The 72,089-nt window shown below is 38.5% G+C and overlaps 2 protein-coding genes across 3 annotated transcripts; both read right to left on the reverse strand.

Annotated features, from left to right (window-relative positions):
- Window positions 1-19,943: 19,943 nt before the first annotated feature.
- alg6 (ALG6 alpha-1,3-glucosyltransferase) lies at window positions 19,944-57,419 on the reverse strand. Of its 2 annotated transcripts, XM_041790670.1 has the most exons (14): window positions 57,253-57,419; window positions 56,921-57,005; window positions 55,948-56,037; window positions 55,679-55,767; window positions 55,326-55,408; window positions 54,173-54,237; window positions 53,368-53,553; window positions 48,495-48,630; window positions 39,058-39,143; window positions 34,673-34,757; window positions 31,765-31,835; window positions 30,570-30,638; window positions 28,119-28,323; window positions 19,944-22,292 (listed from the first exon to the last, which is right to left on the reverse strand). In XM_041790670.1, the coding sequence occupies exons 1-14, from the start codon at window positions 57,332-57,334 to the stop codon at window positions 22,095-22,097; spliced, it is 1,530 nt and encodes a 509-aa protein (XP_041646604.1). In that variant the 5' UTR covers window positions 57,335-57,419; the 3' UTR covers window positions 19,944-22,094. The 2 variants fall into 2 exon arrangements, with proteins under 2 accessions (XP_041646604.1, XP_041646605.1); XM_041790671.1 differs by lacking the exons at window positions 56,921-57,005; window positions 57,253-57,419 and having other exon boundaries at window positions 55,929-56,034.
- Window positions 57,420-67,198: 9,779 nt separating this feature from the next.
- On the reverse strand, window positions 67,199-69,053 carry foxd3 (forkhead box D3). The gene has a single exon (XM_041791747.1). The coding sequence runs from the start codon at window positions 68,690-68,692 to the stop codon at window positions 67,493-67,495; it is 1,200 nt and encodes a 399-aa protein (XP_041647681.1). The 5' UTR covers window positions 68,693-69,053; the 3' UTR covers window positions 67,199-67,492.
- Between the last annotated feature and the right edge of the window lie 3,036 nt (window positions 69,054-72,089).

Raw genomic sequence — 72,089 nt, forward strand, 5'->3', positions numbered from 1 at the left:
GCTAAACACCACATGGACATAATATACAGTGCCTAACAATTTTATTAGACCACCACCCAAAGTAAGGTTTATGCCACAACTGCCGTTAATCAACAGCATTGGTAAAAAATGGTAAAACCAAAATCATTTTTATGTTTTTGCAATGGTTAATACACCAATATGTAAAAGCTCTTTAACCCAAATGGGGTTAAAGAGCTTTTAATGGTAAAATATAATAATTATTGTTATCCATTAATTTTCTAATTTACTGGTTTACAAAAAAACTGAAAAACTAGCAAAGCACATTATTATTTCTTGATTAATATGTCAAATTATTAAAATTTAAATTAAAATTAATTAAAATGAGTTTTAGTGGTTGAATGTTATGCTTGATTCATTTCTGACTTCTCAGAGAAGCCCAGTAAGCCGGCTTAAATTTGGGCATAAAAAGGTGAATTCAGTTTGAAATTCCTCATTCCAGTTCAAAATGGTAAAATGTGGAGAGCTCACTGAAAATGAAAGAGTCCGCATTGAAGCACTTCATGATGCTGGATGGTCTCTGAGACAGGTGGTCTAATAAATTTGTTAAGCACTGTAGGTATATTTATATAATGTCTATGAAACACCATAACACCATTTACATTCTGAGTATTGTTCACATAACATTTTCTATTCCTCACTGACTAAGTGTGTCCTTACTAATAAGACTTTAACCCTATTTGGTTCAGATATAGTTAGGTTTAACAGCCATTTATCTAATTTAAATGTTAGAATATTATCCAGTTTGGTTTGGGCGAGCTTGTTTAGCAAGTCTGTCTTTTCAGAATTAGCATTTGTGGTGGATGCTGCCGTAAGTGTGATTATTGTTGCCTTTATTCTATTTTTTAGAGTTGTTTGTCATTTCAATACAACCAAGGAAATACTGCTGCTATCCATGCCTACCTCACTTTAAATATGAACTAGAAAATGCATTGGAAGTTACCCCAATAATATTTCAGCGGTGTTATGTTAAAATATATATATTTTAATCCACATGTTAATGCAGGCGCACGAGTTGCCATTCACCTTTTTGCATTGTCATTTCACTGTAGTTATTTTTTGGCTATAGAGGAGAGAAAGAAATATATTCAAAATTTGTTGACAGTTATATTGGTTTTATAGAGATGTAACAACTCTCAATATGATTAAATATAAATACACAGTGTATTTGGAAAGTATTCAAACACCCTTCACTTTATTTCAATCTCCTTATGTTGCAGCCAGATGCCTTAGTAAAAAAAAACAAAAAAAAAAAAAACAAAACAAAAAAAAGATTCAGACCCTTTACAGCTACACTTGAAATTTAGCTCAGGTGCCTCCCATCTCTCTTGATCTTTGCTACACCTTAATTTGAGTCCATCTGTGGTGAAATAAATTTATTGGACATTATGTGGAAGGCGCACATCTCTCTATAGAAGGCCTCAGCTGACAATGCATAACAGAGGGAAACCCCAAACCATGAGGTCAAAGGAACTGCCTGTAGACCTCAGGGACAGGACTGTTGCAAGGCACAGATCTGGGGAAGCCTACAAAAAATGTCTGTTGCACTGAAGGTCCCCAGGAGCACAGTGGCCTCCATAATTCTCAAATGGAGGAAGTTTTGCACAACCAGGACTCTTCGAAGAGCTGGTCGCCAGGCCAAACTGAGCAATCAGGGGAGAAGGGCCTTAGTAAGAGAGGTGATCAAGAACTGGATGGTCACTCTGACTGACCTCCAGACATCTTGCAGCATAATACTGAATACTTTCTGAATGTACTGAATATGGACGATTTAAGTCAATTTGAAAGTTATTATTATTTTGTAACAGCCATCTGTCGCCTTTCCTGTTTTGTAACAGGATAAAGAAGTCCTGTACATCTAAAAAAACACCATGTGTGTCATTTTTATATTGTCGTTTTCTACATAGTAATATTTTGCCAGAATAATACAGTGACTTGCAAAATTAAGCACCTTTGGGTGACATGCTCTTTTTCAGGTGTGAAAAACATAACAAACCTCCAAACATATGCAAGTTATAAACACTCAAAGGCAGGACTCAAACTAAACAAACATGACAGGTAAACTGCGTTCACACAGGTAAAAAAAAAAAAAAAAAAAAAAACAGTTGTACAAAAAAAACACATCTTACTTTCAACATGTGTAAATGTGTTTTGTTTTCTCAATTAGCTTGTCTGTGCCTGAAAGGTTAAAGAAATGAGCTAGTGACTAAAATGTCAGCAGTTCCTGTTGACAAGTAGTTGATTATCTGAGCAGAGAATGACTGACTCTTTTGATACCAAAAGCTCCACTCTTTTACTAGTACACGTGTGGCCGTTAGGCAGGGAATTTCTTAAAAAGCCATAATTGTTTCTGTGAACTTAAACTGCTTAAGATGAAATGTTAAAAAAGAGTGAGCTGACAGTTTGAATATGGATGTCCTCTAATGAACTTTGACTTTTAAGGTCTCAGCAGAACTGAATAACCATCTGCTAGATGAATCACCCCAAACCACAAGCTCTGTTTATGGAAACATCAGCTATTAACTGTCTGTAAATATTGAGGAGATATTTTAGGACTGTTTTTATACCTCTGAACCAATTATATTCAGGGCTGGTCTGGACTCTTAGGCTATTCACGTGAATGTGATATCTCAATAATACTGAAAGGGATTTTCTTCAAACTTTGCACAAATGTCCATACAGACTGAAGGATGGCCTTATTTGATTTAGATATCAAAGGCCAAGGTTATCTGACCATTTGTGAAAAACAGTGACATTTTTCTGGGATGGAAGGAGTTTTTGGGTGGAACATCTTGGAAATTAAGATTTGCTGCTTTTCTTTATCATTTCAAGAAGTAAAGTAAGAATTTTCCGGGTTTAGAGAGCAGGTTTGACCAATGAAGCACCTCGAGAGTATCACCTTTGGGCTCTGGGAAATTTTGCTGAGCTCTTTTCTTTGTGATATGTTTTAGGGCTGTCAGCATGAATGTATTAATCCTGATGTGATGCAGGTCCATAATTAGTGCATGACATTTTTTCATATCACATGCTTTATTGTCCTTTTGAGTACACTTTGGTAAAGCCATTGCGTCATCTCCCTGCAGCCACAGTGATGTGAAATAAGTCCACCACTGCTCCTGAATGTCCTATTTCACTTTATTTCCCTTTCCTTTTTAGGATCCCCATAAGCACTCGCAAAAGCATTGGCCATTTTTCCTGGGGTCCGACACACAGCACAAGTTAAAAAACTGACAGTCACCTCAGTGGACAACTCAAAAGTCATCTGCACCTTGTGACATCAAACGTATGTCTTTTTACTTTTCCTTCATTTTTCTTGTCATTCTGTAACAAGTTCCTTTTTCTGTTGAGTTCATGTTATAAACTTTGATCTCCCCGAAATTTCTTGTTTGCTTTTAAAATAAAAGCCGGTCTGTATCCAACCAGGAAGTGGATAACAGTGTAAAAATAAAGATTGTAACAAAAACAAAGACGTTAAAAAGTTTAAATGGGGAATTTTATAATGTAAAAAAGTGGAAAATCTGTCACAATTATCGGCAGAACTTCTGAGGTTGATTGCAGTTTAAAATTCTGATTTTTGGCAGCCATGATGAATGTATTTCTCAGGCATTTAATACCCATGTAGAACATAACACTGCCTCCTTGTCGATAACTCTTAAACACATCTTTGATGCTTTGACTATATTAGAAGAAAATATCCAAAATCTGCTGTTCCAGCATCTTAATTTTAAGGTTTTAGTGCAATCTGTTCTGTTTTTTACCAAGTATCTTTTCTTGGCACATACATTTCACTTGTATATTGAAGATTCATTTTGAATTTTTACAATTGTGCTTGTACATCAGAGCAGAAAGAAATCAAATATGGTCACAAAGGGGAAAACAGAAAGGTAAAAGAGGGAATTATACAGCAACCTTTGTCTTTTTAAAAGTGAAGAAAACTATTCTGATATTCTGACTGATGGTTGAAGCTAGGAATTCATGACATCATCAGAAAAATAGTGGTATCAGTGAATATGAAATGTAAACTTTCTGTTCATATTTACTAATAATAAACCAGCTGTAAATATCGGCCATATGTGGAAATTAGAAGTTTGTTTTTTTTACATCCTCAATCCTTAAACTCAAGTTTTTTAGGAAGTGACGTTTTTGATCTGAACAGCTTAAGTACATCAGCATCAGTAGATAGATAGGCGTTTATTGTCATTGCATTTTTAAAAACACAATGAAATTATGTTTGGCAGTCTCCTCTGTAGCAGCAAGCACAGTCGTCCAAGTGGTGGTTAGAAATCTGCAGCCTCACGTTGTCCATCTCACTGGCGAGGGAGCGAGCACCCGGGAGAAAGAAGCTTGGTACATCGGGTTTGTGTGGGGCTGCTCTTAGCCTGACCTGCAGCCCGGCTTGTTTGCCCCGCCTCCGTGTTGCACAATAATGTCTCTTCCTCCTCCCCACTGGCTGTAGGTGTCATGCTGCTCCGCGTCCTTCTTCTTTCAGTCGCCGAGTCTCCGTCGGGAAAGATGTAAACTCCGTGGGCACGCTGTCAGTTCTGGTGTAAGTGTAGGGCTTTGTTTTGCTGCTAGTGATGGAGCGACACGCTGCTGTGTTTGTACGTGCTGCCCCATGCTATCTCAACAGGTAGCACTCAGTAGTCTTCTGTTGATCAGGCAGTGTTCTGTTGCAGTTACTGGCAGTTGTTGTTAGCTTTTAAGCTAGCCAGGAGTTGTAGTTGAAACTGAGGTCTTCTCTTCACCTTTTTGGGGGTTTTCTTGATGGAAGTTTCCCATTCTTTCTCTCAAATGTGTCCTGGACCATCCATCTTGCTTTCATAAGTTTCAACATATGTTGTCAACTTAATTGTGAAAAACACTACAACTCCAGGATATAACTCAAGAGTGCATCTGTCTTTCTGCCAACTGCTCTCAGTATTGGTTTAGGTTAAAATAAATTTCTGAATATTGACAAAAATCTAATCTTGTACCTCCCTGAAAAGAGCATATTCATGACTCCACTTGGAATCTGAGCAATTGCACTGAGTTTTTGTCAATTTATCTTTAAATAATCAGCATAACTGACCATGAAGATTCTTGCTGAAGCTCTAATGAGATATTTTGTTGACCTGAAGACCAAGGAGTCAACACCCACAGACAGTTAGAAAGTCAGTACCATACTTCAGTCCAAGCTTCTGCACTCCCCATGTTTTAGATGACTATTCTTATAAATGATTTACAGTGAAGGCTGCAAATTTATTTTTCTCCATAAATACATAAAGAGCCAAAGTAGAGCACACGCAGAGTTAAGCTGTTACAGAGAACTCCGTTTTTATGAGTTGCTATATTTCAAACGCCACACTTTCCTGATGGTCATAATGACATATCAGAATTTAACGACAGGAGACGTAGAATGACTGAGATCCATCACGGGCCAAATTATCAGTGATTTACATAGCACTAAAAATAGTTGTATAAGAGTCACTTAAGACAAGAACCATTTCCTTAGTCAAGGCAGACATTTAGTGACTGGTCCATCCATCAAGATAAGCATTAGTTTTTAATTTTATAGTGCTGTCACAATGACTTTACACCAGCTCCGTTTACATTACATTCATAACACTCACTTGGTTGTGTCGTATCGCGGTCATGTGGGGCACAGCAGTGTTTTTTCTAGTGCGAACTTTGAAAATTAATGTACACATAACTGGAAGAGAAGGAAAGGAATACCATAGAAATCAAACATTTTAGGAAAGCACTTCAGTACCTGTGATAAAAATGAAATAAGTGTTTTTCTCCTTCAGTTAGAGACCGCTTTTGGGATCTTAGATGCATGCCTGTTTGAAATTAAAAGCAATACCATGATATTTATTTAAAAACTCTATGGCATAGGCCTATATCTTGCCGTTTCACAGATTTTTTTTTAATCTGCTGTAGGTTTATTAAGCTTTTAAGTCATTGCTATGCCACTGAATGTAAAAGTAGTTTATTTAAGTAGTTATTTCTTGCTCTTTAGGGGTAACTAATATAACAGCTGGTCATTTTTCCAATAGAAAATGCTGCTAGAGTAATAATATGATGTCTCCTGAAGGTGTTTTTTGTCCTCCTTCACCTTTTTCTCTCTCTTTATCTGACCAGATGAGACCGTCTCCTGATCCAAACTCGAACATTCAGCCCCTGCATTCATCAGAGCCAGGAAAGAGCTGGAGGAAATCTTCATGAGAGTCTTTTTCTTTGGTCTTAAATCTCCTCAAAAAGACGGAAATGGCTCTGTCTTCATCAGAGCCTGAGATGGAAACATGATGGGTTTTTATTACAAACTGAATACCTCTCTGACACGGCTTTCCCTTTCATATTAAGACTCTTAGTTTTTTTTCTCACACTTTTCTATGCTCATTAGTAGCACAGTGAGCTCTATTCTTCCTTTTCCTACAAATTCTTCTGTGTGATTCTGGGGGATTTTGTGGTTTTCCTGTCGCTCCTTTATTCTGATAGGTCAGCAGAGGGCAGCAGTGAACAAGGACACTCTTTCCATGGATCTTCCTCTAAACTGAGGACTGAACCCAAAAAGGCACAGAGGGCTGAGTGAGTACACAACCCAGCAAACACATGGTTGAAATATGGCTTTGTTAGAAAGTCATTTTCTACATTTACTGCTAACTTAACTAGATGTACAACGCATTAATACAGTTAGGGTTTGTTTTATTTTTGGCATCAGAAAGGACAAATTTTGGATTTCTTTTCTTTGTGTTTCCACTTTTTATCTTTGGCATTAACAAATCTAGAGAAAGTGTCAGATAATATTCCTAACACAGTTTTTGTGTAAACAAGCTGTAGTGTGTGATAATTGTCCACATTTACACTTTCAAGAAATTAAGATAAACAGCAACTTCACTACATTACTCTCTGAGTTTTTATGGTTGTTGTTAAGTAGAGATGTTGGTGAATAAGATCTGAAGATTTATGAAAGATCAAACATGTTGCAAGTTTAAAAGTAATTGTATAAACTCAACTCAGATTTCCTTAAAAGGTTGAACACTTGATAGTAGTTAATGGGAATTTTACAGTCAATATTCGCTGAATATTTCAGATGAGATTAGATAAAGTGTATTTATCCTGCAATGGAGGACAATCAATGGTTACAAATCACAGAAAGGATATTAAAGTGATAAATGGAAAGTACAAACAATAATTATGAGGGGAAAAATGACAAAAACATTGTCATATTAATAAGAAATAATGAGTGTGTCACCCAAAGAGAAAATCTCTTCTCTTTGTTTATATAAATACTGTTTTTGTTCACACTGTTTTCATAAGGCATCTGCAACAAAATGTGGATTATCTTCTTTTTCAAAGGACTTTATTGGCCTCTGAGAAATCATTTGGTCCAAACTGTCTGACTGATTTCAAGATAATCAGGAAAATAAAAACAGTCACGATGCTGTTTCATCCCCCGGACATCCCCTTCTGCTGCTTGGTCACTATTCGATTTGCTTCTGTCTTCGTCCTCTTTGCTATTAAACCTTAAAAGCATCAATGGATGCTTGTTTTGGTTGACCATCGTGTGCTGGGCGACCTTAGGAGAAAAACAACATTTTGTTATGGTTGCACAAGCAAGGATTTCCTACTGAAAGAATTAATTTGATTATTTTAAAGAACAGATTACGCCAGCAGCAGAGCAATTCTTGTGATCCCATCACACAATGGCGTCCTGTTTTAAGTTAATAGGGGGTATTGTTTGGAGGAGAGCTTGTTTTCCGATAAGGTTGTTAAAAATTATTTTAATTAGTTCCAGTGAGGGAGCTGAACATACATGATGCATTGTGGATCCACGCCGCAGGAATGTCACATTTTTGTCACATGGTGGATCTGTGAAATTTATCAGTTTTGCATAAGCCTTCTTACAACAACAGACTTCACAATGTCAAGGCAGATAGCTGTGGGGGAGAATTGGCCTTCTATGTGCATTGAGACACACATTTTAAGTAAACAAACTGTTATTCAAAGCCGCTGAAGAGTTCTGGCCTATATCTGCTCGGAGCGTGAAATCCAGACAGATGATGTTGATGGTATCTTTCAGCATGATTCTGCTCTAGTGTAAAATGTTTGTTTAGATATGCTGCCATGGCCTTTAGGCTGTGGGTGCACATGCTGAATACGAAGAGGGAGAGGAGAGAAAGATGCTCTTTGAAAAAGGCTGAGAAGATTTATACAGAAGTGACAGTCCTCTTATCTTAACTTTGTCAGAATGATTTAAACACTTGTGTAGAATATTTCATAAGACAGTTGTGTGCCAAATTTTTAACACTATTTTTATTGATTTTAATCTTTATAATAAAGGGGCTGAATCAAAGGCAGTGTACAAACATCCCTCCCTCTCTCCCCCTTTCACCTCCAAGCCTTAATTTGTTCAGGGCCAGTGCCTGTGCAAAAAAAGACATAAGACCTAAATATATGAAACGAGTAAACAAAAATAAATTTTAAAGATAAACAAAAAGGGGGTCATAAGTGAGAGTGCAAGCATAAAAGAGCTTGTCTTATTCCAACGTATACAGGCATACCTAACAATCATAGACAGTACCTAAATTTGTAACAATCAGCCTGTTTTTTAAAGCATCACTTCATAAATGATGTTAACTCAAGACGTTTTATAAAGAGGGCAGGTCTAGACTTGACTCTTTAATGTATTATTTATGAAGATCTGCATTAATCCAATTTTACATGGCAGTATACAAAATGCAGCAAAACTTTAGGGGCAAGGCTTCCAAAGACTTCCTTTCACCAGGCTGAAACCTCAGGCAGAACCAGACTCCATATAAACCGCCAGTGAAACAAATAGAGAGAAGAGGTAGATGAAGATAAAATCAGAACAGCAGATGCAGGAAGCCAGAAGAGGGCGGTGCAGTCGAGAGGAACTAGAAAGATGCAGAAAGATGGAAGAGGGAGATGCAGAAAGAAAGATGAGGGAGTTAAATGGGAAATGGACTTGAGCTTGTATAGTCTAGTCATCTGACTATTTAAAACGCTTTTACCCCACAGAACACCTACCCAATCATTCACTGATGGTAGAGGCTGCCATGGAGAATTAGCCATTGGTATTAGCTAATCTCATTCATATGCTTCCACATCCGTTTACACACTACTACAGCAGCAGTGGGAGCAAATTGGGGTGAAGTGTCTTGCTCAAGGACACCCTGAAATTTGACTGCAGGAGCTTGGGCTCGAACCCACAGCACTTCTGATTACAAGACGGCCAATTCTACCTACTAAGCCACAGTAAACACAGTTGAATGAAGATGGATGAGAAAAGAGAGGATGGAGAGATGCAGAAAGTCAGAAGAGGGTGGTGCAGAAAAATAAAGGAATTTCAGAAAAATGGAGGAGGGAGATGCAGAAAGCGAGAATGGCAGGAATAGCCAAGTTTTTTATGTAAAGGAAGTACTAAGTTGCAGGCTCTGTCTCCAATCTCCAAAGGTCATTTGAAATTCTCTTGGTGTGCGTCACATTTTGTACATTATTTTTTCAATTGGTGAGTATAAGACTAATCCATTAAACCATCTCTTTAAGTAGGATTTTACCCCCCTTCCATATTACTTTGCATTTGTTATCTGTATGACAGTTGTTCTTATGAATAAGATTTTTTTTAAATGTGTTTTTATGTTTGATTTGTTGCCCAAATGAGCTACTTTCAGCTGGGTGGGAATCACTGTACCTGTAATATCATTAAGCACAGTGAGTGTTTTTAGCGGTAGGTTAGTCTGTAACATGTGTATCAGTGTTCCTATTCCTGCTTTACATCTTGGGTGGACCTGGGAGTATTTAGGTTTGATTCTGCTTTTTTCCTAGAGGTATAGTATATTCTATGGATAAGGTTGTTTTTTAGGGTTTAGTATTGACTGCTGTTCTTTGTTCTTCTTTTTATGAAGAAATGTTGTCAAGTTCTGATAAAACTGGTGCTTTGGCAGCATCCACGCTGAGCTCTTCTGCCATAATTGCACCAGCCTCTTGTTGCTGCTTGCTTACGTCTTTTTATTTTATTTCATTTTTTTAAGATTTGGTATTTGGGCCTTTTCATGACTTTATTGGATAGAGGAGGAAAGTGGATAGACTCATGGTGCACATTTATCAAATCAAGGCCCTTTTAACCCTTTATGTTCTGAACAGTTTGGTGAAACAGGCAATAAATGAAAACAAACAATAAAAACATTAACATATAGCAGTAATGATATATTATAACTAATCTTTGTAAGAATAAATTTATCAATTGTAGAACACCCCATGCAGTGTAGTAATCATGCCAGTATAATCTTGATTATCTTGTTTTCATGACTGTGGGAGTCAAAATCGTAACCGAAACGGACACTTGATCAATTTCCCAGTAGTGGTGTGATGTTTTGGGAAGGTGCACAGTAGAGATTGATTCATCACTTGTTGTGATTAACTGCTCTCTACTCATAGTTTCAATACTCCATTGATCCAGAGTCAGAATATCAATCGTATTGTCCTACCCTCAGTACACTGAACAGAGACTCGTCAGTTCATTTACTTGACTTATGAACATGCTGGAGCATCTTGGTGCATATTACATGTGAGCACAATCCTCCTGAGGCATCATGATAACATGAATTCAAGTTATCATGCAAAGACTTAGAGCGAAATGTGTTTGGATTCACATATTAAAAAGGGTAGAGTCTATTTACACTCAAGATGAAATGTTGGTATTTCCGTTGTGCAGGTATGTGATCATTTTTGAAATATCTCATTGCCTGTTACACTATTTTTCTGTGATGAAACAATTTGTTTCAATTTGTTCTCTTTGCTTAATTGACTGGTGGACTGGGGATGCCAGTGGCAGAAAGTAGGTGCACATGACTGGCAAACAGGATTGTGGGGTAAATTGATTTCACAGTAAAATGCTGCAAGCCTATTTGCCAATTTCATAGTATACCAGTATAAATTTGGATGGTTTTCATGCTATATTCACCTTGCCATGGTGCTGAGCGGTGCTGTAGTAGTCTTTGTGCCCCTCACCTAAGGAAAAAAACCCACAAGAAAAACGTCAGTGAGCTCTTATAAAACATTTCCGAAAATGTTTGTTTTTACTAGCCCTTCCCATAAGTTCAGTCTCTTCTTGGCTCAGTGGGTGGATTAGGTTGGCTACCAACTGGAAGTTGTAGTTGTAGTTAAATTTGCCATTCTCAAACTAAAAAGAGAAATGATAAGCCTCTGACTAGGCTCTACATCTGCTTTAAAGTATATAAAGTAGAGTAAATCCTTTTTCACAAAAGACTGTTGTTGTCCTTTTATGAATGCAAATGTGGAGCTTATAAAGTTAAAAAATACCATTATCCCTCCTCCACCAGACTTCATGGTTGGCACAGTGCAGTCAGGCAGGAAATGTTCTCCCAGCATCCACTAAACCCCGACTCACCCATCTGACTGCCAAATAGAGAAGCATTGTTTGTCACTCCAAAGAACACGTCTCAACTGCTCCACAGTCCAGTTTCTGCGTGCTTTATGCCACTTCATCCAACGCTTGGCATTGGACTTAGTGATGTGAGGCCTGCATGCAAAAGTACATTCCATGAAGCTCCCACCACACAGTATTCATGCTTACATTCATGTCAGTGGAAGTTCAGATTTCTTGAATCAGCAGAGGGCTTTCACACACCACAGCAGTCTCTGTGATTTATGCAGTCTTCTGCTAAGTGGTTTAGTTGCTGTTGTTCCTGAACTCTTCCACTTTTGAATAATATCACTTACAGCAGTTGACTGTTGAATATCCAGCAGGGATGAAATTTCATGAACCATCTTTTTGCAAAGGTTGCATCCATCCCACTACCTCGCTTGAAGTCACTGAGCTCTTCAGAACGACCTATTTTGTAGCACAAATGGAGACAGCATGGCTAGGTGTTTGATTTTATACACCTGTGGCAACAGGTCAGATTGAAACACTTGAATTAAAGATTTACAGGCAAAACACATTTGTCCATATTATGTAGCTAGGCAGTTGAATGTTGGCTACACAGACATCAAAAATCTGTAATTGCTAACAAAAATCCAATAAGCATGAAAGAAACAGTACTGATAAAGCTTGCAGTTGTTGATTTTTATTTATTCTCCACTGCAAGTTCATTTTCATACATTGATAGCATATTCTTATTCCAAACACAGCATATTTTGGATTGTAGTATTTGTTCTGTTCTTACAAATGAATAAAAATCTAGAGCTCTGTATCCTATGCTCATCCCTCTCTCTGGTACACTTTTGTCCTGCACCCCAAGCCTGTCCAGGGAGCAGAGTAGAACCAGGATGACATTTAAACCTTTTAGGATAACTATCCAGTCCTGCTTCTTCTCCTATTCCTTATTTCTTGCAACTTATCTACCCCTTTCACCGAAATAAAAACCCCAACTCTTTGCAAGCACATTAGTCTAATATCTGGACAAAAATGTCTACTTCCTCTTATTTGAAGCTATGTTCACCGAACAAGTTTTGCCAGGTGTTTTGAAATATGATGCACTTTCTTCATTTGTGAGTACATCTGACTTAAAGACTTTTGACACAAAATTTTGCTTGCCCATTAAAAGGCTTTTACTTACAAGCAATGCAGGCCTAATTTTGTGTTTTAAACAGCTTATCTTGACTTTTTAGGTGAGCGTGGCTTAAATGATGTGTAATTAGATATTATGACCATATATTAAACATGTACACAGGCTGAGATATGAGTCTTTCCCCTGTCTTGTCATCCTCTTTTCTGCCTTGCGCTGTGATATTTAACACTACTTTCCTCCAAGTGAGAGTTGAGCTTTAAGAAGCGCTTACGACCGGCCTTTAAGGTTAACAAAAGTTTAAGTAAGCATTCTAAAGAAGTCACTCTTGTTGAGCAATCAGGCTGGGGCCGAGCATAAATCCTCTGGGTATCGTCACGGCATTACCCGCAGCGTCTGTATGTGCTGATGACTACGAAATTGAAAAAGAGAGGCTCTAATAATTCTGAGGCAAGTTTCCCTCAGCAGTGGGTATTGATTATTTGTGTGTGGTGAGAGATTTGGAAAATTCAATTAAAGGAGTTGTGCAAAGGATTCATAAATTCAGCCCCTCCGACCCGTATCCAGACGTGGTTATGTTCTAAATCAATGCTGCACCTCACAATATATTTTCTTAGGAACATAAAAATAAATAACATTTAAACAGTTCTGCTTACTGCAGAAACAAATTTTATTTTCCACAAAGCTTTTTAGAAACAGCCAAGTACTGACTTGTGCACATCTTCGGAGTGGTAACAAATTTTTATTGCAGTTTTTCCCATAAGAAAATCCTATATAATGTGAATTTTGAGATGACAAAATGAGGGGAAAGGGGACGGCTCAGCAGAGTAAAAATTGATCAGGCCATAGATGGGGCCATGTTGGGGAAGATTTGTATGTCAGCAGTAATGGGCTGTATTAAAAAGAAGATTCCTTAAGATGTCATAAAAGTGATGGGACTGTGTCGCAGGTCGACTCAGGCAGCTCTCACACACTGCCACATCAATCCTAGCAGGCCTCACAGACAGATGCCACCTACCCACCGGGAGTTTTATGCTTTCTGATTGAACACACGGTTGTAATTAAAGGGGGGAGTTGTATATTAGACTGTTTTGGTCCAAGTGAGGACGGTGGCCTTCGATCGAAAACGTAGTCTGCAGAGTATGCATTCTTTTAAGACATGATTTCTGATGTGGTGAATGTTGCTCTGTTTCATCCCAGCGTGCAAAATATACACTTCCATGTTTCTTCACAAAATTACCTTAATCAAGAGACAATACGTGTTTGAGGGACTAGAGTTGTGGACTGAAACTTACTGGCATTATCAGAGTGTTTTAAGGCACCTTTCAAAGGTAAAGTAGTTGTACTGACAGGAGTTTTGGTGTTCCATAAATTAAAAAAAAAACAACAATATTCATTCACAGTTCCAGACACACCAAGACAAAATACATTACAAATAAACATTAAAATATCATAGACGAAATCAAGTCATAATAAAATGATTTTAAAGAAACCCTACTACAAATTTAAGATATCTCTAAAGGTTAAAGTGCATCATCTTGTGCTAGCTTTGTTGAGAACTGCTATTGCTGCAGGTACTAAAGTGTTCCTGTAGTGTTGCTGTCTTTTGTTCTCCTCTTAGGAGCAACAAACTAACAGACAGAGCAAGGAAGCTAAAAATTTAAAGGATGAGAACAGTCATAGAGAACAGAGCTCGCCTTATACTGGAGCTGAGATTACTGCTATGATTGCATGTAATCATTCAAAAAGACTTTTCATAAGTTTGCATCTTGTTACAGACAGGACAGAAGAAGCACTTTGCAAAGAAATCCCTACACCCAGTTAAGTCCTTACTAAATGATTTGCTTCCACAAGTCAAGAATGCTGACCAATGGGCAGCAAAAAAGCCAACACCAGGGTTGTCAGGTGGGAACCCCCTTTGCCGGTGTTTTATTCACTTAGTCCTAAGACACCTCCGGAGGGCTGATCTCCACTGTCCCAGAGCACATAGTGAGAAGGCCTATGTGCTTAGCAAAGTATGAGTATTGAAGACTTTGCAACCAACCTGATGTTGTTTCTGATTTGGAGAATGTCTGCATTTCATCTCAGGGTGCAAAAATAGACTCCCATGCACTTTTGAACTAACCTGACATGCCAGATGGATTTGCTTCACACATCCATCTGGGAAAGCTTCAATAGGAAACGTTTGAGAAAAGGCAGAGGCTTTGAAAAAAATCGGAGTATGATTGGGTGAATGTTCTGTCTGTCACAAACTCTACGGGCCAATCAGAGCAGCTATCGAGCTGTGCTTGCACAGCTACTAATGAATAACATGAAACATGGCGACTATAGACATGTAAGTACCCCACTTTTGTCATTTTTGAAAAGTAAACAACTCACTGCTGTTCTTTGTTCTTCTTTTAACGAAGAAATGTTGTCAAGTTCTGATAAAATTGGTGCTTTAGCAGCATCCACGGTAATCTCTTCCTCCATAACTGCACCAGCTCTTGCTGCTGCTTGTTTACGTCACAACTCTGCTGCGCCTGAAAGTATTGACCCTCGTCACTGATTGGTCCCGTCACTTTCTAACTGGGCCCAAACAGTTCAGATGGGAGCTTTGCAAGATGGATTCGCCAGTGAGAAACAAAGAAACGGGCATATCCATCTGCTTTGCAAGGTTACCTTTGAACATAGTGGGAATAAAGTATGTGTGCAAACCAGGGATGCCATCAGCCTCTTAACAGCTAAATGCCTGTTCCCTCTGTTGCTGGCACTGGAATTACTGGTTAGTAAGTCTAATTCTTTATATCGTTGGTCAATTCAAGCCAACAATCCTGGCCAAATGCTCTGTCTAAACTGTTTTGCAGCTGCCTGTTACTGGTAGCCACTGTATTTGCAGTTAAAGGCAAGTGTCACGCTGCCATAATGCTCTAGAATACAAATGTAAACAATGATGAACTCATAGCATCTCATAGCTTTGTATATAAGATTCTGAAGCAGAAAGCTGATGCAGAAAACTGCAGCTATAAACAAGAACGGGCTGATGAGTGTGCTTATCATGCATCATGTTTCGTTATTATTGGCTGACAGGTGGTTTCCTGTAAAATAGATCAAATGTTAAGTCAATACTGACAAAATTATTTCAATCTGAATTGTCATGGGGTTTTTTAATAGCTAGTGGGAAAGAAAAAGATACCCTAAATACTCATCATATTCTTTCATCCCCACATTTTCTGGATTTAATAATCTTTTGGGGGCTGGATGAAAAGCTTTGGGGGACCTGATGTGGCTCACAGGGGCCACATCACTGTGCTAGGCCAACTGCATCCCATAGTGCTCAGTTTCGGCTGTTTCTTTAGTGTTTTATTATCTGTAAACTTTTGCAGTTTCCTCCACTTGTGCTGCCTTCTCTGTCAACCTGATATTCCTAAATGTTCATGTTCTTTTTTAAATAAATATAATAATAAGGCAGACAAGTGCCTTTATTGAGCACCATTCAAAGCCTACACAAAGAAATTCAGAGTGGTACCCTAAAGCACTAAAAGCATGAAATCAAGCAAAATTTGGGCACTGAAATATGAAGCATCTTAAAATTAAGGATCAAACCAAAAGATATATGAAATTTAGTAAAAAATAAGGCAATAAAATCTATTAGAATATCCTCTATTTGGGCAGTGAATATAAGCATTGTGTTCTACAGTCCAGGTTGTATTGCTTTTTGAGTCTTTAAGTCAACATACATTAAAAAAATAAAAGAATCTTAAGGTTTTATCTTTTCTACTTCAGGAATTTTGATTTTGGCACCTCCTTTGTTTTCTTATTTAGATGAGCTGAGGTACAATAACTCACATTTTTTTCCTGATTTTTAAATGAAAACCATTGTTTTTTAAGCAGGATGGGATTTGTTTGTGGAAAATAAACCTCCTGATGCCTCTCTTCTTTGTGAACATTGAAACTTGACAGTGACTGTGCTCTGTGTAATATCACCAGGTGCCAGTGGGGTTACAATCATGTTTTCCTCTCCCATATTCCCCTGGTTTTTGTTAGCGAGGCATCTCTGCTGTTGACAGCTAATGGAATTGCTCTTCACCTCTTGTGCGTATGATCCCACCGAGATCAGGCAGGAGATGAATGTGGAAACCGCGCTGTCAGCTGTGAGGCCGAGATGTCTCGGAAGCCGTCACTCATTTGCAGGAGAAGTGTCTAAAACTGTGGGAGCGAATCCTCTGACATGTTAGAAGCTCGTCTCACAGCCTGAGTCTCTGCCTGGCAGCTGACAAATGTTGATTCTACATTAACCACAATGCTGCAACGCTGTGCAAATAATGTTCTTTCAGATGGCAACCCTCATCCCCTTTATGGCTAAAACTATGCAATCCTCCCCACCTGTGCAGTTTAACACCTTATGAAAAGTAAAGGTGGGGGGTGGGGGGGCTGTCTCACACAACACAGTAGTCTCTTTATTTGGCAGCGCCTGGGAAGGCCGAGGCCTCTCGCTGCCCGAGTCGACCTACGCAACAGCTGGTGTTCACAGCAACATTTCCTATTTCTGCCTAAGGTGGATCGTGTAACTCTCACTTTATCACCCTTAGAGGCCACGTGAAGGACAAAGCCAGCCCGCTCATAAACAAAACTAATGTTTTGATACAGGTCCCTTTAGAGATCGAAAGAAGGATCCGCTGAGCTTTTAAAGACCCCTCACCAGCCCTAAAGCATCAAATGACCTCTTACTCATTCTGGCGATTTTTAGTACAGGATCGAAATCTGCTAACTCATGATCTTCTTTGCAGAAATAACGTCTTTAAGAATTCTGTTTCCTCCTCTGTTTGTCTGCTCTGAGGGTGCCAAAATTAGACTTGTGAATATTGATTAAAACCATGATAAAGCAGTTTGTAAGTTGTTTATGCAAAGGTGCAAAAGCATGCATAGGCCTTTTTAGGGTTTTATCAGTGAAACAATTAAAATCTATGTTAATTTTTGACAGCATGTGCCATTTTTCTTCTCCCGTGAACTGGGTTGGGCTCCACTTTTCTTAGGTACATGTAGGGGGGCGCCAAGGAAAAATGGTTGGGTAACAGTGATGTAAGCTATTGCTGTTGCATGCTAACATTGCTGGCCTGCAGATGATGATGCAAAAGAAAGTTGACTTAGAGTAGTTATGTGGCAATCGCTTGGGTGGGACTTGTGTGTATTTCATAGAAATGTATTTTGTAATAATTCTTTGAAAGGAACCAGCCCATATATCACTGTACAAGCTGCTTGAGTAGTTTACGCAGTACTCAGAAAGTTTACCTGAGTAAATTTTACTCAGATTGAATAAAATTTTACTCTAAAAAATAAAACATTTGGTCCCAGTTTGTTTGGGGTAAAATGTGTTCCTGTTGCAGAGTTAAGTTTTCAGAGTTATTTTTACTCTAGAAAGTGGTTTTAATTTAACTCTAAATGATGATTATGTACTCCACAATGAACAAAATAAAAACAACTCTACAGCAATTGACTCAATGCAGAGTAGTGCAGAACCTAGTTTACACATTATAGAGCTGTTTTTACTCAATACAGTGTTACATTTAGTCCTTTCAGAGCAAATTTAATTCTGTACAGAAATGTTTACATTATAGAACAATTTCTTCTCCATATAGAAATGGGTAGTGCTTTATATAAAGCTGTATTCTACTCTATATGCAGTAGATTGATGTTCTTTTTTATATAGAGCTAAATTTTATTCTGAATAGATCATTCGCTGCTTTTCCATCTGTAAATGGCAGAACAACAAAATATGAATTTTTGTCTATATTTATAAGACATAGTGATCTAATATTACAGAAACAATTGTTGTTGTTACGGAAACAATAGTGCAAATGATGGTGAGTGTGATGGCTGGTGGTTGGCAGAATTACTGTTAGAGAGATGGAGACACTGCAAAAAAAAGAGGTCCAAAAGGAGTTAGACAAGGCAAAAAAACTCACTGAAAAATCACTAGATTTAAAAACTGAAGAGACACCAGGTTACCTGACTAGACAGTGTAGTACATATAGTAGGTGGCTGAAAGTTCAAACACCACCAGGTGAGGAGATCTTGATTGCCGATGATTAGCTGCAGCTGGGACATCTAATGGGCTGCAGCCGTGGCTACCAGAGTGATGGCAGACAGGTTAAAACTTGAGTGGGTGTGGTTAACGTTTTAACCAGCAGAATTTCATCTGTGTTTTTACTCCAACTCTGGTGGTGTCTGGTAATAAATACACTCAAAAAAGAGAGTACATTTTACGATTTTTGTGAAAAAATATTTGTAACTCTGACTCCCCAGATTTCCCTGTGAAATCTGAGTAAACTTTAAATGACTTACTTTCTACTTTGAGCAGATTTATAAAGCAGCACTGTTACTTTTACTTGTGTAAATTTTTACTAGAGTAACTGTAGTTGTACCTGAGTATGACAGTCTCATACTTCTTCTACCTCTGGTTAAAGTTAGAAATGGGACTGAGCCCTCAGACAGTGTTGTTTCTGTGTCAACAGAAATTGTACATAAAGAAAATTAATCTTATCTATTTAGACCAAAAGATACCAGAGACCTCAGATATAAATGTGCTATATAGCTACTGTAACTCTGACAGTTGTGTTGTGTAAAACCCCTGCCAAACAAACTAAACCAAGACTACCATGCACTATATAATAGTTTTATTTATTTTTCAGACTTTTCTTATTCTGAGCATGTTATTTAACTGTAGTAAACAAATTTATGAATATCAATCGGCCCTCCCTCTTCAGTGCGGACATATCTTTCTAAATAATTCAACGTGACTTTATATAAACATGTGTAACAGAAGGGCAAAGCGCCGCCTTCCACACCACCTCTAACTGCCCCCTTGTGCTCATGCCTCATTGTAGTAACAGTTAACTCAGATCTCAGGCTCCTATTTGTCCCCGTGGCCCATTATTGGCTGCCGGCCTGGAGCCTCAGATGCACAGGCAACCCTCACTGACCTGATAACATTTATAGTTGTAATGGATTTTTTTATGCCTGTCATTAACTCGCTCAGAGATTGGAGAAAGAAATTGCTTGTACCTTTTTTCTGTGGTATTTCAACTTTTATGGCATTATGTTCAGATATGTCACCTTCCATCATCTCTTTTTAAGGCCTGTCCTGTCGCTGGTTTTGTTTTAAATGAACAGGTCTCTTGTGCAGGACCCTTGGAGTATCTAGGACGGGTAATGAATATTTAATGATGTTGAGTAAAAGCTTTGAAAGATATAATTTCTGTCCAATTATTGGCTCTGTCTGCGGCAGACTGTTAGGGGTGATTTAGTGAGGATACTTGGTAAATGTAGACAGTTTATATGAAGCTGCTCAAAATCTAATCATTTTACAACCTGGCAGTAAAACCCATGCTCACTTTAGGTCATTGGGATTTTTTTATTTATTTTCACAAGTTTGTACAAAATTACTTCAACAGTAGATAAAAATATAGAGTAGAAAAACTTACAAAAAGTTCACAGGAATAGATGATAAACCGTTACAGATAGAGTCCACTCCCATCAGGTCAGCATTTAATTAACAAAAGGAAACTCTGATATACAAACAGAAACACCTCACAGTTTCTTTGTGCTCAGCACCACCTTTAAACCCCTTTAAAAGTTAGCAAAATATTCAATCAGCACTTGTCCCAATGCTTGTAACATCAGAGGGTGTCCTTATTATTAAAGTAAGTCCTGCAGATTAACATAAAGGCACAGAGCTCAAAACTCAAATCTGAGGGCAGCACTCTGCCTGCTTATTGAACATGTACAATAAACCAGCCTGTGTAGTTTGAAGAGATAACATTGGTCCAAATGAAATTATAATTCAAGTAAAGGGGAATGTTTAAGATAACATGATTAAGAGAATTTGGAAAAAATAGAGCTTTTTATTAGGTTTTGGTAGCAGATGACTGTTTTACAGATATAATTCAGTCAAAAGTAGAGGAAAAAGTCCCCCTCTTTCCTTTCATTTCACTTCACATGTTCTCTGTGTTGCCATTCAGAGGATATACCAATATTTAGCCAACAAATATGCCCAAATATGCTTTAACATAGGGCTGCAAGAAGGACAGTTTTCATAAATAACTTACACTATCTACCTACTAGCTCTTCTAGGATTGTATTGCCACAAAACTAAAAAAAGGAACCTGCAGTTGAATCAAATCCTTGAATTTTGTTTCATCTAACCCTGAAATTTCACATACTCCAGTTCTGTAGCATTGATGGTTTTGCTCCAATAGCGCAGGCCCTCATTAGTGGATGCATTTCCCAGAGATGGGTTTTTAAAACACTTTTGTGGCTTTTTATGCCTTGAATCATAGAGGACAGTGGATAGAGTTGGAAACAGGGCTGAGAGAGTGGGGGAGAGACATGCAAGATAGCAGCAACCACAGGTTGGACTTGAACCCGTGTACATTAGGTGCCTTAAACCTCAAGGCCCAATTATTCAGAAAGGATGTGTGGTGTCAAATAAAATCCTGTGGTTTTCCAACTCAAAAGTAACTTTTATTCACTCATGGCATCGTTCTACCTCTATGATCCTCTGACTGTCTGATGACAGGCTTGTGCCACAGGATGAGATATGATGTTGATATAGAGATGAGATCTACTACTGTGAGTCTGTGCTTAGTTATTCGAAACTGACTGGATGCATTGCAGGTACATTGTTCCTGTTTGGGTTGATTTGCTCTACGTGGACTGACACATTTTGCCAGCTTAAAATAGACTCAGGGTGGAGAAGTGCTTCTAGCACACACTGGAGATGGATCAGGGTGAGTGCTGTGGAACTGCAAAGATTGACTAGAAAGACAGCATATTGTTCTGGACTGTGTGATCGCTGCAAGAAGTATTACCTCTGCACTGCACACTCCAGAGCAAATCACTCCCTCTCTAGTCACTCTTTGGGTTTCTGCAGGGCATGCTGTGGTCCGTTTCTGCTCTTTTCTGGTAGCACAATTCCACGGTGTTGAGTCCATTTTCACTGAAGCCTGTTTCCAACATACATCAATCAGCAAAGAGCATATCGACCAAAACAGGAAGACACAGGAGGGAACGCACGAAGTGTCCAGTCAATTTCAAAATAAAACACCAAGACCAGACTGCTGATAATTTATCCAATCAATATTTCAACATTATGTCAAAACAGGAAGTAAAACAGCATAGCAGAAATGGACCCAGTAGCCAAGGGCCCTTGCTGTTGATCAAAGCAAACCCAAAGTGTGGGCAGAACTCTACACAGACAGATGTGGAATTTGGGACCAAGCCAACATTTTAGACTATAAAATGTTAACTACATGTAATGGGGGAAATGGCACAAAAAGCCTGCATTAAGAAGCAGAGACCATCAAACTGGTGTTTGGTGTTTAAAATTGCTGTCAATTAAATGTCATGATAAACTGATGAATCACAGCATCCTACACTTTTACTAATTGCACCGGGTTCATGATGGCACAAGTCAAACCTTCAGTGTGATACAGCCATTCCTGCTACAAAATTAGCTAAAACTTTCCTTTCTGTGTTCAGTTTATCTCTTTCCTTTGGCTCCATTTAATTTGTCTTCTTCTGGCTCTTCTTGCTGGTTGGCTCACTGAACTGGACAACGTTGAAATAGACCAATGTCCCGAAGAAATGCAAAAAAGAAAAAGTAGAGACCAACACAGGAAACAGGTCGGGTAGACGGGGTGGAGGAACCATCGCTACACTAACGAAGCTCAGACCAGCCATGGCTGCAACGCTGATGTAGAACTGAAACAGAAACAGAGGGGCAAGAAGTTAACAAATACAAGCTGAAATTAAATAGCTGTGGGATACTACAGCTACAGGTCGTGACCTCACCAGCCCACATATACGCCTTGCCCAAATTAAAACCAGCCAGGAAAGAGGTGAAAAACTTTCTGTCTAAATCCAAAATTCGGTCACATGTAGATCTCAGTGTTTTCTCATGTTTACAGCAACCCTATTTCAACATATCTAGTGTGTTAAGTCAAAACTCTTTAATTTTCCACCAGGTTTCACTGTTTTCTTTAGACATGTGGTCTGTTATGTTACCATTACTATCATTCAGTTATCACTGGGCTGCATGGTTACATCTCCTGATATACAACCACATCAAGCTTGTTTCTCTTTTCTTCCCAAGTTAGATCAATCTGCTGATGAACAAGTACTTAAAACGAGATTACGTAAACTTTGACTTGGAACAGTTTGTCTGCCTATTATTTATTGAATTGTTTGAGTGCTATTGTTTTCAGACTGCCAAACCTGTTAGGTCAGCCGTAATTTGGTGAAATGCTAATGAAACATGTTGTATCTCTGAATAATTAGTACCTCATTTATTTATAATTCAAACTGAATCAAAACTAAGTTCCTTCAGATGAGTTTATGAATATTGCACATCTTACACTCTGTTTAAACAATGCATGAACCGAGACTTATGCCCAATTCGGGCATTCAGATACACAGTGATTTTTGTGGGCACACCTTAAAGGCCCTGTAAAGTGAAAATAAATCTGTATTTAGGTTTGTCGTATGACAGATCACTGTGTTATGAACCCCCAGGTAAAATTTCAGTCAAATTAAACATCTCCAAATTTCTAAAATCAAGCTTCAAAATCATGAAAAACGAGGCAGTAAAATCTGCTCCAGGATGGTGTGTCTGTTGAATGAGCTGAAGCCACGCCCACTCAAGAGAAATACGATCCCAAATTAAAAAAATGCTACAATCTGAATTGAGGAAAGCACTACTGCTATTAGCCTGTCTCCTGACCTTTTGTTGACATTAGAAGAAGAGACAAAGTCTGTTTTCTGGCCCAAATCTCTGTTATGATGCTTTAAATGATCCATAGACCACTATGGCTGATAGATTTGATAGATTCGGCAACTTTACCTCCCAGTGAACAGAAAAGCAGCATTTACCTGACTGTTAACTTTCAATAAAGGCAGTGACATCAGCTGACAACAGACTGGACTGAGATGAATTGCTGCTTGTAGTTTTAGAGGGGCGGGGTCATTCCCCACTGTGGGCTTGTGACATCACGAGTCAACACATTGGCCCCGCCCACATGAAACCAAGCCAGGAGAGAGGTGAAAAACTTTCTAATAGTCTAAACCTGGAATTCAGTCACATGTAGATCTCAGTGTTTTCACATGCTCACAGCAACCATATTCCAGCTTATCTAGTGTGTTAAAACAGTTTGGATTTCACTTTACAGGGTCTTTAGTGTGTCCTGAAAACAGTTCCACATCTGATCACTCAGACTGCATACAGAAGTGGTCTGGGGTGCCTTCATCTAGACTGGATTGGTCATGTAGACAGAACGTGGTCTGGCACTCAGCTCAGTGATAACAGCTGGTCTTTTGGCTTCCAAATGGCTCTTCATTTGGTACCAGTTTTCCTTTTTTATGTCTTTAAAACAACAAAAATAGGAAAATAAAGTCTTTCAAATGGAGCCAATCCTGTTTATGTCTCTATTTGTCAATTCAATCTAACCAGTTCTTCACAAGATTTATTTTTGCTACATAATATAATACTGTTTCCTTTAAAAGCATGTCTATGAAAACTTGATGGAGAAAAGCTGTTAAAGATGCGCTACCAACCTCTTAGCTTGTGGCTAATTTTCCCCCAACCATCTGTGTTGATTGTGGCTTCACAACACACAAAATGCAGAGATACCAATTCATAGTAAGAGAGCCACGGAGAAGGCTGCCCATAAGGAGGGATAAAGAGGAGAGCTCTCTGGGCCCAGCTAAACTGGAGGCCCACGTAGGTCAGCAAAATCAGGCTCCATTGTTAAAAAGTAGTTTTATTTATTTATACTTTGGTACAATACAGCTTTCTTAAAAGTGTAAACCCTTAAATCAGAATTACCTTCATATTGGTGATGTTAACAATGTCAATGGGCAGACTGAACTGAATGATTAGGAAAGAAATATCAACTTTACAGTTAGGCCATAATAAAGTAGAAGAAACTGAGATAACTTTGATAGAAAATAACCAAAGAATTGTGAAGAGACAAAAATTGGTGAAGTAGCATGAAGAAATGACAAATTGGACAAAAAGTGGCCAAACGATGGCAAAAATAGGTTAAAAAGTAGTAAAAATGTGGCAAAACAGGGCAAAAAGGATAAATAATGGCCCTAAGTGACATCACCCATTGGTTTCTGGAGGGGCTTTTTGAAGGCCAATGATGAAGGGCGCCATATTGGAACTGCTATCACCCCGAAATTTTTTGGTAAATAGAAACATGCAAAAAGGGCGACTGTCACTCCACAAATCATGAAAATGTGTGCACAACTCTTCATCTTAATTTAACTTTTTAGTCAAAAGAAATGAGCTTCAGGGACCAATACTTTATTTCTGCTGTAAAATTTCAAAATGGGCTTAAAACAGGGACTATTGCCGTTTGAAGCTGAGAACTGCATATTTTACACTTCTGCTCTGACTCCATTTTCCAACACTGGATTTTGTCACCTTGTTGCAACAGCTAATGCATGAATCCAGATCATTTCTGGCCAACCTAAGCGATAATGGAAAGAGATTTGTTGTCTTTGTCGCAGTGGTGCTAGAATATTAAAACTTGGAATGTTTTTTACTTTAGAGGCATCAGGATCAGTTTCTTAATTATTAATTATCTTTAAAATGACGGCACCTTTTTAGAGCTTTGAGAGGGATTTGAATTTGTTTACAGAAAAAGCATTTGTGTAAGAATTTAGGTTGTGGAGTTTGACACATATGGGTAAAGGGTCTGACAGAATATTTATCAAAATAATACTTATAAAGCCCAGGATCCAGTATTTTATTTTTTATTTTATTTAACCAGGAGAAAACCTCACTGAGATTAAAAATCTATTTTTCAAGAGTGTCCTGGCCAAGAGACACATTTGATATAGTCCGAAGACCATGTTTTGGACACTGTGGAAATACCCTTATCATCAGATAACTCTGATTGTGGAATCAGTCATTTAAAGCATAGAGTTCTCTTAAAAGAATCACAAGCTTTAGCACCTCAGACTAACGACAAATTGTTAGCTTTCCATCAATTTAAAGTGTAACTACCAGATCAAACAAATGAATGATTTAATTTGAAGAAGCTCTTAGACCACAGAAATTAATGACTGGATGACTTACATTAGATTAATCATTGCAAAGATGCTACAAAAGAAGAGAAAGAAACTGTAAGTATCTCAGTGACTCCAGGTCTCAATACTTATATTTTTTACTCAGTTTCAAACTGAACTGGCAGTAAAATCCTCTGTGTCTACTCAAGCTTTATGACCCAGAGAAAAGTCAGTGAGTAAGATGGAGAAAACACCTAGTACCCACACACGCCTCGCCACCCCAAACCCATGAAACCCTATCGCCATCATCAGGGCCTGCTATTTATGCTGCTTGTGTAAATAAATATATGTAGGCAAACCTGTGTTAATGACACGTGCTATAAAAAGACACCTTCTCTTAATCTCTGACACCCTAGCAGTGCCCCTGTCGCTAAGGGGCCAGCGTTGCAGCCACTTCAGACACTGTGGAAACTTAAATAAGTGATAAATAATTCTTTGCCTGGCAGCGGCTTTCATCCCCGGACAGCTTACACAGCTTACAGCGGCACATGATCTTTATTTATACAGTTGGGTATATCTTCTCACACAGTTGCAATTTAGGTCTAGTGCTACTTTCAAAGTCCGGGCCACCCGGGGGTCCTGAAATCTGCACTGTTCTATTACAAATACACAAGCTGAACATCCTCTGTTCCCTCTTGTAAAAGAGCAGAGATGAACTATTAAACTGTGAAGAAGAAATATCACCAGCTCGTTTATTGCTCATTGGTGAAGGGCTTAAGTAAAGCATACTTAGCAGCTCTTGTGAGAGCAGTTTCATAGTTGTTTTATCTGATGTCTTACAAATATTGTCAAGCATACAGGTGCATTTCAAAAAATTAGAATAGCATGAAAAAGTTAATTTTTTTCCTGTGATTTAATTTAAGAAGTGAAACTTCCATATTCTAAATTCATCATTACAGAGTGAAATATTTCAAGACTTTTTTGTTTTAATCTTGATGATTAGAGCTCACAACAATCAAAAATCCACAACCTCAAAATATTAGAATAACACAAAACACCAGTCAAAAAAGGGATTTATAATACAGAAATGTTGACCCTGTGGAAGATTATGCTCTTTTATGCACTCAGTACTTGGTTGGGGCTCCTTTTGTACAAATTACTGCATCTATGCAGTAAGGCACTGCTGGAGTGTTATGAAGCCCAGATTGCTCTGATAGCAGCCTTCAGCTTGTCTGTATTGTTGAGTCTGGTATTTCTCATCTTCCTCTTGACATTTCCTCAGAGACTCTCAATGGTCTTCAGGTCAGACCAGTTGGCTTGCCAATCAAGCACAGTAATACCAGGGTCAACCAACAAGTTTCTGGTAGTTTTGGCTTCACTGTGGGCAGGTGCCAAGTCCTGCTGGATAAAGGAATCAGTATCTCCATTAAGCTTCTCAGCAGATGGAAACATGAAGGGCTCTAAAATCTCTTGGTAGACGGCTGACAGTGTTGACTCTGGACATGATAAAGCACAGTGGACCAACAACAGTGGATGACATGACACCCCAAACCATCACTGACTGTGGAAACTGAACACACTGGACTTCAAGCACCTTGGATTCTGTGCATCTCCGATCTTTCTTCAGACTCTGGGAACTTGATTTTTCAAATGAAATTTACATTTAGTTTCTGAAGGGAATAAGTTAATTTTTACATGATTTTCTTCTTTGTTTTTTAGATGAAGCTGTACATAGATTTCCATCACTATCTGGCATTGAAGCCTGGAGGACAAAAAATGCTCAGGACAGTAGCAGCTAACATAGAGCACCATCTGGCATTGCAGGGCCGAGCATTTTATTCTCTGACACTTCAAAATAATGTTAACATCATTTGACAACAACAGAAAGACTGAGAAATCCGTTTAGAATTTTTTTCACTTTGGACCATTATACCTGAAACATTCTTGAAATTGCTAAACTCAAAAATGCCAGACTCAGAACTTAGCTTTGTGATGTTTAGGAAACTTTATATCTATAGAAGATCACTGCCATGATGAAAGTCTACCAAAGTATGGGCAGTTTTATGTAGTACAATGTGTTTGTGTCAATAATGCTGCTGTTTGGGATGTGAAAGGGAAAAAAAATCTTATCATCAAAGCAGATAATACAATATTTGATGGCAAGACAAGAGAAAGTCTTTCAAAGCTACTTTCAATTGTGACCTACAGGAACAGCAGAGGGTCTAACAGCATGTATCTACTGTTTGTTCCTCTCTGGGTTTTCTTTCTGAGATGTGGATCCGTAGAAGTATTACTGGGGCTTTTATCCTCATTGATTCCAGTTGAACAACAGCCAGCTTATCTGTCTTGAATAACATAAATGCTTCTGTCTCATCCTGACTTCAGTTTGGTTTGCTTATTTCATGGCCAATTTACTGCTTCAAAAGCTGGTGAAAGTCCCAAAGTTGACTTGTATGGCAGGGGGAAATAAAACCTTGATCAATGCCTGCTGCAGTTCCCTGTTTGGACCACACTTACCTTCCATTGTGTAACAGCCGCCATGTCCATTTTGGAACATGGAAGAACATTGAAGAACAGTAGCTTGCGGTAGGCTTCGAGTCTAAGCTCTTCCTCTGAACAGTGCTCTAGAGCAGAGAGCAGGTAGAGACTGAAGAAGAGGAAGGCCAGTGATGTCACAATATAGGGCGCCAGCAGACCGTCCTTCAGAAGTAGAGGCAGCATACTGCACAGAGGGACAAGGAAAAGAACAAGGGATAAATTTACTGCTTAGACTAAATAAATTAAATGGAAATAGCCACTTTAGCATCACCAGTTTGTTAATTTGCTAGAGAAGCATTGATTTTCAGACTCAGATTCAGACAACAGCTTATTTCTCTTTACATGCAAAGTTGGGTCATGCTTTGCTACTCACTCATTAAATGGAAAATAACCAGAGCATGATGATGGCGATATTTTTATATGTACTCCAAACATTACATCATTAAGTTCAGTATCATGTTTGTTGAGAAAAGGGCAACTGTAAACCACATAGCTTTTTATGCAACAGGCCTGCACACGCAGCCTGTCCCCCGGGGAGAGCTTGCTCTGACATTCATGCCAAGCTTATCTTAGTTTAGCAGAGGGGGCATGGACAAGAACAACAGTTGACTCATAGTAAATCGCACATCACCCCAGCTTGTAAAAACCTATTCACTCACAACAAAATCCCTCATTCTGATTTTTACTCTCACAGAAAAGCTCCATTCAGCACATGAATGTTGAACAATTTGAAATACATACTTCATCAATTTAAAGAGACTGGCTTCATTCTGTCCTCTAGGAATTGCAGTGGTTGAGAATCCATTAAGCCCATTATGCTAACAAAAGATGTATTTTTTTAAATGGCAGTCTAGAGGATGCAGTTAATGTTAAGAGTTCATGATAGACTGTACTGAGAGGCAGCTACAGAATGACCTCCTGTCCCTACACAACGCACACTTAGACAGCAGGCACGCAGACTATGCCATGTAATCCCCAGATATCCTTATACTAAACCACACGCACAACAATTAGTGCTGCCGGAAGAATTTAACAACAGCTGGTGAAAGTTAGACAGAGCATTTGCAGCACTACTTGTCTTTTCCATTCATGGACCTCAGCTCAACTCATATCATAGACCCATTTAGCTTTAGAGGGTTGATGTGTGGGCTGGCTCATTTTATAGATGACAGTGTTTGAACAGGGAAGAATGGGGGAGGAAAGGGAGCAAACATGACAAAAAATGGCTTATTCTAATCATTCAATCTGCAGTTTTGCATCATGCATATCATGCTGTAAGTTATTAACAAAGCATTCTGGGATTGATGTGTGAAACACATCCATCTGGGAAACCTTTAATACTAAGCATTTGGGAAAGGACTGAGGCTTTGAAAAAACTCGGACTGTAAATGGATGTACGTTCTGTGTGTCACATCTTTACAGGCTGATCAGAGCAGCAAAACATGTGATGTAGCCGCGACCGAGGTGCGCGTGTGCAGCTACCGAGGAATAATGCGAACCATGGCGGCTATAGCCATGTCAGTACATGACTTTTGTCATTTATGAAAAGAAAACAACTCACTGCTGTTCTTTGTTCTTCTTTTAATGAAGAAATGTCGTCAAGTTCTGGTAAAACTGGCACTTTAGCAGCATCCACGCTAAGCTCTTCCACCATAATTGCAACAACCTCTTGTTGCTGCTTGCTTACGTCACAACTCCGCCACACCGGAAAGTACTGCCCCTCATTGCTGATTGGTCTTGTCACTTTCTAACCGGGCCCAAATGGTTCAGACAGGAGCTTTGCAAGATGGATTTGCCAGTGAGAAACAAGGAAACAAACAAGGCTAGGTTCCTGCAGGTCCCTAAAAAATCTTAAAATGATTACACTTTAACAGAGACATGTCTGAAAACTTAAGCTAACATCATAAGAATCTCGTATTGTTCGTGTTCGTGGATTTGCTTGTTCACTTGACAATTCACAGCCTTAAGGCAGCATATTATATATAATCAGAAATCATGACTGAAAGCGAGAAGGAAAAGATGCATGCTTAAGGAAATTTGACTTCATGATAAAAGAGGAAAAGGGTTGGTAGGGAAATCTAAAAAGCACCAATGCTACAAGGTGTAAAAATCCTATGATTTTTCTTTTGTGTAGCCTTAAATGGGTCTTTAAATTGTTTTTAGAAAGATTGCAGCAACTCTGCCTGTACTTTTTCAAAAGTATATACAACCAATAATCAAAGGCATACAAGTAACAGCAAAGCTTTAACTGTGGGTCAAGACTGGAAAAGTTTTTATACTCCATTTATCTCTTTTTTCATGGGTATGAATCTAATCAATAAAAAGTATGAGCTCAAGAAATATATAGATGGAGGTCATCAGACATAAAAATATGAAGACACAGCTCTCATCAATGCATTACCTTATATAATCACCAGTAAAAGGTCTTACCTGAAATTTGAGGTCAACAGGAGCCAGATAGCAACCAAGGGAAGGTCACTGAGCAGCAGGCAGGCAGGCCTAAAATTATCAAAGTTCAATTTAATATCTTTCACAATTAGTGCCATTAAATATTATTTCACAGTTTAACAGAGAGCGAGGTCATGTTAGGTCAAAGAAGGATGAAAACTAATATCATGCGTGTATAATGACAGACTAAACGACCGTTTAGTACAACCACATGAATCCATTATTAACAGTTCCTCACAAGACAGCCATAATTGTGATTGAATTTACAACTTCGACTTGAATTTGAGGGTTACATTTGAAGATTATAGCCTTGGAATCGTTGACAGAGAAGTTGAGGTGTTAAAATCATGACTTCATAGCACTTAAGCGTGTGTCTATGTAGAGAAAGCCTGCTGTTAACTAAACCTGGTTTCCTGCGTCATCACTAGCCGCTGCTGCTCATACACTGTGCTCCGAGGTGGGCACTTTCCGCCGGTCCCTGAGCCCATAATTACAGCCAGTGCTCTTTGGCGATCCTGTTACAGCCCAATAATTGATCCTGCGCAAACAACGCCCCGAGCTGCCGCCTGCCATTCTTTCCTAATCCCTGGACATGCATTACTGATTGATTCAGAGGGACAGGTGGGAGATATAACTCAATAGTTAATAAAGCAACAATCTACCCTAATCTAGATTAATAGATGAGCCCAGATCTAGGAACCAAATCCCCCGCTGTCAAATCTATGGTGGACTCCTCTCTCTTACCTACAGCCGTCACAGCCTTATACATATGGAGGTAATAGTAATGAATCTCACACACATGCATTTGTGAAAGCACCTCTTTTACTTTAAATACGACCTGCATGACACATCAGGCTTGTATCTCCTGTGGAAGCTTCTTTTCTGTCTGTGCAGCACATAATATGGTGACAGAGGTGAATAACCTCTCATCTAGCAAGTTTTTACTTTAATAAATTGCTCCTTTAAACTTGGTGAGAGCAGCAGCAGAATAGTGAAACTTAGTGCACACATTTAGAATCTTTTCATTGGGCATAGACTGAGAGATGAGTTGACAAAGAGACAAAATTAAATCTGCACCTGTGAGTTTTTATGACAGCAAGATAAAAGCAGTATTCCACTGCTATTACATCTGATAAACTGCCCAGTAGTGCATTACTGGTATTACTGCCATACTTACAAGGCAGCCAGGAGGATGGACTTCTCATGGACTTGATAAGAGAAGAGGAAAAATGCCAATGATGAATTCATCTGAAAGTGAAATTAAAATTATTAGTATAACTTTTTTTTTGATGTTGTAACTGGATAACGTGCTTTTCATTGAAGACATGAGTTAAAAAAATTTTAAACAAAGGGGAACAAATGCAGTTAGTCATTATTGAATTTATCAAGACAGCGTGATGCAAAGCAATTCTCCAACAATTTAAAGTTATACAATTACTCATATTTGATTTCACCATTAATGCAAACAACGCAGCAATCAAAAATCTGTGCTAACTCAAAAAACACCACAGTAAAAAACATTAGTACTTGCAATTAGTTTATACTTTAATGATAAAGGAAAACAGCAGCTGAAAAAAACAAACATATTTCAGCAAAGTGGCATCCTCTGGCAATTAAATATGAAGCCAGGGAGTGCAAAATACTGCAGTTGTAGTTGCAGAAGCACCAGAGGTCATTCAAACTCCCAATAATAAAATGCTGATTTTTGCAGTAGAAATAAACATGTTTACAGCTCACTTAAAAAATAACAATTCTGGTAAGAATAATTCATATATTTATGCACAAACAGTTAACATGCTTTTTTTTTTAATAGCTTGCCATTTTGGTTTCATGGCGTATCCGAATAAGGCTGATACACCAAATATACAGTGCTTATCAAATTTATTAGACCACCTGTCATATTTGTCTCAGAGACCATCCAGCATCATGAAGTGCTTTTAATGCAGACTCTTTCATTTTCAGTGAGCTCTCCAGGCTTTACCATTTTGAACAGGAATGAGGGATTTCAAACCAAATTCACCCAAATTTGAGCCGGCTCACTGGGCTTCTCTGAGAAGTCAGAAATTAATCAAACATAACATTCAACCACTAAAACTCATTTTTCTGTTCAGGAATGCAAGTAAATAACTATAATTTGACGTATTAATCAAGACATATTAATGTGCTTTACTATTTTTTCAGTTTTTTGTAAATCAGTAAATTAGAAAATTCATGGATAACAATAATAATTATATTTTAGCATTAAAAATATCATTTGGGTTAAAGACCTTCTACATATTGGTGTATTAACCATTGCAGAAACATGAAAAATTATTTTGGTAATTACCAGTGCTGTTAATTTAGGGCAGCTGTGGCATAAACCTTACTTTGGTTAGGGTTAGGGTGGTCTAATAAATTTGTTAAGCACTGTATGTCTGAAAATCTCCTTAATTTTTGACAGCAGCATCCTGACTGGCCTGATTTGATTGGTCAAGACTTTACACAATTGTAATTTTAGGTCGTGAGCTCTTTTCAAACATCAGTTTTGAATAAATAAAATGAAAAGTGAACAGTAGCCTATTTGAATGTATTTTTAAAAAATCATTTAATGTTTTTACTTTTTTTTTTTTTTTTTTACCTTTTTGGGTCTCACCTCTAAGTATCCCATATTTATGACAAAACTAAAACTATCACTTAAACGAATAAAAACTAAACACAAACGAAGCATTTTTTGCAAAATAAAAACTAAACTAACTCACCAGAAGTCAAAATAAAAACTAATCTGAAATTCAAAACAGAAAGTAAAAAATGAAATTAAAAAGAAGAAAAATCGAAAAGTATTATAACCTTGGTTTGATGACTGACTTACACAATTTATGCACAACTATCTCCACCCTTTAAAAGCCAATCAGCTCCAAATCAAGGAAATCTTCCTGTCAGATGCCCCTGATGCCTTGTCATCTACCTCATTCATTGTTCCTCGTCATTTCAGCAGGAATGATGGTGAGGACAATAAGAGCAGGGCAACAGGGGAAAAATGTTGTGCTGCATTGCTTGCATGCTATCAGGATACTACAGTAGAAGTCAATGTAATGTAGCTAATTTATCTGCTGATGCTTGCTCACATCCAGTTAGGGCCTGATGTAAAGGCTCATTTAAGCTCTATGTAGGTACAAGAATAGATTGGTGCATTTTTAAGCATTACTTTAACGTTTGAGTGGACATTGATGAACTAATCCACTAAAGGTCACCATCTCTCATGGAGCAACTTTGACGCTGCTCTGTCCGTCTTACAGACTCAAAGAAGAACGATCCGTCCTCTGCTCAGCCGTGCTCTAGTCGCTTTCGATCTTTGTTCCCAGGTGAGCTAACATCATTGATATGTTTGTAGTTTACAACAGAACACTCACTATTTGGCGATATTTCCTCGGCTAACTCAATTAAGTTCTGTTGTTTTCTTAAATAGTTCTTCTATGCCTTGCTTTGCTACTCTGGGTTGAACTGTTGACTGCATTACTCAACGCTGCCCTAATGATTGGCAGTGGTATTGCAATGTTTGGTCTGTAGCCATAAGCTTTGAGAGAACGGCCAAAAAACAGACAAAAGAATGCAGAGTATGAAAAAGAGCATGAAGTAGTCTTAAGGATATACTGTCCACCATGTTCACCTCTTTCAACAATAATCAGTGAAAGCAGGGAGAATACACATCTTATTTCTCAATGGCATTTACTCCTAAGCTTTGTCATTTTTGGCAGAAATTATTTAGTAGACCTCTCAAAGGGGATGAAGGGACCACCGTTTACAGTGTGTCAACCAGGTTTAGAGTGTAAGATTCAACCAAAAAAGGCCAGGATGAAATTTTCCAGGACGAAAAGTCCATCTAGAACCAGCAGTGGCTTTGGTCAGCATTTCCTGCAACATTTAACACTGAAAAAGTCTTGGGCTGAAATGCATGTTTCTTTCAGCTGCTGTATACCTTCATCACCAAAAGTCAAGTTCAAAGTTTAATACTTTATTGTGAGAGCAGACCTTTTTGTAGCAATTCTATCTACACTTAAATGGTTAAACACATCTCTTTCTAAGGATGTGAATATCTGCTTACTCACCAGGGCCAGTTTAAACTGCCAGAAGGTCGGGTTTGTCAGAAGTTTTATACAGGATGGTAGGACAGCCAGAAGAGTGCAGGCAGCACTGAAAACAAAACAAATCAGATCAACACACATCTGCAGTGTAAAAGTACAAATCAAATATTGTGGGAAAGTGGTGTAACTGTATCAGGAAAAACTAATTTTACAGTAGGAAAGTATTAAATCAACTTTGAGGCTATGTGAGCAATGCATTTTTATATCATTCCAAAGTTAAGAAAGGTTTATGTGAAAACTTCCAAAGACAAACAGCTGAATTTTTAAATCAACTGTCTTGCCAGTCCTTTTGTAATTGTCTTGCATGAAGTCAGTGTGAGCAGATGTGGGAGCACAGCAGGAAATATTCAAGAAATTCCCAGCGATCCATTGGGAGGTGGTGATGACATTTATATCCTGCAAACAGCTCATGACTGGAGACTGGAGACTGAATGACCGGTGTGATCTCTGCTGCCTGTATCTCATTCTTGCTTTTAGTGTTATAGTTTACTGCCTCCGTGGCCCATACTTTGAATTTTTTCTGAATTTGCAGAATTTTTGGGGGGAAATTTTCCAGAGTGCATGTACAAAAACGACTGAAACAACTGTGAATGTTTCCTGCTATTTTTTAGACACTGCCTAAGACCTGTGCTATGTGGGAACCAAACAAAAACTACCCCCCTTCCTAGGGTTAGCAGGCATTATTTTAACCCCTCAATTGTCACCTGCTGAGGGTGGAGGCACCGGAAGAAAGAAACTATTTGTCAGTGTGAATGTGCTGAAAGGTCGGGCAGCGGTTTAGCCTTTGGTATGAGGGTAAAAATGTGTTCGTAGTTCCACACGCAGAGATAGCTCAGCATAATGAAGAGTAAATAAATAGACTTAATAAAGTGGGTATTTAGTCTGTCTAGGCTCTGAGTGGGTAATTCATGTGTCATTTGTAGGGCAGGGTTACATGATCTGGAAAAGACGTGGATAACTCCTCACAGCGGATTCATTCAAAGCAAACAGTAAACCCACACCAGGGCGTTTAGAAATCCACTCCCCACGCCAAAAACACAAGAGCCCGTTTCACTTGTTGAAATGCACCTCAGTCAAAGAGGTCCGAGATGATCCCTGGACTCAACAGTCTGCCAGAAACATGTTCATGCTGCAAACACAGGACTCCTAAAATTAGCATGTCCAGTTATTTAAGCAAACTCCACCATGACAAAGGCACTGCATCCACTTTAAGAGATGTTTGGAGCTCTAATCAAAATAATTCTCTCAATATTTTATACTCTGAAGAAAAGTATTCAGAGAGTATCTGTCCCAGTATAACTACTTTGTCACTCACTTCCTTTAAATCCTTTATTTGATCACGTGATAGAGTCACAACATTTTGTCTCTCTTTCAGCTGAAAGTAGATGCCAAACACCTTAATTGTTGAATTTTTAGGGATTTTTCGACAAAAATGAGCTGGTTCTACCTGTTTTGGGCGTTTATGCACTTCATTTAGATAGGACAGTGGAACGAGTATAAAACTAGTGATAAAAAGTGGGGACAGGAGCCACAGACGGGATAGAGAGCTGGGCCACATGCTTCAAAGACAACAGTCTCTGTACAAGAGGCCACAGACATAACCACCAGGCTACCAGTGCTGCCCTCTTTCATGTTAAGATTTGTTGTTTGGAATTTCAGATTTGGAAAGTCTTGGGGTTTGAACTGGAAAAACTTGAATCGTAACAAGTCTGCTTGTCTAGTTTTCTTAAGAAAAATCTTACTAGATTTATCTTGAGGCATATGCACTTGACCGGTTCAAATAAACATCTTATTTCCAGATATAAAACACAAAAATGAAGACTCAGGCTGCTTGAAGATATCTACCAAAGAAGAGAGTGAATTATATATTTGAGTGTCTTGTACTAAGGTGTGCTTGCTAATTTAGATCTTCAATCTTATTTTATACCATTAAAATAGGCTGGAGTGATTATCAATCTGGCTAATTATCAGGGCTCTTGCACATTGCTGATTTTCTGATTTGACATTGTAATTTACTGACTTTCAGTGAAATTCACTGAATAAAAAGTGTGCAACTTCGGCTCTGCTGCAATGCTTGCCTTTCTCTCTGGCTCTGCTTTCACTCTCCACAGTCTGTCCCTTCCACAACTCTGACTGTCTAGACATTACAAGGGTAATAGCCCGATGATCCCCAAGGTGGGGCCTTTGGACCAGATGGGGTCCTAAAGCTATGACAGGGGGACCTGGCAAGGCTAGATAAAAGCGTTGCACACTGTTTTGCAAGACCAGCAAATAGTGTTGTTCCCAGGCTGATAATTTCAAATCTGACTTGACACAAATTATAAATACGTTTATCTGACTAGTCCAAAGTCAAGAAAGTCCACTCTATAAACCAACTTCCCACTGAAATGATGCAAAGTTGGTTTACAGAGTGTGGCTTTCTTCAGCAGTGCTAGCACCACCGGTCTTCAATCCTCTTTGCAGGCTCACATTAATACTCCTGTGCTGAATATCATCACTCATGGCCTCAGTTACAAGTTTGAGGTTTTTGTTCTATTATTGTGTCATGCATACAGTCTACATGAGCTCACATGACACAGAGAATTTAAACAAACCGGGATCAGATTTCTTTCATTTGAAGTGAGTATGATCTTACATAACCTCTGAAAAGCATTATCCCTATTTTCTAGATCAAATCAGCACTAAATTGTGCTATTCCCATGAGATGCCATAATGGCTATCAGTTCACCACTGTTTACATTGGATTAAAGTTGGAAATGATTGATGATGTCAATGCATGTGTGTAGGATCCATAGCATTTGTGCTAGCATCCTGGCTAACAGTTACTTCATGTCAGAGCCGAAAAGTGTAACAACTGTTTTTGGGTTCTGATGTTAAAATTACTTGTTTGCGGTACTTTTAAACCATTTTTTTTCCATCCATTATTGCTGCATCTTTTTGCCACTTTTAAACCATTTTTGTTTCTTTTTGTAACATTTTGCCTACTTAAACTGCTTTTTGTCATTTTCTGCCAATTTTTGCAACTTTTCGCCCATTATGCGCAACTTTTTTGGAACTTTTACCTAGTTTTATCCCGTTTGCACTCTTTTTACCCATTTCTGCCACTTTTTTTCAGAGCTTTTTCCCCTTTTTACCCATTTCTGTATTTCTGCCATTTTTTGCCCTCTTTTACTGCTTTTTATTCATATTTGCCATTTTTTTGTCACTTTGTACCCTTTTGTCGCACATTGAAGACACTTTTTGCACCTTTTTTTTGCCATGTTACCCCATTGTTGCCACTTCTTGCTCATTTCTGCAACTTCTTTTTAACACTGTTTGCCCATTTTTGCCACATTTTGCCCTTTGCTGCTACTTTTAACCCATTCATGCCCATTTTTTTATTACTATTTTAATTCATTCTTGCCACTTTTCATCCACTTTTTGTCCCTTTTCACAATTGTTCTATTCCCTTCCAAAAAGGTTGTCTCCGTTTTTTTTCTATTTTAATTTCTGGCATCCTGACATTCATGCCCATTATTACTTAGCTATGAAGTCTGGCATTACTTTCCTAATAATTTAGTTCAGTGTGTCCCTCCACATTGTTATCATCACTTATTAAAAGGTGATGTGTACTACATTATAAATAAAAAAATCACTGTTTTTGCTTTTATAAGAGTGGTTATTATTCAGGTCAATAAAATATTATCACAGCCTAACTTTATAATGGACCATGATTATGCTGACCTCCATGGCCCCCCATTTAGCTGGGCCCCAAAAGCTTGCCTATTTATCCCCCCTTATAGGCGGCCTTGCTCATTTTAACTACTTATACTGTGTATCGGCCCAGGAAAAACAAGATATACCTCCACTAAACTACTGATTACCTCCAGTTCAGTATCTCAAATAAAATGTTAATTTGGATATTTTGGATTCATTTGGGTTAAAATAACATTATTGAGCTATTTTTAAGAACAAATACACTTGTTAAATCTGACTATTTCATATTTGTAACAAAGCATACTTTGAAAATGTCACTTTAGGCTCTTGGGAAATGTGATTAGCACTTTAAAAGACAATTTAAATACTGTAAACGGTCGTAAAAAGAGAGAGATCTAATAAATCTGTAACAAACTAGTTTAATTTCTCTTTTATAGCCGCGACTTTCTGTCTAAATGCTCCTCACAAGATGTTTCCTTAAGGGATGATCTTATTTCCACCCCTCTGGATCACTGTCAGACAACTTCTTCTTTCCAGGAAAAAAGGATTGTAAACAGGAGAGAGGGAGGGCAGTCAAAGAAGAAAATTAAGCAGAAAGAGAGAGTGAAGAGAAAGAGGGGTAAATAGTGAGAGCTTGTTAGAGAGAGGATTACCTGAGGTAAATCTGAGTGTCACTGGACAAAATGGATCTGATCTTTATCAGGATGTTCAAGCTGCACCATGTGTTGGCAACCTTATCCTGTTTACACAGAAAGAGAGAGCAAGAGACCACTTGGTTAAATGAGAGATTAGGTTAGACGAAAACATAAAAACAGTTTAGAAGTCAGCAAATAAAAGAATTCTTGATTGAATTTACAAGAGAAAGTGAATTAGCATCTTTATAAGTAATTCTCCACTCAAAGTGCAATAAAACTGCCTGCAGCATTCCAGAGAGACATGTTGTACGTCAGCAGGCCGCCATCATAAATTCACTCTGCTGTCAAAAATAACATGAGACTTATTAGTAAACTTGGGGACACAAGGTCAAGTGTCAAACCAGAGAACTTTCTGCAGAAGCAGCACATGGAGACCAACCACAGTGCTCTGCTGCAAAGAACACGTCAATACGTTACATAATTCTCCCAATGAGGCGCTCTATATTTGTGGTTCTCAACTGGTGGGTCAAGGCCAAAAAGTGGGTCGCAAATGTGTGCATAGAATAAAAAATGGTGGCAAAAAATGTCTCTGATGTACAGAAGCGTTTAATAGACAAATATCCAGCTATTTAATTTTACTCCAACGCCATCATAACAAGTAAATTATGGTTGCTTTCTCAATATTTATCTCATTGTCTTTGCATAACAAACAATATTTGTTTGCTCACTTTGTTGGCTACATTTCGCACAGTCCTTCACAAACTACACAGAAAATTCAATAATAAAATCTTAAGAAAGATCAATCTTATGATGCATGATGATGTTTTATATATTTTATATAATATTTTATTTTATTTGAATAGTGTGCTGCTTGAAGTGCTGCTGTTTGCTTTGCTCTCTTTGTCTCTATGCACCACAACAACTCAAACTACTTGCATGTGTTTTCATATTTGACAATAAACCCAAATCAGTCTCTGATTTTTTCCATTTAGGGCTTTGAATACAAAGCAGAGAACAACTAATATCTAAAATTAACTAATCTAATAAAATACCTGGAAATGGCCAGTTTGCTAAATTATGATTAAACATGTGGTTTCAGTCCTAAAATAAACAGTATTTATTTAAATTCGTGTTTAATTGCATCATGTTGACATCGCTCTCATAAATAACCCATAAAAATCAGATCTTTAATCTTTGTGAATGATGTGGGAGATATATTAGAGCCATAATATCAGCCTAAAAGTACTTGTGGTTTCTAAGAGCTGAGGAGGGCGTTGCTGAGAGATTCAGTTGATTTAAGCGCTTAAGCAGTTGTGCAGGGATCAGATGATATGGAGGCCCAAGCCACGACCGTGCGCCGTGATATTACACGCTGCAGACACAGACGGCCCAGATCAGCTTTATTATTCGGCTGTGAATGGATCCACTGTGTGGCCCTGTCTAGAAAACCTATTTCTGTCCCGCTCTCCCTCTTTTCTCTGGTCTACAGCTGCTCTCTGCACAGCTGTGTGGATCTTAATGGCAGTCAAGTCAGCAGCACCAGACCAGCCTCTGCTGTGTCGTCTCGGCCCGTTTCTCCCTCTCTCTGCTTCAAATAACTGCTGCGGGAACGTTCTTGAAGGCACCACATGAATTAAGAGGAGGGGGGGCGGCTTCTTCACCTATAAGCTAGAGAGGAATTTCACAGGGAGAGGCATTTGGTGCCATTTTTGTGAGCAGGCAGCAACGTGAGACGGCAGAATGCAGCTCAGTGGGTAAACTTACAACTGCTCCCGCCCAGAAGCTGCCACGACCACCAGTCACCCGCCACCCTCCTCCTCTCCTTCCCCTTACCCCAGGACCCCCCTCTCACCCCTGTCCCCTTGTCCATAGCTTCTGCTTACGTGCACAATTTCACAATTAGTTCAGGACGAGCTGCCCCCAGCAGCCTCTGGTGCTGTCGTCACAGGGGAGTATAGTGTCTCTCACACCCTGTGTATTATGTTTGCATCATTCGGATGAACAACTACCGCCGCAGCGCGTGCTGCCATCTGCTCCCCCTGGTAGAATTTTCAATTACTTCTCACATCCGTGACACCTTGTGCTGGGTGCCACCTCGGGTGGGGGGTAGAGGGTTTCAGACATGAGAGCTGCAAAGCTTTTCCTCGGAGCTGTCAGTCACAGAGAAACACACACAGTTACTTTACCTCTGACAGCTTTCAACACATTAATCTAAAGACTTTGAAGTACTCTCTCACAGTAAACTATCTCTTTATTTTTAAATTGATATCACATTACCGTCTCATTTTCTCTCACATGTAATGTCTGACTGACCACAGATTCATATGTGTGAATGCTACGAAACAGACTAGCAAGCAAAAAATAGAAATACATGCTTTAAAAACTTATATGAATGCATTTTTGACAGCAAAGCCATTCAAGTTCAAATATAGATGTATTTGGGATACATTATATTATCAACACAGTAATGGTTTTAGGCAAATATGCCAATGTCTGCTGATACTTCCAGCTGATATATTGGCTGTAAATAGCAGCCGTATGCATGAATAAGTTTGTGAAGTTTTAGGCAGAACCAATAGATCTTTGTCAGCTGAACTCTTTTTCTTTATTTATCCTCATTACATGAACTTTTAACAATTTAATGGGGTGAAATTTGAGGGATGAACTGCATTTTATATGTCAGGACTGATATCGGTATCAGCTAAAATAAAATTGTATTGGCATAATCGTGATTGACCTCAGAATTTCTATGCTTAATCTCAATTCATCTCCTTTCTTGTAGAAATTCCACCATTTGCAGAAAAAGTTTTTGTTTCATATGATTGAGGTCCATAACAAGTGCATTAATTTTTCTCACTGCGATCAATTGCATGCTTTATTGCCCCTTTCAGCTCTAGGGATGAGAATTGACAAGATAATACTTAATCAATTCCCTTATCGATCGCTTCCTGTGAATTCTCTTTTTAGAAAAAGTAGACTATATAGATTTTCGCTGTTCAAAACCAAAATTTAATTGAGTCTCTTTCTCTGTGAACACTGAACAAGATGTATGCCGCCAACGAGTCAGTGACAAGCACACTTCAATTACTAGCTATAATAAACAGTTCTGCTAACTGAAAACGTCAAACATGCTGGAAAAAAAAAACAAAACTCTTTTTTGTTGTCTCTCTGGATCTTCAATCTCTGAACTTGAACTAGAGTGCTGAATTCCTGCCTTGTCCAGTAGGTGGCAGCACAGTAGAAAGCTTTAGAAGGATTAAAATAGACTTTGTTCAGGCAGTACCAAGGCAGCTAAGAGAGCCTTCTGGGGTTCTTTACTTTTGCTCTGTATTAGTTCTTTCTTTTACTGATCAGGACTTTCAAGGACTGAACAACGTATGAGAGCATGAGCATATGTAAGATGTCTAAGAAGCTTATCGCATCCCCTTTTGTCCATTAATATGTACTTCTCCATGCTATAATGCATGTTCAGTATTGATTGTTTTATTATCTAAAAGAATTAGCAACTTGTAAGCAATTATGCTAGGAGTCCAAGATAATATGCTAATGTTTTGATTTTGATCTAATGTTGCTGTGCTATGTCTCGAACTGAAGACCAGATCCCAATGCTAGCGTGATTTTAGCATGCTAATGCTAACTGACTAATGCTAATATATTCCTGCCAGTATGTTTTTATTCTATTTTTTTAATTACAGAGACCCTTTGACTGTTCATTCACAAGTAATTAAAGTTCATCAGAGAAGTATCCCTGTTCAGTGTTACTTTTTGGCCGGAGCCCACTGCCGATGAAGAGCCAGCCTAAGATTTCAGAGTAGCCAATACCATTATACCTCACTGTCTCCAGTAATTCAAATACAATACTATTGCTCAGTTTCTTTAAAAGATAAAACTGTTTCAAGGTATGTGAAAGTAAGGCACTGATGAGGGAATCGTTAAAATTAAATGTAAATGATGTTGATAAATTGAACCACTTGGAACCGGTTCTCATCTTGAACCGGTTTTTTCTATTCCCACGCCTCTTCAGCACATTTTGGTTAAGCCACTGCAGCATCCCCTTGTAGTCACAGCGATCTAAAATAAGCCCATCATGGCTACTTAATGTCTCATTTCACTTTGAAAAAACTCATAGGCTGGGTGCTGGTTTGGATCTTTGTGTAGAGGCTGTAATCCTCGACTCACTGGTCGCAGGATCGATTCCTGGTATCTTCGCTGTCTGCTGCATGTCTTCCCTCTACTCTCTCTCCTCATGTTTCCTGTTTCTCTTCAGCTATCCTATCTGAATAAAGAAAAAAAAAAAAAATAATAATATTTTGAATAAAGAAATCTTACAGACAGCTCACTAGAAAAGTCTTCAGTCATCTGCACTTTTGTAGGAGGCCTGTGGTTTAAGGCGTGCCCCATTTACGTATGTGGTCAAAGTTCAAGTGCAGCCTGCGCCTCCTTTCCTGCATGTCTCACCCTCACTCTTTCCTCCATGTTAACATCTCTAGCCACTGTTCTCCTCTCTAAATAAAGGCATAAAAAGCCAAAAAATATATCTTTAAAATACTTCACTTTGCACCTTGTGACATCAAACATTTACCTTATTACTAATCCCTGATTTCTTTTTCAACCCATAGCAAACTCATTTTTCCATGTTAAGCTCATGCTGTAATCTTGGTTCTACCTAAAGTTCTGTATCTTCTTTCAAAATAAAAGCAGGCTTGCATCCAAACAGGATTTCAATTACCTTTTATTTAGAAAATGAAATGAAGTTTACAATAAAAAAAGTGGAATTTCAAAATGTGGCAAATGGAACTGTCATTATTTGAAAATAATTTTGATTAATTAATCACAGGAGAAAAAATGTGATTGAAAAAGTATGTGGATTAATCCCACTCTGCTGCCATCACACAACCATCCAAGGTAGCTTTGTGAATAGGAAGAAAGCAGATGCTAGAAATCCCCTGTGCTCTTTATTTTTATCATTTTATCCATCCCAAAGATCAACCCCATCCAAGACTAACTGTTGAATGGACAGTCTGCACTTGTCTCACCTCCTCCTCTGGTGACAAACACAAAAAAAGGGGCTGAGGTTCATCCAAATTACTTCTACATTTTACATCTACTGATGTGAAATCAAACCTGACAACTAATTAGAATATGTTTTAATTGATCAACAGCACTAGTGACAAAAAGGGGAGAATTAATCATGATCAACCCCAATAAATTACAGATAAGTCGTGAGTAAAATTTGCAGTTGTTTGACAGTTTTCATTAGCGTATTTTAATGATGTATCTGACACATTGCACACTTTCTAGGGTAAGTTGTTTGATTTAACATTAGTGAACATCAGCTCTCAGAATTTTTTACACATAAATTATACAATTTTATTCTCCTTTTGTTTTTTTTCTTTCCACAAACACTCATAGCTCTTCTGTGACAGATCAAGCAAGTTTATCTGAGTAACTTTATTAATCAGATAAAGTTATTTCTTCTGGGGTGGTTTAGCCATAGTTTAACTTCAGCCAGTGAGAAGAAATGACTTCCCCAACAGCTTCCAAACATTACTGACATACTTTTATACTTTCCATAGCAGGCAGCAGTTGCTGCATGTGCTCTGATACGCCTGTAAGTCAGTGCTGGCCCGACACATCAGTCCATGCGGGTAAAACACGGCTGTGCTATGAAGTGCTGAAGGCAGCCAGGTCATAAATTAGCTGGATTCATCTCTATCTCCCTACTGTACACACTAAACTCAGACTCCTCATGGACACAGACTGGAACTGATCTCCTGACCTTTCCTATTCCCTCGTTTTCTTTTGATCCTGCAGGGGATCCATGTGTGCCCCTGTCCGTGCGGGGCAGCAGGAACACCACGCAGCTCATGTATGACTTCCATAAAGACCACTGATCACAGCATCATGCTCCAAATAATTTCCTTTAAACCCTCAAATAGTTTCTCAGAAAATATCACCTCCTAAAAATAATGAACCTTAATTCATCCTGTAGGCACAAACTAAAAATAACCACAAACAAAAACACCAACATTGAACAAAAATACAAACTAATAAAGACATTGCAGAGAAATCTTAAAATATCACAAACTGCCTTTCCCACTGTAAATGGATTAAATTTGAAGGGATCACTTGTTGATTTTTATCATCTAAACAGCATCATGTGCCAACAGAAATTTTATTAATGCGGGTGAATTAAGGACATCTCTTCATGTAGGTTCAGTTCCCACAGACTTCGAGCTAAGAGATCACTAACTATTTAATGGAAAGCTACTTTACAGTGTTGAATGACTGCAGATGTTCTAATACCACTAACAGAAATCAGTTTTTTCATCCTGCTGAACATCGGCATCAAACAAATAATGCACATTACAGCTGCCACCAGCTATTAATGTCTGGGACAGTGGTTTTCAACTGCTGGGTCGGGACCCAAAAGTGGGTTGTAGTTCTGCTTTTAGTAGGTCACTAATATGTGCCTGAAAAAAAAACTGCGACAGAAAGTCTACAAAGGACATTGTAAGCATGACTATTTGCTTTCATTTCTCTTTCTGTCATGTTTTGTACACGCTGGGATCCAAACTGACCCATGTAAATCTGATTGGTCAAAAAAATATCTCAAATTTGGGATGCTAGTTTTCAACCCCTTAGAATTCTGTTTAAATGAGTCAAAAATGATTTTCCAGGAATACCCAAATTAAACTATGTTTTGGGTTTGAACCATTAGGAGTACAAGCACAAACAAGGTGTCCGTCAGACTCACTGTAGCTGCAAATGGTATTCAGTTTTTCCCATCTGAATTTGTATTGTGAGACAGAGGCCTTTAGGTGACTTAAGCTGGGGGTAATAGCTGGAAAACTCAACTGGACCAAAACATGAAGCCTTCGCTAGTTCAGATATAACAATACAACAGAAATTGAGGATTTTACACCTGTTTTTAAGAGGAAAAGACCAGGCCCTGTCAAACTACAGACTCCAAAAAAGATTGAGGTTGGCAGACATTTTTTTCTGAATGGCACTGTTAAGAATTTCTGGGAGGAAATACATTATTACAACAAATACAGCTGACTATAGAGCACAACAACAACAACAAATCTGAAATTATACCAAACTTCTCCATGAATCTTTATGGGAGTAATCATGTTTTTGGACTAAATATATGACTGGATTTAGATAGTGGGGACTCTATCTGTTATTTATGGGATATTATGATCAGGAGAGTACAGGACAGCCTCTAATGGTGAGCTGTGCCACTTTTATTATTGTTAATTTGTAGCATGACAAATGAATTTACTGTGATTTATTTTTAGTTTATTTATTGTTCATGAGAATAAATAAATTCTTTGGCTTCTTAATTTATTTTTTATTTTTATTCCATTTTGACGTTTTAATCTTAATTAAATGTTTATTTTAAGTATAATCTATCTTTACTTTTTTCAATTTGTTTGATGGAGTTTTTGATATTTTTTCTTTTTAGTAGATTTTAAATAGATTTGCAACAAAATAAATATACAAGTAAAATATCAAGTAACTCTGCGGCATTCAAAAGGCAGCTTGAAATTGATTCAATTCTGTATTTCTCTTTGCAATAGAGTTTAAAAACATAAATACTGCTACAATAAATGATCGTGTAAGCAACATATTCTTCCTTTTATTGAATTCTTAATCACAGGATTTAAATCAGAACATCCATCGATCTGTAACAATTTGGCCCTTTGGCACTGGCAATAGAATTAATTTGACCCTCTCAAAATTGCCCATCTCTTCTCTAAACGATGCTGGCCTTGCCCATTTCTGGCTGAAATGAACGTTCAGTCAGAATGAAAAGTTGGAAATGAGGAAGATGGGGACTTAAGGGAGTTACAGGCCATTTGGGTTAATGATTTTTAGGAGCAAAAATCCAATAGCAAGTGAGGCAAACATAAAAAATGGGGATACACGATTGGAACTTTTGCCGATATCCAATATGCCGATATTTACAAATTAATTTTAGTTTATATCAATACCGATATTTAAAGGTAGTTCAGACCTAAAACTTCATTCCCTAAAACACACAAAATAAAGTTTGATGATGGCTGAATTAACAAAATTTAGTTCTTAAAATCCAATTTAATAAGTAAGGAATGATTATGAATAAAGAAAAAGACTTAAGCCGATGTACGTCTGTTGGTTTAGCCTAAAACTTCACTAACATATAAGTTTGTACAGCCAATATCTACTACAGATACAGGCAGATTTTTATAGCCAAAATACTGGTTGTTAATAACGGCAGAAATGATACCAATAAATCCCTTTCCACCTATGGGGTGGAAAGGGAATACATTTAATATTTTACTCCGTTTTTTATTTATATCAAGTAAATCTAGGTTATTTTTCCCTCACTTTTCACCTTTTCATTTCTTTTTTCCTGGCAAAATAAACTGTTTTTCCCAGGTAAATGAAACCTGAAAAAGTGGGATAAACACTGCATAACATGCATGTCATAAGAAGGCCTCTATAGTAACACACATGTCTTTGTTAGTCACATATTTTGATCCATTTAAGGCTCAAACTTTATTCAATAAAACTAAGCTGTTAAAAAAGGAATCTGGGCCGTGATTGCACATGGAAGAGATGATGGTGGGTCTACCAGTTGAGATCCACTGGTTTAAACCATCTCTGTTTAACTGGCCAGATACTGCTCGTTACAGGTGGAAAATCGAGGAAACGCAGCTATAATTAAATTAAAAGATAATAAATAAAAGACACCTGATCACCATAGAAAAGTCAGACAACTCTCCAGGCAAGCCTCTCCCCATCCAATGATTTTATACAGTCCTTAACTTTTATGAATGAGTAACAATACTGACTTCTGTTCTTTATATTTAGTCTGTAAACATCCCAAGGTCATCTACGCTTGTCAGGCCACAAACTTATGTCCTAACTGATATTAAATTATCTTGGCTTCAGGGAAAACAGACACACAACAGCAGCTCTGTTTGTTGATAACATAAGAAACATATATTTTATCATGTAGGACATAAAAATAATCCTTTAGGCTTATTGAATCAAAATGCCAAACATTTTTCAGATTTATTCCATATTTTGCTTGGAATTCAGGACATTTGATTACCATAATTAAAGTCACATCCATACATAAAAGTCTGATGTCGCAGAGGAGAGTAAAAATCTGCTTCACTTCAAGGGAAATTTCATGGGAAATGTACATTCTCCCCCGGCTGTAGAGGACCAAAACAATTTATAAAGGCCTTTCTATTCAGCTGTGTTTGTGTCAGGAGATGCTATCTTCCTGAAGTTTCTCTTAATGATATATAGCAAGTTGGGAGCTGCTATTCTTAGACGCCTGCGTGACAAAGAGTACAAATGTTTTCTTGATGAGAGGAAGCTCACAGGCAACATAAAGCTTCACAGGGCGGTTGTAGTTTCCGGGCTAAATTTTCATTCACGCAACACTACAGTACCTCATACAGGCCACGAGCCACAGGGAAGATCCTCCTGATCACCTGCATGGCCTGACCAGGGTCAGACAGAAAGGGAAGCCAACAGAGAGCAAAGGTCACCAACACCGTTGCAGCAATTCTCACCAGCAGAAAAAACCTACATGAGCAGGGTCAGACACAGAAAAGAGGCAGTACATAAATATTCAGACAACTTCGACTAAGGTTATTCACATTTTCAAATACTTTTAAATCGCAAGTAATAAAACACTCAGCCTAGAGGACCCCCCCCACCTTTCACTTGGTGGGCTGTGGCTACAGGCCTGAAACTACACATTTAAGTCTCACAGTGCCTATAAAAAGTATTCATCACCTTGGTTGTTTTACCCTTTTATTGATTTTATAAATCAATCATGTTCAGTTTTTTTTTGACAAAAAATACTCTTTAATGTCAAACTGAAAACAGATTTCTATTAAGTAATGTCAATTAAATAAAAATACATAATGTAAAATAAGTGACTGCATAAATATTCATCCCCTTTAAAGTGACTTAACTAATTCAAGTCAAACTGTGCTAGTAGTGTCACAGTTAGTGAAATGAGGATCACCTGAGTGCAGTGAATGTTTCCCAAGTAACTGCAGTGTAAAGACCCCTGTATCCGGAAGGTCCAGTCATTGGTTACTGAGTATTTCGGGCTACCATTACACCATGAAGACAAAAGAACACTCCAAGCAACTTAGAGTAAAGGTTATTGAAAAATATAAGTCAGGGTATGATACAAAGAAATTTCCAAAGCACTGAACATACCCCAACATTCAGCTAAATCCATCATCAAAACATGTAAGGAATATGGCACATGTGTAAATCTGCCTAGATCAGGACATCCTCACAAACTGAGTGACTGTGCAAGATAGAGACTAGTGAGAGAGGCCACCAAGACACCTATGACTACTCTGAAGGAGCTACAAGCTTCAGCAGCTGAGATGGGAGAGACTCTGCACACAGCAACTGTTGGTCGGGTTCTTCACCAGCCAAAGCTTTATGGGAGAGTGGCAAAGAGAAAGCCGCTGTTGAAGAAAACTCTGATTAAATCTGGATAGGATTTCACCAAAAGGCATGTGGGAGACTCCATGGTCAAGTGGAACGAAGTTCTGTGGTCTGATGAGAGCAAAATGGTCCTTTTTGGCCATCAGGCAAGACGTTATGTTCATCACCACAAAGACAACATCCCCACTGTGAAGCATGGTGGTGTCAGCATCATGCTTTGGGTATGCTTAATTGGCAGCCGATCCCGGAAGGCTTGCAAAGGTAGAGGGTAAAGTGAATGCGGCAAAATAAAGGGAAAATCTTCTCGTCTGCAAGAGAACTATGACTTGAGATATGTATTTTCCAGTAAAGACAATGGCCCAAAGCATATGCAAAAGCTACACAGAAATGTTTTAAAGACAACAAGGTGAATATTCTGGCGTGGTCGAGTCAAAGCCCAAAACTCAATCCCATAGAGAATTTGTGGTTCAACTTGAAAAGGGCTGTTCACGCCCATGATCCCTGTACAACCTACTAGAGTTTGAGCAGTTTTGCAAAGAAGAATGGAGTAAAATGCAGTGTCCAGATGTGCAAACCTGACTAAGACCTATCCACACAGACTCAGTGCCGTTATCAAAGTCAAAGGTGCATCTGCTAAATACTGAATTGAAGGGGGACTATATTTATGTAGTCACTTATTGGCATTACTTTGTACTTTGACATTGAAGAGTTTTTTTGTATTTTTCATGGTCAAAAAAGGCCAAATTATATTACACTGATTTATAAACTCAATAAAAGGGTAAAACTTTCAAGGGGAAGAACACTTTTTATAGGCACTGTATATCTATCAGTCTTAGTACTTTGATGTTTTCCAACATAAATAGGTTTGTATCACACTTTAAGTTTGTCTTGCCAACTCACACTCCTCAAACAATTAGTGCATACTGTCTGCAGGTCCTAAATTTGGGGTTTGACCCTTGTGTTGAGGAATGCAGTGAAAGCCATGCATCAGCTGAAAGTCTTCAGTGTAGGTCAGCCTATCTTGTCAGCTGTAACTGTGAAGCTGCTGGTTAAGTTGCACACACAGCATAGCTGAGGAGTTTGGGCATGGCGAGAGTGTCATCTGGACATATCTTCGTCCCCACCAACCCCCCCGGCTCTTCTAATCCAGCTCTCCATTTGCTACTAAATGCCCTTGGTACATTGTTACTAGATAAACAGACACTGGACACACCAGTAACAGCATCCAATCTGATTACCTCAGTCATTCTGCGGCTCTCCTGAGGACACTGCTCGCTTAAACACTGACGTTATAGATCTCCTCTAAGCACACAGTTGACATTTCAACACAGAGTGACAAAACGGCACAGCCAAAACCGGGCACGGCGGGTTTATTATGACTTTACTGGAATAAATAATAAATCAATTTGCTCTGTTTGACCTGGAGAAGTTTCACTAAGTCCTCAGCGAATTTCCAGAAAGTACACTTAGATGTTTTTATGGTCTTATGTTTTTCAAGGAAGGAATACAAATAAATAAAGTCCAAAATTATGATTACAACTGCCTTTTTATTTTCCTATAATTCTTTGATCATACTGTAAGATCAGCATGCAAAAATTTTAACTCTCTGTTAATAGATGCTTTCTTTTCCAGGAAGAAAAGCAAAGCACTTCTTGTTCATTTTGGGCAACTGATGCAGCTTTTATTCATTTCAACATCAAGCTAGGTCCTTTTGCAAGCCCTAAGTGTTATTATTAATCCCATTTGGGCTTTTCTCTAAAATATTATCCCTGTTATTACTTCTTCTCTCATATATATTCATTTTCTAATTTAAGACTCATAGAAATGGCTTATATTAAACAACAAGTATAAAAAAGCAAAGAGCTGAAATCAGCTGAAATCAACACTGCTTTAGTTAGTACATGAGTAAATTAAACATTATACCAACATATCAGTCAAGCATCAGAATCTTGAGGGACATCAGCCTGTCTCCAAGCAATGTGGAGTGCACTAATGCCAACAGCTGATGTTTATATGTTATTTTGCATTAATTCAAAGCTGGCAGATTAATATTCCTGACTTCTGACTGAGTGCTGCTGAGGGTTTTTTTAATTGGCATGGGATATTTTCTACATCCATCCAGGCAACAACACATAGACGGTGTTTAGAAAGGGCAGAACCCTTAAAAAAAGAAGCCTTGGTGGGTGGTGGGAAGAAAATTCCATCCGTCACTTTCATTAGGGACCAATCAGAGTGGCAAAATATAAGATGTAGTCAGCATGCTATTGGTGGAGCCAGTTCATACATCAAACTCCAGCAAAAGCTAGTTAAGAGAGGAGCAAAAAGATCTATGATTGTGATTCTTTGTTCTTCTTTTAATAAAGACATGTTGTCCAGCGCTGATAAAACTGCCACTATGGCTGCTTCCATGCTAATCTCTTCACCGGGAGATTATTTGAAGGTTTGCACATCAAACTAAACCAAACCCATAGCTCCCGCCTCTTTCTCCTCAAATGACTCTAATTGGTCTGGTCATTCGCTGACCTGGAAGTGTATCGGCTTGAAGCGTTGCAAGATGGATCCACCTGATCACAGACAGGGAATCCGGCTGACCTATTTGCTTTGAAAATCTATTGGACATTTTGTGATTTGTGATTTGTTTTCATGGCCAGTTGTTAAGGAAAAAGTTTGCAGTATGAGACCATTACATTGTGCATGTCCCTCTCTAACCCTTTCATTAATACTGTTAATATGTTCAACTAAACTGATATAAAGTCACATTTTGTCACGAGTGTTTGGACTCTTTTGCCTTGTCTGTTGTTTCTGCACCATCATTTTTAAGTCATGTCTATCTCTCAAGACCCCACTCCTGTTTGACAGGTAAGTCTCCTGCTGTGTTGCATGTGTAAATAGGAGAGTCAGGAAGATTTCAGGTGCAGCCTATCCAAAAAAGTTCCAGAGATTTACATGAGTGCATGTGTAAAATGGCTTAAGATACATTCCAGTGATATTTCAATCTGAGAGACTACAAACCACAATTTTAACACATCGTATTTGACCACTGAAAGACATAAAGAATAAAAAAACTAAAGGCTTGGTTATGTTTTGCATGTGGACGGACACAAACTGACATTTCACTGTCACTTCAAACAGATATTCTCCCAAAAGCTAGGGGGTAGTATCTTCAAAATTCCTGTCTGTAAAAATTTTGGAGATGTACATGACAAGGATACATTGGAGCCCTGCAAAGGAGCGTGTTTGAAGATTTTCTGTCATGTTTGATGCACACTCTGAGAATGTGTCAAGCATAAAACAGGCTAGAATTCATTAATTTAAAAATATGTATCAGTTTCTGGCCCTGATTTTCACAATCAGTGCATCTCTGATTAAAAAAAATCTAGCATCTAGTATTCATAATGGTGGTATTTGACAAAAATCTTTGCAGAATACGACACAAAAATTGCAAGTGACGATATGAAATCTTCAGTTAGTTTTCCAAAATGAAAGTAAATAACACTAAAGCTCTGGAGTGGAACTTTGTGAGTTATTTTAATTTGGTACCCCCTCCCAACTTAGTTTGGTATCCCTCTCAGTAGGGATCTAACTCTTGGCTGATATTATCCTGAACATGTGCAAGTATTATTTCTGACAAAAAACATTACTTTCTTTATTGCAATCGTCTAAAATGCTACTTATGATGAATATAATGAAAAACGTCATGCTGATGTTCTTGAGTTCTGTTATAGCTCTTAAAAAAATACCAAGAATTAGTATCAGTATTATGTTTTCAGTTCCGCTGATAAAAATCATCATAGGAACTTTAAATTAAAAGATAAAAAGTTTAAGTAGACTACAACAGAACCTACTCACCCTCGGCCCGTCAGGCCAAGTTTGACACACTTCCCCAGCAGGTAGCAGAAGAACGGCAGCGCGTGGTACAGCTCCATCTGTTTGTAGTTGAGAGCCAGGCAGAAAGCCATGGAGCCGAGCGCATCCCAGCTCAAACCAAGAGCAAGAACACCCCACAGGGCAAAACCAAGACTCACTCCATTGTACCTAGTATGGTTAAGGCCAATTTTGTGCTCTCTTTGCATGGTTACAGCTTTCTTTACCAAATTGAACTAAAAGACTGACTGTTCTGGCATGTGATGAGTGCGTTTAAAAAAACAGCAGCTGATGCAGGCTCAGATTATGTATCTGAAACCCTTACAGTTATGTTAAAGTCGTTTTACAACCAGCAGAATGACACAACACTATGCATCTATAGTTAGATAACTCTAACTTCTATCATCCTGTTTTTTTTCAGTTCCGTCTCTAAAAATGAAGCTTATTCATAAAGTCCAAAGGTACATGACAACTCTGTTAGGCAAAATGAACAAACTACAGATTTGAAGAAAAAATATAAGTGACATTATGTCAGATTGTGGTGTTGATAACTCCATTCAAGCTTTGGAGTTTTATCAACCACAACCACATAATCAAGGTTTAAAAATGGTTTTAAATAGTTTGAATCTTCCAAAGGCATATAACCCTTGCAATCAGTTCATCTCAAAGTGCCACAAAAGGTACATTAATGGTGATTCAAATACATGGCAGACATCAAAGCACAAAATTTGCCTCAATAATGATGATATCCCAGTGAATAACTAGGAATGCACCTGTGTGTAAAGGATACTGGAAATGCCCATAGTCGATGAGGATCAGCCCCGGGTAAAGAAGGAAGCAGAACAGAATGGAAACCTGCAGGGGAAAAAGTAATATTTAGAAGTTGCTAATAAATAAGTTCAGAAATATGTAGGGATGCATAGATGCACCCTTGGTGTTAACATATCAGCTGATATGGGTCATGTTGGCAAACATCAGCCATCTGCAAATAATGTGGCATGATCTATGGATGCAGGATATGCAGTGCATTCAGGAAGTTTTCAGACCCCCTTCACTTTTTTTCTGTTTAGTTATGTTTCAGCCTGATGTTAAAATTAAAAACATGTTTATTCCCATTAATCTACCCTATCATGGCACAGTGAAAACAAGTTTAGAATTTCTTGCAAATTTATTTAAAAAACTAAAATATCACATCGGCATAAGTATTCACAGCCTTTGCTAGATGCTGCAAAAGGGTTTCTACACCTTGGCTGGAGTCCAATCAATTGAATTCATCTGTGTTAAATTCAAAGCTGACAGGATTTTTGCACGGCACAGATCTGGTGAAGGCTACAAAAAATTCTGTGTCACTAAAGGTTCCCAAAAGCAAAGTGGCCTTCATAATTCTCAAATGGGCACAACCAGGACTCTCCCATGAGCTGGTCACCAGGCCAAACTGAGGTAGGGAGAGAAGGGCCTTAGTGAGAGTGGTACCACAGGTGGACTCCATTCAAAGTATAGAAACATCTCAGCAAAGATTGGGAGAAATGGGAGGCACCTGAGCTAAATTTCCAGTGTTTTTGCAAAGGATGTGAATACTTGTGTCAATGTGATATTTCCATTTTTCTTTATTGTGATACATTTGCATCAAAATCTTAAAATTTAGTTTTCACTGTGTCATTATAGGGTACTGAGTATAAATGAATGAGAAAAAATGTTAAAAAGGTAAAGTATCTATCTCAGCAGATAAGGACATTTCTGCCAGTGTTTTGTTATATGGGCTATACACATGGTTTGTATATAATATGTATATACTGGTAACTGTACTGGCTAAAATGAGTTTGAAAATACTGGCAAATCTGATATCCACAAATATCCAGCTTTAACAGGTTGTGGCTGACATCAGTGTGATTGCTTTGGATCTTAAACTAAAAACACTGCAATTAGGTCAGAGAGTTTGTTACCTTTCTTTTAGATGATCCTTCAGTCAGGTATAAACAGTAAACAACCACAGCAGGGATGTAAATCAACAAATCAGCCACCAGAACTGAAACATGAAGAAGAGCATTATATATTTGCATTAAGTATGTTATTTATATTGTAAAAAATACAGATATTAAAATGCACAGCGTATCTTTGATTTAATCACAGTTCATATTACAGTAGATCAAAGTGCTTTTTAACAGAAAATACATCCTCCAAGGCAGAGTAATGAACTATTTGACTTAACTGCACATTTATGACATTTATGACTTGTAAGGTTGAGGGAAATCATGGAAAATTTTCACTTTATTCTCTTCTTTATGATATACTGTACCTGTAGCTCTCATGAATAACTTGTGCGCTGGACTTTCATAACCTCTGGATTTGTGCAGCTCCACCCATTCAGGGTTTATTACCTTAGCTCTGCAGGAAATGTAGAATAAGAAAAGGAAAGATGTTTTTTTACATTGATTTTTTGTATTCTCTGAAAACTCTCTTGAATGACAGCTGGTGTCCTGCTTTAAAGGATGTACAGTATACAAAAAAAAAAAAAAATTAGTAGCATATTCTGTATATATACGTACCTAAAGAGGTAACACTTACACATAAGCGCAGATCAGGCTGTGGTAGGCCGTTAAAGGAGGATAGTCCAGACCCCAGTAGTACAAGTCATTGTCAGTGGTGTTGAAGTACCTGAATGAGAACAAGTGTTATATGAGTTTGCTTTGAGGATGGGGAAGTGTCAGGAAAAATTCTCATTTATAGGGGTTAATGTGTGACTGTTCTAGGGTAGATATCTTGAATTATGCCGTCTGAATGAATCCATTTAATGATGTAAGCTACTCAGAGCAAACTTAAACATTCACTACCTTTGTATGCATGGGAATTACTGCAACTGAGCTTACAATTTTCACTTCTTTAATGATCTTTTAAACTCATTTTTTTACCCTTTGCTTCATGGCTGACTCGACAAGGAACTAAATGACATGATAACTAAATATCATCCTTAGTTTATACATTAAAGTTATCTTTATTTATGATTTTTTTTCAACTGTAGCATTGGGCTGAAACATAACAAAATTGAAAAAAGTGAAGGGGGTCTGAATACTTTCTGAATGCACTGTATGTAAAAAAAAAAAAAAAAAAGTCAGCTGAAGACTTAAGCCGTTTCAAACAGAGACTATTACTGTTGTTTTAGCATAGTTTCAAAAATACACTTAATCAAAACAGCAGGTGTTCACAGCTTAGCTGAACTGAAGTCAGCAGATGTATTGCAACCTATCATACAGTGAATAAACTCATATAACAACGTGGTGTTAAGGTTAAGTGATACACATCAGACATATTCTTTTATCATCTTTCAGTACTTCACATTAATTAGTTTTATGCACAGTTTCTTGCTTAAAACAGCATAACATAACCTGTCTTAAATTTTCCACTTTTCCATTACTATTTTGTATCTGATTACTGTTTATAACGCTCAGCTCTTCTGTAGTTTTCTTGCTGTACTGAATCCTATAGATTTGGGTTTCTGTCTGTTGCTCCTCTGAGTAATCAAACAAAGCTTTGCACTGACCATTCCTGCACAGGGAGGTTGTAGGTCACTTCTTGCCAGTGCCTTTGAGCCTCATAGTCGCCAAACATGGGAGGTTTCCCCGCCCCTGGAGGAGAAACATCTCAGCTGTTAGCCTGCTGAATGGGAACTACATGAATGAATGACAAGTCACACGGGGAGATTAGCCTGGATGCTAACCGCTAAAAACAACACCCTGATAGCCAAAAGAACCCAACTTTTATTTAAAACGTTTTACGGCAGCTAAACGTGCTACACTCAAACCAGTGCTTCATACTTTGGCAGTCCCTAAACTATCCCTTATTTTAACGAATAACTCCACTTGTATTTCTTACCCGAATAAGAATTCAACGACACGCCCCATCTCGTAACAACTCCCAGCAGCACACACAATGATACAAGACTCCACGTTTGCATAATTTCGACGAATAAAACTGGCTTAAAGAGAAGAAATATCAGCTTTATGTCAGTTCATTGAGACAATTTTGAATCCTGCGTTTACTTCCTGTACACGTCATTCGTCAAGACTGCTTTGCGCGTTCTCATTGGGCAATGCACGCTGACGTTGACGCTGAGAAGCATGAGACGTTCGAGAACACTTAGAGAAAGACGGATTTTTACTCTAACTGCACAAATGAGGCATTTTATCTAAACAAACATGATTAAATAAAACTATTTTAGACACTGGGTATCACAGAGACACGTATTTATATATTTTTTTCTTTTGTTCATTATCGTTCACTCGTGAATTCTAACCTTTAATTTTGTTGGTGTTTTAATAACCAATGTGTGGTTAAATTTCCCATTTCAGTGAATGGAGCATTTCCTAAAACAAAATTCATGAGTTTCATAGATGAGGGAAGTTAATAATGGATTGTTTGTTTATTTATTTCTCAATTATTTATTGCTCGTTTAATTCAGTGGTTAGAACATGAAGAGTTTTTTTTTTTTTTTCCTGCAAAGAAGCAGATAATGATTTAACAAGAAGGCTACTGAAATAATCCTGGTTGTGGAATAATGATAAAACAGGATTTATTGAACACAAATTTCCCTTTTTACTCAATGACTGATTATAAATGCTTCAACTTAAAAATCAGGATCAAAAGCTTGTCATATTATTCACTCCACATCAGTTAAAGATCTGTTATTATAATGTTACCATAACTTAAACAAAGAAAATATGTGTTAAATTACATAAAAAGCTGTGGAATTTATTCAACAGATGAAAGAGCATGGCTTTCAAAATAGCTTTGTTTTATCATTTTTGTTTTCATTATGCTTATGTTTTTTCTCTCTTACATCTGTTTTATGTATGAATGCCATAAAGATAGTGCCTCAAATGAAAATAGCGTGCTGAGTTGTAATTAAAGTTTTCTCTGAAACAGATGAATGGTAAATACACCTGTAGTATCTCTGTGCCAAATAAAGAATCAAATTAGCTGAAAAGTGATGTTCTCTGAGCTACACTCTTTATTTATATTTTTACTAATACTCTGCTGATTTTGATATTTTTGAGAGGTTATAAGTCAGGAAAAATACATACATTTTTGCACATGTATGTTTTTAACTTAATGGCAACTTCCATGGATGGATGGATGGATGATGGATGGATGGATGATGGATGGATGGATGGATGGATGGATGGATGGATGCTCTAAGCAGACATACATTTTACAGTTGCAGAAAGTTGCACTTCTAGCTCTTTTACTATAACCAAAGATGTACCTCAGGGTTCAGTCCTGGGGTCACTTTTATTCATAATTTATCAATAACACTGGTTGTGGCTGTAAAATTTCACTTTTACACTGATGACCCCGTAATATCCTGTTCAGTACACTTTAGATAGATACATTTTACGGAAGCTGTTGCCAGCAATCTTGACAAATATTTGTCGTGTAAAGTTGTTAGATATGGCAGCCTCTTTTTTTGTTTGCAAATTTGTAAACTGTACCGCTGCCCTTAGTAGCTATAGAAAACAGTCTGGAAAAAAATTTCAATTCTCAATGAGATCCTCCTGGTTAAATAAATGTTCAATAGAAATAATATGAAATAAGCTATGGCTGCATCTTATTTTAGTCCATTTTTGTCCTGGAGGAAACTGTAGGTACTTTCTTGAGATCTCAACTGATTTATTTTGATATATCAGGATAACAATGCTGTTTTTCATTTGATGACAAGTTTTTTTAGAACTTGTGAAAAAAAAACTGAAATCAAGCCTATATCTCAGAAAACCAGAATAAAATGATATGATAAATGTATGTAGGGCCTCTATAACATAGATAGACCAGTAGTTTAGCAATTTCCCAAACTGGTAAGTTGTGATGTTACAGCAGCAGGTTATCAGATCAGATAAAGCAACAGAAAAATAAATGTAGAGCAAATAAAAGCTAGTGTATAAGAAAGAAGAAATACATCCATAAATGTAGTTTAGCTGTAGTATTGATATTGCAGGTAAAGCAAATCTGAAATATACGATTTAAACTCTCGCCTATAAAAAATTAAAGTGTATGACTGAAATGAAAACATATTGCTCAGAAGTAACAATGTTAATGTACAGTTACATGATAGAGAGCTGTAAATGAAAAGCAGTAGAGGGCCAGTATTTGCGAGAACCTTCTGTATACAGATTTGTGTTCTACAGTTCAGGCCTCCCTCCTCTCTCTCCTCACAATGTAAATCTCAGCCCAGGGGCATCTTCTCCTCCGTGACCTTTTCTTCTGTTGACGCCATCGTCTTTGTTCCCAAGGTGTTGGGATTTGCTGGCTGAGACACGTTCCTTGTGGTTGTGGCATCAATTATGCATAAATAATAATAACCACGGACAACTGCTGATTTGCAATGACACTTTCATTACGACGGCAGCGGCCTATAACTCACTGCTAGCCATTAGTTATTAATGCCCGGCCACGCCAGCTTTACTTTGTCATTTATTGCTTCATCTCTATGCCTTTTTAAATATTCAGTAACTGCTGTACCTACATTTACTGTCTGTGATCTCCGCCCAGGAGAAGGCTATAGCTTGTGGTGGAGGATGACCTAGTTATTATGGAGGCCTGGGCCTTGCTCGCCAATGCCACAGGAGTCTATCATGAATGCACTCAAGTTTGCTGTAAGTCTGACACGACCTTTTCTGGTGTTTTGCCAACTGTTTTGACTGTTAAATTAGGAGCAAATAGCACCTGTAAATCATACTTTTGAAACCATTTTTGTGACTAAAGGTCAATCAATTCAGAAATTCTAACGATAGAAAGGGAGCAATGTTTTTTTTTAAGACCTCAGCTCATTTATCTAATTATCCTCCCATTATTGGATAAGGGGCTGCACAGTCACTCAGTGGTTGGTGCTGTCACCTCACAACAGGAAGGTTCCTGGCCCAAATCCCTGTAGGATACGGCCTTAAGGTCTCTGCAAAATGAGTCTGCTATTTCAAAATGCAAAATGCATGAAAAAAAAAAGACTCATAAAAGTTACACACACAAACCTTGCACACTGATTCCAATGTGTTTGTTTTTCAATGTGTTCATTTGAATTATGAGGCAAATGGTATTGTGTTGGGAAGTGAAAAGTGCAGTGATGACAACTTTGTGGCTCTTTCATTCCTTTGGGAATAAAAATAAAACACTGGGTCTATCTATCCATCCTGACAGAGACGTTCATGTGGGTTATTTGCACAGGCTTGTGTGTCACAGCGCTGTGCAGGGTTAGAGAAAGAAGGAGCAATTAAGCCTCTTTGTTGTGTGGCTGTTTGATTCTGGCCTTATGTTTGATGCTGTTTGATTGAATTCTACAGAGTACATGGACAAGTTACCTTGTTTAAATAAAGTTTCAGTGCAAGGGAGAGAGAGAGAGTAAAAGGGAGCTACAGCGACTGATCTGAAAAGTCAACAATCCATTTAAATAACCTGAACAGAAGTTTTTTTTTTTTTTTCTCAAGGAAAAATCAAACCTAATGCAGGGCTAGTGCAAACATGATTGATACATCATATTTCTTTTCTAATGTGTGACAATTTTCGATGAAAAAAAATGGAAAGTGTGCAAAGGCTTTTACTGTGTGAAGTTAACATGTTCTCCCCCTGGAAACGTGGGTTTTCTTCAGGTGTTTCGGGTTCCTCCCACAGTTCAAAGACAAGCTCATAAGGCTTACTGGGGATGCTAGATTACCAGTAGGTGTGAGTATGAGTGTGAATGTTTGTCCGTATCTGTTAGCCTCGTATTTGACCGGTCCTGAGTGTACCCTGCATTTTGCTCATTGATGGCTGAGATGGGCTCTAGTCCCCTGCAACCCTAATTAGGAAAAGTTTTATTGAAAATGGATCTATGGATCTTGAGAAAAACACCACTTTTCATGTGATAGCTTTATTTTTACATATATAATTCATATCCTTCTTAAAACCAAAATAGACAGGTTATAACTGCCCTCCCTGGTATAGTGGCAGTCCATGAAAACATGAACTGTTTTGACTAAAATCGCTCTGAACCAGGCTATAAAGATTTTTTCTCGTGTGAAATGGGCATTTTAACATGGGGTATGTACGTGACTTCCAGTTCTTCTGCTGTCAGCCTCTAGTGGACACTCAAGGAACTGCAGTTTTACAGCCTTCTGCCTTGGCTTCATTTTACAGCAACAGAGGTTCCAGCATGAGATAAACATGAGAATCCATGTAGTCCATATTCTTTTCATACTGTTTAAAATTCAAATCTTCATTCAAATTAAAATGTTAAAGGTAAAACAAACTATGTTATAAGCATTTTGCCGTAATTGTCTTTGTAACTTAATTGATGATGCACATAGAGAAAGTACAGCACAAAATGCTGGGTTATGAACTCTCTTTGCACTTAGTTTAGGTGTAAAACATTGTCAGAATCATTCTCCAAGCTAATGAAAACCAGAAAACGTTTAAGTCCCTGCATCAGTCTTTCCTTTGGCTTTATCCTACTTAAAGCTCCTGTGAGGAGCCTGTAGTTTTGTATCAGGTTTGGTGCCCCCGGTGGACATCTCATTTCTTTGCTTTCTTTTTCCTGCACAGTCTAAGTGGTGCCTTTCTCATCCATCTTTCTTTTTACAGTCAACAACATCCCTCATTTTATATTTTGTGAAAAGTATGTTAAAAATATTTTTGCATGCTATAACTCATTTTGTATCACATCTGTTCCCCTTCAGCAGTTAAAGGCATTCTGATTAAATATAAAATCATCAGTATTGTCACTGACAGTCTTGTTTGCTGTCATGGCTATGACAGAGTCATTGCTATTCATTTCTGTTTGTTTCCTAACCAGCTAATACTCCTCACAGAAACTTTAACTGCATGTTTTCATGATAAACAGAGGGTCCCGTGGTAAACATACTTAACCCTGTATGTTGTGGCAAACATGCTTGATTGGTGTTGCGATAATACAAACACTGAAATACCTGAAAATCTTGAAATCACAACGGACCAATCAGTGGCATAGGAGCATTTGGAGACAAATATGAGGCTTTTCCCCATGTGGCTAAAAACAGCCATAGTCAGAACAAAATACACTGAAACATCCTTTTCTTTGGATACAAAACCAAAGGAAAACCACAGGACTCCCAAATCTAAAAAAACAAACACCCAACAGTGTCTGCTGGTAACCTTTTAGGCAAACATGATAATTAAAACTCACAATATCTTAATATTTTAATTTCTAGGTATTTACTTTCTCACTGCAATATCAATATCAGTTCATCTTCCCCAAGTATAATTTTTTATTTATTGCACACCATCTTACCACAAAAAAAATCCCCCAATTCATTATTTATTATGCCTTTGAGGATCCATTTAACTATAATTTGCCTGATATGAAGACATGTGGGGTTTTTAGAGGGGCTTTGACCTTGCTCGTGGGGCCGGGGTCCTCCCAAGGGACTTTTTTGGATAATCAGGGTCTATTTTGATGCTTTTACTATTCAGTCTTGGCCCTTTATTGGTAATTTTTCATACTAATATCATACCTTTTTGATGCACTCCTAGGATGACTTTATCACGAGGGTGCTTGGAACACAAGGCCCCAGGCAATACCTACCGTTGCTTACTAGTAAAACAGTCTTTGAGACCTACATAAGACTCACTACAGGAGTATTACTCTGATGAGAGATTTATTTTCCCCCTGTCTTTGGATAGTTTCACTAAATTAGTACACTCCAAACACATGTGATGCATCATAACTTTTGTGGCTCATTGTGTTTATGAGATCCACATTAATGAAAAAGACCAAAGTAAAGTTGACTTTCCCTGTGTGAAACCATAAAACCCACCCACATATTCAGCATAATAGTTGTTGTTGCATGCTTTTTCTAATTTATTCTTAAAAATTGTCATAAGGCAGTTTCAGCAGGAAAAGGTATGGGGCTTTGTGAAGTGTGGGGCCTTATTCTATAGGCCTAATAAGTGAGCATCAAATAGAAGTTATACCTAAGAAATTGTTTGAAACAGTGGGTAAGAATGTAAATAATGTTCTTATTGTGAATGAAATAGCATCACAATAGAGCTTGACTGTCCGCAAAATTCCAACAGAAGGATCCCAGGCTAAGAGGGAGTGTTACCCCCCTCTAAATGCCCCATTATGTCTTCATATCAAGCCAATTATGAGAGGATCCATCACGAAACACCATATCAATAAAATTGTGAATTACAGTGTAGTCAAAGGGCATAAAATAGATTTATAAAACATGTGGTTCTATTCCACCTGTAGTTAGCGTACATTGTTTATTTTGGACGTATTTCACCATTCACGTCACTATGATCGCTGTACGTTAAATCAAAATGTGCCTCACATTGCTCTGTCTGGGGCCTTAAACCACCTCTGGTCACATTAGCTGTTCGCTAATTTAGCCAAACGAAGACATGCGCAGTGCGAACTTTATTCTAAAACAGTCTGCGGACTTATTATAGCCTGGCTGTTGGGGCTGTGGGAACCTCCGTCCACGCTGCTCTCCACCTGTGCACAGGCACGTGCAGCTGCGTGGGTCATTATCGGGAGCGTGCGTGAGGGCGCGCGAGGGCGACTGTTTGCTCTTTGAATGTGCGTCCAATCAACACATGTCAGCGTCAGTGCTGTGAAACAGAGCAAAGACGCTAAAAAAGCGTTTGATTACGATAAAATAATGGACAAGGGGTTACGAATATTAAAGAACGAGCTGCACTGTTACTATCTGGCGGGCGGAAGTAGGCATAGACTTTTGTAAAATGACATTCTTTTAGTTCTCACAGTTCATATGTAGACTATATATTTGACATAATACTCATTTCAAAGTTTTTGATTAAGTCTTTTAGGGTTTCGTTGAATCTGCTTAATTTCAGAACTATTTTTCCATAACTTTATATTTAAACTTTCAATTGAATTCAAATTAAAACAGTGATTTTTCCTGCAGAAAGTTGAACATTGTCTCGTTTTCACTAAAATTAAGTAACCTTCATATGCCAAAGCAAATAACAGGGATAATGATTATTATAGACATTCAGTCAAAGTGTTTACCTCTTCATGTTTTTAATCATTGTCCTTAAGGTATTATGGTTGGAAATTAATTTGGCCTATATCCATTTTCTTCCACATAAGCTATGCAGAGGTAGTTTTAGTAATTTCAAGGCCCCAGGCAAAGAACAATGTGAGACCTGTCTCCATTTTACTTCAAGTAATCATAAGTGAAGAAGAATATTATGAAGTATTGCTTTTCAATTAAAATGGACACAGCCCTACATAACCACCTTACAGGAAGCAGTACCTGCTCATCACCTCTTACATGCGCCTCCAGATCTCAATAGATGGGCATCACAAAGCAAGGTGTAATTCATACAAAATAAACCAATGTGCACAAATAACCCACCTATTATTGTTCCAGTATCTATAACAATCTACCTCACTATAATTTGCTTGATGTGAAAACATGGTGGGTCTTTTTGAGGGGTTTGGACTTTGCTTTTGGGGCCAGGTGTCCTCCTCATGGACCCTTTTGGATTATCAAATTCTAATTTTATGCCTTCTTATCCTCTTGGTACCATATTTACATTAAAAATACAAATCATAATCATTGAAAGTAATTTTAGATGCATACCTCATATCTGATGGACACCTATAAGACTATCTTAAGGCCCCTTGGACCACAGGGCCTCAGGTGAGTGTTTATATTTGATATAGCCATACATATTTAGTTACATTGGAACCATTTTTAAACAATCATTTAACATAAAGTAAATGGGAAAAATAGACATGTTTAAGTGTTTGTGAGTTTGAGTTTCTCCTCCATCATTCCAGGTCGTTTCTTTCCAAATCTTTATTTAATTTCTGACATGAGGAGGTGTCAGTGAACGCCCCCTAGCGGCCTCAATCTCGTCTCCTCCGAGGTGTGTGTGTTGTCAGCCTGCAGCAGCATCCTCGCCTCAGTTTAACACACAGACGCATCATACTGAGACTATGAGACTGTGGTTTTTCAATTATTTAACTCGTTTCCGGTATTGGGCTACTTTACGCACGTGAGGACGAGGGCCTTGGTTTGCTGCTCTGGGTTGGCTTTGCCTGAATTCTTACATTCGTTACACACACTTTGGAAATAGTTGAAAATTATTAAAAAAAAACTGCACGTTTGTCTCATTTTATTTCTGATGCTATCTCGGTTGGGGGTTGTGCGTATAATACGCACAAAAGACGCACACATAGAGCTGCGGTTGGCACCATTAACACACACAATCGTGTCTTGAAACCCCCTCTGTTAACTGACAGCCCGAGTGAGTGTGTGGAAATGTAAAACTTCCTTTGGAATTATGCCCAAAAATTATCATGCAAGAAATTACACGTTGAAAAGTCAAATCTTTTATATTTTTTAAATTAAGTAATTAAGTTTTATTTGGATGAATGAACAACTGAAAAACAATAATTGTTTCTTTTGTAGGCTAATTAGAATATACTAGGCTCCAAGCTTGTTTTTATCATTTTCACCCCAGTGTGATCACGTCGATAATAAAAGTCATCTCGCTGTAATAATGGTGAATGAGATGCCGAGGTGACATTGGAGGAGCCCTGGCATCATCAGCACCTTCTCCTGTGTCTGAGATGGAGTGAAGCTCAGAGAGGCTCCTTTCTCTTTCTCATGGGGATCAGATAAATATAGCACACTCACACAGTCACTGAGAGGAGCGCGAGCACCATTTGCTGTTTGTGTAAAAGTGATTAGCCAGACACAACTGCGAAACTGTTACCTTTATAGACACGGAGCGGCAGAATGTGGAGCGCGTGAAGAGAGCCGAGCAGCGCTGATGTAAGAGAGGATTAAAGGTGTCCAGAGTGTGACCCCTACAAAGAGATTATTATCAGGGAAACAACAGGATTTGAGCTTCAGGGAAACCATTAGACTTTCTCTCTATTTACCCGTGAAAATTGAGATATTTTACATCGACTTGCGCGAACTTGTAAATACGATTTCATTTGTTTTTAAGTTTGGGAAACTGGGACTCTACTGCGTAAATGACCAGCCATAAAAATCGCATTAACACGTAATTTTAAGATGAAATATTCCTCCTTTTTTTTTGGTTAAAGTCCACATGAAATTTATATTTGTTTTATTTTGAAATCGATATTAAGCATAAGCTATTTCCCCTTTTGTTCGTCGTTTATTTTTTCTTTGCAGTTTAAAATTTTAAACAGAACGAAATGAAATACATTTATTCTGAAGAAAAAATTCAATATTTCTAATTTAAGCTTTTAGTGTTTATATTAAAAAAAAAAACAGAAAACACCGGAAATACTTCGCCGCTATCGTAAAAAAATGCTTTAGCTAATTCTGATCAATTTCCGGTGAATGAACTTATAAATGTCATGGCGAATTAAATGCAACAACAAACACAGCTTTTAAAATACTGGCTTATTTTGAATAAAATAAAAAACATCGATGACTCCTTTAATTTTTGAAACGTAACGTTCAAAAACGTAACGTAAACGTAATTTTCAAAATAAAAGAAACGTTTATTTTAAATGCTTACTTTCTTTAAAAGTAAATATTTATTTTCCCTGAAAGGATGAACGGTTTAATTTTTTAAGTAGTTAATTTTAAAATATAAAGATTTGTTTTCATTAAACCCATTTTTATTCCTCGTTGTTAATATCAAACATTTAAAAAGATTAATCATGAAAACTGCTTGTAATTATTTATCATATTTATTTACAAATAAATTCAGTTTACAACACAATATAGCTACATAGAATTACATATATTTAACTTCTTTTTTATTTATAAACAGACTATTTTTCAGAGCTTTTTGTGTCTTGTATGAAAAGGAAGCTAAAAAGTGTCCATCGAGCTTCCGATAAAAAATAAAAACACAAACAGGAACAAAAGAAAAAAAAATCGACAGGTAAAAGTCACACAGGTAAAATCTTTTTTTTTTTTTTACAAATATTTACAAATATTACCTGTACAGAAATATCTCCTTTTTCTTTTTTTCTGTGTTTCAGCAGTCTTTACATGGCTACACAGTCCAGTGTTTCTTTTTGATTTGTGCTCTTCACTTCTCTTCCTGTATTGTCTTTATAAAAATAAGTTTATTATCTCGCCTTTTTAAGTCATTGTGAAGGCCATTTGGACACTGCGGCTGCCGTCGCTGAGGGTAAAACGTGTCCAGAGATGATATTTGACGGCACGCTGAGGATGGGGGCGATAGCGGCGGAGGTTCTGGTCAGAGAGAGGGACTGCGCGCTCAGTAAGGCCGACTGAACCGTCACTGGAGGCCGCAGGAACGCCTGAGCAGCGCCCGGCGATGACGAGGACGCGCTGGAGACCCCGATGATGTTCTCTATACTGAATGAGGGTCTGTTTGAAGGCTCGGATTTGATCATGGACGCGGTGCTCAGGCTGTTGAGCTGAAGCTGGAGACTCGGGCTGAGCTGGGAGTTGAAGGCTTTTCTGTTCAGCTCCGCCGAGGGAAGAAGAGGGACGCCCGGGGGCAGCATGTGACCCACAGGGGGGATGTAAGGGTACTGCAAAGCCGCCGGATGGGAGTACGCAGCCGGGTGGATGCCGTAGTGCCTCCCGTAGGGGCCCCCGAGGCTGTACGCGCCGAAACTCTGCATCATGAGCGCCGTCTGGTCCCTCAGCATGTCCGGCTGAACTCTCTTGAACCTTTTTCTTCTCCGGAGGAAGCTGCCGTTGTCGAACATGTCCTCTGAAGCTGGGTCCAGGGTCCAGTAGTTGCCCTTGCCGGGGTTGCCAGGCTCCCGGGGGATTTTTACGAAGCAGTCATTGAGGGACAAGTTGTGGCGGATGGAGTTTTGCCACGCGGGGAACTTTTCTCGGTAGTAAGGGAAGCGGTTGCTGATGAACTCACAGATCCCGCTGAGAGTGAGCTTCTTCTGAGGGCTCTGTAGGATGGCCATGGTGATGAGAGCGATGTAGGAGTACGGCGGCTTCACCAGGCTGCTTTTGGGTTTCTGGAGCCCGCTGCCCGGCGCGCTCTGCTCGTTCCCCTCTCCCTTCCCGATGCCCGTTTCTCCCTCTCCCGAACTCTCGCAGCACGGACTCCCTCCACCGGAGCCCATCTCCTCCTTCTCCTCCACCTCGATCTCATCATCAACCTCTTCATCGTCACCCGGTTCTCCTCTTAGATCGTGCAGGATGCCCACTCCCGGGCTGTCGCAGTCGCTGTCCCCCCTCTCCATGAGCTCCTCGTCTCCTTCGCCCACCACGTCGATGTCCACGTCCTCCGCTGTGAGCACAGTTTGGCCGGACATGTCGCTGGCTCTTTCGCTGCCTCCAGACAGGGTCATCTCACGGCTTCCTCACTCTCTTTTTTTTTCAAAAAATAAAAGTCTAGTGGCGCAAATTAAAGCCGTGTATGATGGCTCAGTCCGCGCACTCACACGCCGAGTCTGCTTGACTTTTGCTCGCTCCTGTCAAGTGATCAGACGTCTCCAAAAAAAAGCAGAAACGATTGATCAACCGGGCGAAAAGGAAAGTTCAACTTCTAGAAATATTTCTCCACCCTGTAAGAGAACAGGCCTGGTGGAAAAGCTGCCGCGAAGTTGTTTGGAGAAGTGTTTTTGCGCTCCGGCGTCCTCTCTCTGCGCGCGTATTTCCTAGCGGAGTGATATTTGGAGAGCCAAGTCGAGGTGACACATGCTGCTTTTAAAGGCCGGAGCTTTTAAAAGGACTGTCTGATAGATTACTTTTCCCAGTATAAGATATACTATCAGTGCAGGCCACGTGGTCCGGTGACGACACACGCCCCCTCTCCTCTCCAGTGCGCCCTCCCCTCTCGCCTCTCTTTCCTCTCTTCTCTGTTAAACCATGCAAACTGGAGTTGTTTCATGGATTTGTCAACAATGGGACATCAGCAATGCTGCTTTCCGCTGATTTCTGTGTTCGTCCGTCATAGACCATTTAACGATGGCAGAGGGAGGAGGAAGAGGAGGAGGAGGGGGGGGAGAGAAAATTGGCCTGTGATTGAAAGATCTGATGCGCATTAACGTTGCTGCGTAAAATCAACCCAAACTTAACTCCATGGAAAGCTGAAGAAAGAAAACAGCGACAGATAAGTTCACTAAGTTCTCCTTTTTTTTATGCCTTTTTATGTTTCTTTTAATTGTGCATGATTTCATTTGAAATGCAAACCTAATTTAGTGCATGTCGCTGTGCGTAAAATACACTTATCCTCGTGCGTAAAGTTGTTTTTGCAGCGTAAACGCATGCCTTAATATTGCAATCCAAAAGCTGCGAATGCAAAGCTTGAATTCTATTTATTCCTGCAGGATTAGCCGAAGGTGGGAAGAATATTAAGAAGCAGCAGCGGCAGCAGCAGCAGAGGCAGCAGCAGCAGAGGCAGCAGCAGCAGCAGCTCCGGTGACAATGAATGGAGAGAGAATAAAGAATTCCCTTAAGAGTTTGAAGAGGTGCTAACGACCCCGATCATTGCATGTTTTTACATTTGAAAAAAGTAGGAAATGCGGGCAGCGGGGGAATGCAAAGAGAGCATTTATTCACAAGCATGAAGGTGAGGGCGCAAATTCTGAGGGGTTTCCTGCGAAGTGTGAGAACATTTGGGAGTAGAATAGCGAGAGAAGAGGAGTATTAAGCTTCGCGTCTTAGGGATAAATTAACATCCAGTTGTTCCAATTCAGATAACATTAAGCTGTGCACAAATTTGAGATGATTAATTGATTTTATAGGAAGTCTTTAGGAAGGTTAATGAAATTATCCACAATCAGGAGGGCCAGTTATTTTTGGCAAATCTTTATTTGAATGAATTCAAAGACCGTAATGAGTTATAAGTGAAAATAATTGATGATGTTGTGTCAGCATTTTGCTCAATTTTGCTCAAATTAAGCACAAATTATACACATTCAATAGGTTTGATTTGCATTCATAATTATAGCTGCCCACTTGAAGTTCTGGCCTATTTTAAAATTAGCCTGATTATTGAATAGGACAGAAAATATTTCATGGTCTACTTTTGCATGCAAAGGCAGACATTTCTCCTTGACTTGCCATTTTAAACTCAAGGTACTAGGTGGTGCATTTGGACATACAAATGCACATTTTTTCCAGTTTATTTGCAGCTTGCACTTCCTTTAAAATCAACCCTAATTATTTTTGCATCTCATGATTTCCGGTCTTAATTTGACTCTTAATTCGCATCCAGCAGCGCGCAGAGGTGCAGTTCCGTGCGCCACTGCCCCCGACATAAAAAGGATTAATCAGATAGTTCATAAAGCGTAGTGCGGGTCAAAGGAGGAACCATGGCTTCTGATTAGACTCTCCTCCCTCCTCGTGTTAATCTCTATGTGACCTGCGTGATCCGCAGCTTCGTCAGTACGGACTACTAGAGCCTGCTGCAACTTTTCTGCAGCTCAGAGAGGATTTTCTTTTTTTTTGCGTTTGGATTTTTTGGGACATAATCAAATAAATGCACTTGCGTTTCTTCAGGGTTGTTTATTTTGATCAGAGTTTATCAGATGACAAATTTGCATCTCATTTGCTCAGATTTGTAACTTATTTTATGCACATCTTCAAAGCACAAAACTCCTTTTCATATCTCTGACCTTCTAAATAAGAAATGAATTTTCCCCTCTCAAAAGGAGGGCTTGTTACTCAGTCAGATCCTCGTTTTGGGTGCATTTTAAAACTGGATCGTGACATTTTTTTTAATGCATTTCAATAAAGGAGCTTTGTGGAGCACTCTTTGGCTGGTTTGTTTTTGCCATTTTAAAGGAGGTCACATAGTCTTTACCACATGCGCTCTTCCTCTCCATATGCACGTGGAGACAGGTGCAGCCAGCCGTCTTTTTTTTTTTTTTCAGAAATCCCAGAGTCGCAGTGTTGTGTGAAAGGCGGTGTAAGTGCTGATATAACCCGGGTGAAACAGCACCGAGAGGGGGTTTGAAACGCGTCCTTCCTGTGATCTTTTGAAGCCTCATAAATCCGCTTTTATTCCTCCGCAGTTTGTTAATGAAATGTACGTTTTAAGCACACATGCACGGCTTAGCGCGACAAAACCTTTTAGTATAATAAGCCAACTCGCTCCTGCATGAAACCATTACAAGGGAGGTGTGTGTGTGTGAGAGAGAGAGAGAGAGAGAGAGAGGAAGCACGAGCAGCAGTAGCTCAGGTGATGGAGAGGAAACAGTCAGCACATGTGATCATCAGCAAGGTCACACAACAAATAACTGTGATCATAATAATGGGATGGTCCAGTGGTTGTCGCACCGGGCTCCTGGAGGTCTGCGCACGCTCGCCAGGTGTCAAAGCTCACGGTCACGTGCGGGAGAGGGCAGGTGTTTGCTCAAAGACGCTTAAGAGTTGACAGAGAAGCGAAATAGGTCTTTTATTTTTGTTTGTAGCTGGGAAAAATATTGAAAAAGATGTGGGAAATTCTAAGTTTGAGGGATTATTTCACTCTTTGTGATGCCAGTTTAGGCCTATGGGGGGATTTTTTTCCTCGTTATTCTTTTAAAAGCACAAAAAACTTAGAAAAGAAACACCTTAGACCTAAGAGAGCAGGCAAGATTTATTAGATGCCATAAGACCCAGAGTTTATTCTAGTATTTTTATGAAGATAAAAATGATAAAGACTGATGTCATACAGAGCAGGAGGAGGTAGGGCTGGGTAATATTTTACCTTTTTAAGACATTTTAAAATATTTTCAAACATAAACTAAGGGGCAAGAC

The sequence above is a fragment of the Cheilinus undulatus genome, linkage group 7, assembly GCF_018320785.1.
Source record: "Cheilinus undulatus linkage group 7, ASM1832078v1, whole genome shotgun sequence".
Taxonomy (NCBI): Eukaryota; Metazoa; Chordata; class Actinopteri; order Labriformes; family Labridae; genus Cheilinus; species Cheilinus undulatus.

Coding starts and splice junctions, on each gene's coding strand:
- alg6 (XM_041790670.1), bottom strand. CDS start 57,334: ATGCAAACGTGGAGTCTTGTATCATTGTGTGTGCTGCTGGGAGTTGTT. Junction 57,006..57,252: donor GTCGTTGAATTCTTATTCGG/GTAAGAAATACA, acceptor TTTCTCCTCCAG/GGGCGGGGAAACCTCCCATG. Junction 56,038..56,920: donor AACCTCCCTGTGCAGGAATG/GTCAGTGCAAAG, acceptor GTTCTCATTCAG/GTACTTCAACACCACTGACA.
- foxd3 (XM_041791747.1), bottom strand. CDS start 68,692: ATGACCCTGTCTGGAGGCAGCGAAAGAGCCAGCGACATGTCCGGCCAA.